Raw genomic sequence first — 64,123 nt, 5'->3', positions numbered from 1 at the left:
GCTACAAGTGTCCAACGGGGAGGCACGCAACTCTCCCCGGTGAGCTGGTGGCATGCATGGGTGCCACCTCCGCTGCTAGGGGCCTAAGACCCTAGGGTAGGATTGGACAACCACTGTTCCTTGGATCGGACGAGTAACTACCCGCCGGTCGGCTCGTTTCCTGAGCCGCGCGTCTTACTCCTTGCCTTGGTGGGACCGCGCGTTCCGTGCCCGCCACGCGCCCGCGCGGCGCTGTCCATTGGGTCCCACGACCCGAGGTGGGGGCACGTGTCCGGGAACCTCCGTCCCCGCAAGTCGACCCGGGAAGCACCCGGGCCAGGCGCACCCGGGAACCTCCTCCCGGGAAGCAGCTTCCCGGGAGGTGCCTAACAAGTGCGCCCTCCTTGGGATTCAACCCTGCCGGCACCACCGCCGGCCGTCCTCGGACCCGCTCTAGGGTCGTTCGGGCAATCTCGGGAGAGATGCCCGATGTCGCCACAATTGAAGCAGGCGCCGGCGGCGCGACGCTCCTCGTGGCGCTGCTCCCGCCGCTGCTTGATCCCTTGCAGGACGCGGCAACTCTGCGCGTCGTGGGTGGAGTTCTTGTGGATAGGACAGCGGGGCGCGTCGCCCTGCTTCCCGCCAGATTCTCCCCCCGGCGAGGCCCTCTTCGTGGGCCTCGCAGCAGGAGCCCCCGAGTCCGTAGCGAGGACTTGCTTCCCGCTGCGCTTACGGGAACCCTTCTTCGGCGAGCCCTCGCCATGGCTCGCGGCAGCCTGGGCTGCCAGCTCGGGCGGTAGGCGCCCCTCCTCGGCCATGGCGCACTTGTGTGCCAAGGTGTACAAGTCCTGCGTCGTCCGGATCCGAAGCGTTCTCAGCTTCTCACGCATCTTGGGATCACGAACGTTGATGGCAAAGGTGTTAATGATGGCGGCCGCCTCCGCCTCCGAGATAGAATAAGAGAGATTGGAGAAGCGGTTGACGAAGGCCCGCAACGTCTCTCCCGGTTTTTGCACGATGGTGTGCAGCTCCGCCATGGTTCCCGGGCGCTTATAGCCGCCCTGGAACGCGCTCACGAACTGCTCGCGCAGGTCTGCCCAGGTGGCGACGGATCCGGCGGGCAGGTTGAGCAACCAGGTTCGCGCTGATCCCTTCAGGACCATCGGGAACCAGTTCGCCCTGACCTTATCATCGGCACCGATGGCATGCATGCCCAGCGTATAGGTCAGGAGAAAATCTTTGGGGTTAGCGGTCCCGTCATACGTACCGAGCGCAGGCGCTCGGAACTTACGGGGCCACACCACCCGCCGCAGCTCGCGCGTGAACGCGGTGCAGCCGTCTTCTGGGCCCAGGGGAGCGTCTTCTTGCTCCAGTGGGCGCTGACGCTCCACCTCGCGCCTGCGCCGGCGCTCCAAGCGCGGGCGCAGGTCCTCCTGCTGGCGGGCATTCAAGATGCCACGCGCATCGCCCCCCGGGACGGTGGCCGTGGAATTCGAGGACCCCTCCGGGCCCCCGTCTACCTGGCCCCGCTGAGGAGGGGGAGGGTTCTTCCCCTATCGCGAGGCGGGCGGTGCGCCTTCGCGCTCTGAGTTCCGCCCGTTGCCGGAGCCTACCGGGGCACCCTCGCCTTGCGGCTGCTGGGCGGCCAGCGCGAGAAGCGCTTCCAACTCCTCGCCCCACGTCTCGTGCGCCGGCGTGCCTTGCTGCGGCTCGTACCGCACCATGACGCGTGCGGCGACGATGGCTTCACCCGGGTTTGCACGGGGGGCAACCGGTTTCCCGAACGGCTACTTCCCGCCCTGGCCCCGGACGCCTCCGGGTGCGCAGGGAGCGAACCTCCAGGGGTCGCCCGTGACGCGGCGTGCTCTGGGTGCCGCTGCCGCGGGGAATCCTCGGGCCGCGACTCAACCCGTTGGCTGGCCCGGGCAACGCCATGCGTGCTCGCCCGAATGCCTCCGGCACTGGGGGCAGCCGGTCCCTTCGGCCAATTGTCGGTCGACGGTCGAGGAGGCGGTGGAGCCAGCTGCGTTTGCTGCACCCTCAAGGGCTCGGGATTCTCTTGAACTCCCGACTCGGGTCGCACGTGGTCTGACCGCGTGTGCGCCGCTGGGGCCTCACGCGGGTCTATGCGGGAATCACCAGCCCGCTTGGGGGGCATGGTGACAAGGCTCGTCGACGAAGAAGAGTGAAGCCGATGCCGTTGGGAACTTCTGCTGCCGGCGATCTACCAGATGTCGTCCACTCCCGCGCCCCCTACCTGGCGCGCCAGATGTCGTCGCTCGATGCTCCGACACCGGGGGCGTGCAGCCACGTCCCCCTTTTAGGTGCGGTAGGGGCGTCTGGGGCGGAGACACGGTTATCGCCGACACGGCCGATGAGGCCCTATGGGGCCGGTGAGACCAAGTGCCAAGAGGGCGTGCTAGTACAAGAACAAATGCACACCCGTTTTTTTTTATCCAGGTTCGGGCCACCCGGAGATGTAAAACCTTACGTCCTGCCTATCTGAACTGATACCGATTGCGGATCAAGCATTTACAAGTTTTTGCCGGGCCAGTTCTCGGGTTTCCTCTCAATGTCTAAGTACTCCTTACTATTCTCTGCTTGCTATCTACTGGAACCAACTGACCAACTCGCTATCCTCCCAACTGTCTGACCCGTCAACCGTCTAACCCCCTTGACCGTTGGCATGGGTCCTCCTTTTATACACAAGGGGATGCCACATGTGCCACGGTGCATGGGCTACAAGTGTCCAACGGGGAGGCACGCAACTCTCCCCGGTGAGCTGGTGGCATGCATGGGTGCCACCTCCGCTACTAGGGGCCTAAGACCCTAGGGTAGGATTGGACAACCACTGTTCCTTGGATCGGACGAGTAACTACCCGCCGGTCGGCTCGTTTCTTGAGCCGCGCGTCTTACTCCTTGCCTTGGGGGGACCGTGCGTTCCGCGCCCGCCACGCGCCCGCGCGGCGCTTTCCATTGGGCCCCACGACCCGAGGTGGGGGCACGTGTCCGGGAACCTCCGTCCCGCAAGTCGACCCGGGAAGCACCCGGGCCAGGCGCACCCAGGAACCTCCTCCCGGGAAGCAGCTTCCCGGGAGGTGCCTAACCGGGAATATTCCCCGAAGCCCCGCTAGCCCCTTTCGGGCTGGTAGCTTGCCGGGAAGCTCGTCGGCGTTCCCCGGGATGAGACCTCCCCCAGGAACCCGAGGAGGGGCCCACACGTCGCGCAGCGGTGGTACCCTGGGTGCCACTGGTGCGACACTTGCGGGGGGAGTGCACTCCCCGTGTGGCTTCCCGGGTCCGTCACAGAAGGGCAGGGCTTGGAGTAGTTACCCCACAAGTGGAGTGGCTCCCCGCTACCGCTTGACCCCACGTCGGCACCGCGGGTCCGTCCCGGGTCCCTGGTCTGGTCAAGGGTGAGGCGCGTGAGTCCCCTGCAACACAAGGCAAAATGCGCAAAGGCTAGTAGGGCTGCCCCGCGAGGCAGCACCGGGAACAAATGAACAAGAAGTTGAACAAGTTAAAAGAGCTTGATTAACTGAGTACTGAATGATTCCATGGGCTAATCGAAGTATAATTGTTCAAACGGCGCTAAGCGCCACACTTGCAGGGAAAACCAAACAAAAGAAGATACATTGTAATGCAGCAAGCACGGCTGGGGGCTGCGGCAACTAGTTGCCGGCGTCTTCGGCCGGGGGGTCGGCGGGGAGTTCGGGCTCCGGCTTCATCTGCATCCGCTCGACCACCTCGTCGACGAACTCACGCACTGCTTGGGTGTGAGTGGGCTCGTCTTCGCTGTCGGACAAAGCGTCCAGCAGGGACTCGAAGGGAAACTCCGAGTCCCGGAGGTGAATCCGCAGGAGGATTGTCCCGGGAACCTCCCGGGAGCAGTTGGCAACCTCGTTGGCGCCGTACTGGGCGATCTAGACGTCGAGCGCCCCAAGCTTCCCCACCAAGTCGGAGAAGAAGGGGATAAAGGTGGAGACGTCCGTACCGTCCACCACCGCAGCCTGCAGCTCGAACTTGGGCAGCGGATCGCACAACGCTTGGGCAATCTTCAGCAGCTTCTCTTTTTCAATCTGCCGCTGCCCGATCAGCGTGCCGTGATGGAGTCGAGCGTCGTGCGCGGCCTTTTTGGCTTTGCGGACGTTGTCTTCCATCACCGCGAGCTCCGCGGTCTTCACCGCGATCTCGTTGCCGGCCTTGGCGAGCTCCTCCCGGACGGCGGCCAGTTCGGTCTCGAGCCTATCCGCTCTGTCCTTGGCGGAGCCAAGTTGGAGCTCGTGCCAGGCCGCCGCTCCCACCGCTTCCTCGGTGGCCTTGACTTACACCTGTAGCATGATGCGAAGGCCCTGGATCTCACCGCGGTAAGTTGGCGATCAGGTCACTCTTCTTGTCCAGCCGGCTCTGGGCCGTCGCGACCACCTCGGCATGCTCCTTCCTAGTCGCCTCGAGGGTTGCTGCCATCGAGTCCAACTCCCCCTGAAGCTTCGTGCGTTGGGCCTCCAGCTGCCGGTGGAGCTCGGCCTTTGGGACCACCGGCTCCCTGGCGTCCTCCAAGGCTTGCCGGGAGAGGAGCGCCTCCTCCCTGGCGAGGCGCGTCTCCTCGCGCAGCCGGGAAAGCTCTTGCCGCTCCCTCTCCACGGCCTCCCGCACCTCGCCAAGCTAGCTCTTGGCGGCGGCATGGTGCTCCGTCACCTCGTTGAAGGAGGTGACGAAGGCTTGTTGTTGGTCCCTGACGGCGTCCAGGAACCGGTGTCCCCGCTCGAAGATGCTCGGATCCCAGGTGATAGGATTCCAAGCGATCCCGGCGAGGATGTCGAGGTCGGTACCGGGGAGAGCAGCCGAGGACGACGAGGCCCCCGCTGCTGACGTGGGGCTGTGCGCAGGGTCGACCACCTGCTCCCGAGGGCCTTGCTGCCCTTCCCCGGCAACTTCCCCTGCGCCTCCGCCCGAGGACCCCGGGGTTGGGGAAGCCTCCCTGCTATCGGCGGGAGCTGTCTCCTGCTGAGCGGCAGGTGAGCCCGCGCCAGTCGCGTCCGCCAGCTGCGGGAGCGCCGCCTCAGGGGCGGCGGTGTCCATCGCTGCCACTGTCTCTGGTGCGGCGGGGCTCGATGTGAGAGCCGGTTCCGGCTCCTCCTCCGCCCACGTGATCTCGACGACCGGGTCAAGATCAACCACGGTCGCGCCCGTTCCGGGTGCGAGCGCACTTGTGCCTGCAACAATGGGAAATATGAGGATTGGTGAGTAATAGAGTTGTTGGAAACGGACAAGGGTGACCAGGTTGGTTACCTTGCGGCGAACTTGCGGGGGGGGGGGGGCTCTCCTGCCTTGCCTGCACCGGCGGGAGCCTCCGAGAGGCTTGCCGTAGGCGAGCTGCCGCTCCCTGCAGAAAGAGGTACGTTCATGAGATTAACTAACAACTGAAAAAATGCAGCTGAGGAGAAGTGAAGAAGACGTACCAGTTGCCGGCCCCGCCTCCGTGGGGGCTAGGTCGTCATCGGGAGCGATCATATCGCTGCTTACCCCTGCGGCGGTGGGGTCGGCGGTGCCGCTGGCGTCTGTGCGCGCCCTCTTGCTTGGCGTGGCGGGTGGGGAATCACTCCTCGCTCTCTTGCTGGCACCCGCCGACGAGTTGGACTTCAGGGGGTTATGCCGGAGCGCGAAGACCCGGAAGACTCCCCGAGCCGGCGGCGCCGTAGGCGCCCGCGGGGTCATCGTGACCCGAAGTGTCGCGGGTGTTGACGGTGATGCCACCGCGGTGCCGGGAGCCAATCCTGGGGAGGTCGCCACTGCTGGGGCGAAAACCGTTGCCGAGGCTCCGGCGACCACTGTGGACGCGGGCGCTACCGAAGTACCGGCGGGCGCCCCGGGAGCGGGTCCCGCCACGGTGCTGGCGGCTGCCGCTGAGGCAGAGGCCGCCGCTGAAGCTCCGGCGACCCCTGCGGCCGCGGACACCGCGGAGGTTCCGGCAGGCGCCCCGGAAGCGGCCGCCGCCGAGAGGGTGGTGGCCGCTCCGGTGGCGGATGTCGCCGTCGAGGAGATAGCTGCGGTGCAAACGCCCGTGATCTCCTCACGATCAGGGGCGCGCTGTCGTTGTCTTCGTCGTCGTCGTCCACGGGGACGACTTCCGGGGATGCAGCCGCCTGGCCCGCCTCGTCGTCCAGCGACTGGAGGGAGGGCCAGCTGGGCTCGGATCCGCCCCCGCTTTCCTCGAGCAACCGCTTTTCGCGGGGTGCTTGCAGGGGTGTCGTCCATCAACCCCCACTCGTTGCAGAGCGGGAAGGCGCTGACGATGTCGCTGAGCGCCGCAACGCCGGCGTGAAGAGAGGAAACCCCAGGCGGGAACTCCGTCGATTGGAAGGTCTCGCCGTAGATCCCCCTCACCCACGTCCTGAGGGTCTCCAAGTACACGCCGTCTTGCTGGAGGCGTGTCCTGTCCCCGAGGCTCGTGTACATCCATGCGGGTCGGGAGCGCAGTTGAAGCGGCGCTATACGCCGGTGGACGAAGGTGCGCGCCACGTCCACGTCGGTGAGCCCCGCTAGCCGCAGCGCCTTGATCTTCTCCACGATGGGGAGGAGATCGGCGTCGCGGTGATACCTGTCTTGCCAGCCGTTCTGAGGTTGCGGCAGCTCCGTCGGCGACTAGATGAACTCTTGGGGGTCCTCCACTCGGACCCAGCACCAATCGCTCCGCCACTCCTTTTCGATCTTCTTCCCCGACCGGACAATGAACTCGGACTTCATCTGGTCGCGGGCGCGGAACACCACCCCCGATGACATCGCCTCCGCGTTGTCAATGCGGGGGTAGAAGTAGTGGCGGGAGAGCCCCACCGACGGCATCACCCCCACGAACGCCTCGCAGAGGAACTGGAAGGTGGCGAGGAGGAACAGCGACGTGGGGTGGAGCTGCGCCACCCGCAGCTGGTAAGACTCCATCAGCGCGTGGAGGAACAGCGAGAAGGGCAGTACCAAGCTGGTGAGGAGGAAGTGCGCGAACACCCGGAAGTCGTTGTCCTGGTGCTCCACGCCCGCCGGGAAGATCAGCGTTCCCCCGTGCTCGTTGAAGTTGGAGGCGACGGCATGCCGGACCTTCTCCAGCGCCTCGCCGTTGTAGCCGGGGCGGTAGAAAGCGAGCGTGGCCCGCATCTCCCGCTTCTTCTGGTCCTTGGCGGCAGCTGCCTTGGTTGCCGCCTCGCTCTTGCTCGCCGTGGCTTTCTTCGAGACCTGCACCTCCTTCCCCTTTCTGGTGGTGGGGGGCGCCATGGGGAATGAAGGCGGAAGCTAGCAGGGTCGCTGGGATGCGAGATGCGAAAGAGGAAGAAGACAAAGGCTATGGGGGCAGAGTGTCCTTCCTCTTTTGGCAACAGTAAGGGCCTTATAACACCCGGTCGTTTGGTAACGGCCGGTTCGGTATCCTACGGGTGCGCGGGGATAACTCCTAATCATTAGGAGTAATGCGCGGAGTGGCCTTAACTTCCCTACTTAATGGGGGAGTTAGGGCGGAAATCACGCGCCCACTACTCCGTCTGTAATGGCGTTGTACACGGGGTAGCGAAGGGGCGCGAGCCCGAGGAGAATCGGGGCCCACGCGTCGGTTGAGGGCGTAGCCCGGCAACCGACCTGGGGAAGACTTATCCGGGAACAGGAGATGCCGGCCCACGCCCGGGGGCTACTGTCGCACCAGTGGCACCCGGGGTACCACCGTTGTGCGACGCGTGGGCCCCGTCCCCGGGTTCCCGGGAAGGTTCCATCCCGGGCAGCGGCTACGAGCAGCCCGGCAAGCTACCAGCCCGGAAGGGATAGCGGGGCTTCAGGGAATATTCCTTCCTGGGCACCTCCCGGGAAGCCGCTTCCCGGGGGGAGGTTCCCGGGTGCGCTGGGCCCGGGCGCTTCCGGGGAGCGACTTGCCAGGATAGGGGGTTCCCGGGTGCAGGCCCCCGCCTCAAGGGTGGGGCCCAGTGAGCAGATCAACAGAACCACGCGGGCGCGTGGCGGGCGTCGGGTGCGTCGCCTCACCAGGGCGAGGAGTGGGGCGCACAGCTTATTAAATGAGCCGATAGGAAGGGTGTTACCTGTCCAAATCAAGAAAACAGTGGCTGTCCAATCCTACCCTAGGGTTTTAGACCCCTAGCGGCGGAGGTGGCGTCCATGCGTGCCACCAGCTCACCGGGGGGGAGTTGTATGCCTCCCCGCTCGACACTTGTAGCCCATGCACCGTGGCACCTGTGGCATACCCTTGAGTATAAAAGGAGGACCCCCACCAGCGGTCAAAGGGTTCTGGTTCCAGGTTCCACGTTCGCAAGGTTGGTTATTTCAGGGTAGCCAGTAGCGTTAGCAAGGAAAGAGAGAGAGGCCGGGGACCTTCCCCCGGCAAGGTGTAAACACTCGGTGCGTAATCAATACCAGTTCAGACAGGCGGGACATAGGGTTTTACACCTCCGGGTGGCCCGAACATGGGTAAAAACGTGCGTGCATGTGTTCTTTGTTTGTGCGCATCCCGAGTACGTCATTTCGCCGACGCCCCTGCCGAACCTAAAAAGGGGGCCGTGACCGCATGCCTCGGTGTCGGAGCCCCGCGCGACGACAGACAATAGTCCCCGGGCGTGGACGCGTGGGCCCCGATTCGCATCGGGCCCGTGTCCCTTCGTTGCCCCTAGTACCACGCCGTTACAGACGGAGTAGTGGGCGCTTGATTTCCGCCATAACTTCCCCCTTAAACAGGGAAGTTAAGGCCACTCCGCACATTACTCCTTAGGATTACGAGTTATCCCCACGCACCCGTAGGGTACGGAACCGGACGTTACCAAACGGCTGGGTGTTATAAAGCTCTTACTCTTGCCAAAATGGGAAAGCACTTTATTCCCCATGGCCTTCGCCTTCATCCTACTTCGCATCTCGCACCCAAGTGTTCTCGCTAACTTCCACCCCTGCTCTCCATGGCGCCCCCCATGACCAGGAAGGGGAAAGAGGTGCAGGTCTCTAAGAGAGCGGCGGCCAGCAAGAGTGAGGCGGCAACCAAGGCAGCCGCCGCCAAAGACCAGAAGAAGCGGGAGATGCGGGCCACGCTCGCCTTCTACCGGCCTGGCTATAACGGCGAGGCGCTGAACAAGGTCCGGCAAACCGTCGCCTCTAAGTTCAACGAGCACGGGGAGACCCTGATCTTCCCGGCGGGCGCCGAGCACTAGGACAATGACTTCCGGGTGTTCGCGCGCTTCCTCCTCATCAGGCTGGTGCCGCCGTTCTCGCTATTCCTCCACGCATTGATGGAGTCGTACCAGATGCAGGTGGCGCAGCGCCGCCCCACATCGCTGTTTCTTCTCGCCACCTTCCAATTCCTCTGCGAAGCTCCCGCCGACACGCGGTAGGTGGGTGAAGCCCCCCTCGCAAGTCCACCTGCCCTGCAAGGTAATCGCTCTGGCTACCCTTGTCCACTGCCGGTAACTCTTCGACTTGTCCATCCTCACACTTCTTATTGCTGTAGGCACGAGCGCGCCCGCATCGGGAGCGGGTGCTACCGTGGTTGATCTCGACCCTGTCGTCAAGATCACGGGGGCGGCGGAGGAGCCGAAATCGGCTCTCGCACCAAGCCCTGCCGCGCCAACGACAGGGGCAATGGTGGCCACCGCCACCACCGGGACGGCGCTCGGCGACGCGCCCGCAGCCGCGGGCTCGCCTGCTGCCCAGCAAGGAACGGCTCCTGCCGGGGGCAGGGAGGCTTCTCCAGTCCCGAGGTCCCCGGGAGCGGGTGAAGGGGAAGTTGCCGGAGAGGGCTGACAGGATCCCACGAAGCAGGCGGGCGACGCCCCACACCGCCCTGCCCCGGCAGCGGGGGCTTCGTCGTCCTCGACTGCCCTCCCCAACACCGACCTCGGCACCCTCTCCGGGCTACCTTGGAATCCTATCACCTGGGATCCGAGCATCTTCGAGCGGGGGCACCGGTTCCTGGACGCCGTCAGGGACCATCAGCAAGCCTTCGTCACCTGTTTCAACGAGGTGAGGGAGCACCACGCCGTTGCCAAGAGCCAACTTGGCGAGGGGCGGGAAGCTGTGGAGAGGGAACGGCAAGAGCTCTCCCGGCTGCGCGAGGAGACGCGCCTCGGCAAGGAGGACGCGCCCCTTGCCCGGCAAGCCCTGGAGGACGCCGAGGCACCGGTCGTCCTGGAGGCCGAACTCCACCGGCAGCTGGAGGCCCAGTGCACGAAGCTTCAGGGGGAGCTGGACTCGATGGCGGCAACCCTCGAGGCGACCAAGAAGGAGCACGCCGGGGTGCTCGCGGCGGCCCAGGTCCGGCTGGACGAGAAGAGCGACCTGATCGCCAACTACCACGGCGAGATTCAAGGCCTTCGCGTCAAGCAGGAGGTGCAGGTCAAGGCCACCGAGGACGCGGTGGGAGCAGCGGCCCGGCAAGGCCAAGGAGGCCACCGTCACCGCTCGGCTTCACCACAGCACACTGATCGGTCTGCGAAAGATCGAGACCGATAAGCTGCTCAGGATTGCCCAGGCGCTGCGCGATCTGCTGCCCAAGTTCGAGCTGCAGGCGGCGGAGGTGGACGGCACGGAGGTCTCGACGTTGATCCCCTTCTTCTCCGACTTGGTGGGGAAGCTTGGGGCGCTTGACGTCTGGATCGCCCAGTACGGCGCCAACGAAGTCGCCAACTGCGCCCGGGAGGTTGCCGGGACAATCCTTCCGAGGATACACCTCCGGGACCCGGGGTTTTCCTTCGAGTCCCTGCTGGACGCCTGGTCGGACAGCGAGAACGAGCCCACGCACACCCAAGCGGTGCGCGGGTTCATCAACGAGGTGGTCAAGCGGATGCAGCGGAAGCCGGACCCCGAGCCGTCCCCGAAGCCCCCGGCAGAAGACGTCGGCAACTAGTTGCCGCAGCCCCCAGCCGTCATTACTGCTTTCCAATGTACCTTATTTTGTTTGTTTTTCCTGCAAGTGCGGCGCTTGGCGCCGCTTGAACAATTATTTTTCCATTAGCTTATGTAACCGTTCAACACTTAGACAATTCAAGCTCTCTAATTTGCTTAAATTCCTGTTCCTTGTTCCCGATGCTGCCTCTCGGGGTGACCCCCCTAGCCTTTGCGTGTTTCGCCTTGTGTTACCGGGGACTCGGGCGCCTCACCCTTGTCCAACCAGGGACTCGGGACGGACCCGTAGTGCCGACCTGGGGTCAAGCGGTAGCGGGGAGCCACTCCACTTGCGGGGTAACTACTCCAAGCCGTGCCCTTCCGGGATGGACCCGTGAAGCCACACGGGGAGCGTACTCCCCCCGCAAGCGTCCTTCTAACACTCCGGCTACGTGCAGGATCCGGGGCCACACCTGGCAAGACAGCGTTCAATTACGTTCAGTTCTTAGCGGGTTCACCATTTAAGTGTTAGTACTTAGCTTCTCGTTCAGTCTTGCGCCTGAGGCGTTCACTGGAGGCGCACTCCTGGCTCGCTCTCCCTGCAAATTGCCTGACAAAGGGAAGCAGCGAGGATGCTGCGGCAACCCTCGCTTCTTGAAACAAACCCGTCTGAGGGCCGCAGCAGGGACATCGTGGCTTCCTCGCCACCACCGCCGAAAGCGGGCGGCAAGGATGCCACGATGTTCCCGCAGCAGCCCTCGTTGTCTGGGAGCAAAATTGAAGCGACCGCCCCCGTACACGGGTTCGATGTCTGTGCTTTAGTGCTAGTCCCTGGATCGACTCACTAGCACACAAAGTTTCAAGATGTAATATCATAGAACAAAGGTCTCAATATTACAACGAATCATCCAGAATTTAAAAGGTACTTACAACTCGCATAACCTCATGGGTTAGCTGGAAATAAAACAACTGTTTAGCAGCGGAAAGCGAAAGATACAAGGGCACATCAACACCACGGTGAGAGCGTGTTGGAATGTAGGCCCGTAACCCAAACAAGCAGAACGTACATCTTACTCGTCGTCGGAGATTCCTGCATCATTAAACGATGCAGCCACTAGGGTCAATACATTGAATGTATTGGCAAGTTCACCAAAGGGTTATAACAGAACCTACCAAGTATATGCAGTATTTGGCAAGGTGGACTTCAGGCTGTTTGCGTGGAAGCAGAACATAATTTACCCTACTACAAAGGGATGTTATAATAATGTTAACTAATGGACACCGGGTAGAAACACCGATGCTCCTATTAACCTAGAGCACATTGAGTGTATTCATCAAGTGCTCCTACCCTGTTCAAACCATTCATTTTATTTAAGAAATTGGAATGAGTGACATTTTCCTTACAGCCCCCAAATCTAGTTGCTCATAAATTGTCCGTAACCGGGGACACGGCTAAGTACTTAGTTTTGACACTCTCGAGAGGTTGTACACTTTACTCACAAGAAATCGACGTGTTAATCCCTTGCTGTCCTCAGGGTAGAGTAGCAACGGCATCGATTACAGGAATTTTCAGACCATAATCACCCAGACCACCTGAGGGACCTACATTCCCACCTACACGGCTACATCTGCACAATCCCTTGGATCAAGGATTATATGTCTTACATCCATCCTGGCAGAGCCCATATTACCATGTGGTTGTACTGGAACCAACTAAACAGGAAACTAGTCCGGTCTCTGTTACCCCAGGTGGCATTCCACATTTGCAACGTAGGCGCTCCCCGAATCCACGAGAGAGACGTCCATGGACAATCCATTCCTGAATCCACAGGAACTCGACTCAGAGGGACCCATAGAAATGGACCTGACGCCGCTAATCCTCAAAATCCTCAAAGCAGACCACCCAGGATGGTTCATTGAATTAGTTGTTTTGCCTTACATCTAACAAAAACATTTTATATAGCCAAAGGCAAAACAATATCATAATGTAGTTATTTCCCCCACGATACTACCATAGCCTAGCATTCAACTACAATCGATGGCAATTTGGTGGCAAGGTAATGGCGAGGGTAAACTATACTATCTGCGATATATAGCTAGCATAGAGGTACGAGTAATAGTCCTATCAATGCATCTCTACCAACAACACTAATGCATAAGTATTTTAAAACAACAATAATAATGGGATATGATCAAAGTGAACTTGCCTTGTCCAAGGTTGTGATAGTTCTCGCACTCTTCGCAACAACAAGGAATACACTCCACACAATCTAAAAATAAAAGAAACATGCACACAATAAACACAACATTCAATGCAAAAATCATGCCATGATGCATATGCTATGTTAATGCACACTTGGTTACTTTTAATGTAACAAATTTTGTTTCTGTTTTGAAAAGTTTTTCAAAAGGTTTGGGCAAATTACACATTAACAAAGAGATAATTAATATGCATGAAACAAGGATAGGGTTTAAATTAAAAGATTGTGTGGTTTTTGCAACATAGAACAAGATTTAAACTTGTATGCCATTATTATTCACAAAAAAAATTCTCTTCTGGTCCTAATGGACAGAGAACAAACTTAAATAATTTTACAGCAGGCTAACAAGTTCAAAACTATTTTGAAACAATTCATTTGAAATTTAAACCATATTCAAACATTCTGTAATTTGCTTTTGACTAAGTTGTTCAAAATTGAAATTAGACAGTGCCAAAACATTCTACAAGTTGTGACGATTCCAGAAAGGTGCGGATCATAATTTTTGGACAAACAGTTTGAAAGATATGATGCTTTAAAGTTACATGGGCTTTTCTGCAAAAGTGCATTATCTATTTCGGCCGGAAAAAAATAAAACAAAAATGCTCTGCCACGTGGCAGAACATGATTGGCCGGAACCTAGGGTTTTACTCGGGCGGCGCGAGCTCGCTGGACGGCGGCGGCGCGGCAAAGCGCGGGCGGCGGACGGCGGCACGGGGTGGAGGTGGCATGGTGCGTCGGCGCAGGGCGGCGTGCGGGCGGCGGTCGGCGCAAGGGGACGGCCCGGGGGGGAGGCGTCTCGCAGGCGGCGCGGTGCGGGGTGGAGCGGGCGGCGGCGCAGGCGCGTGGGGCGGAGACGGCGCGGCGGAGCGCCGCGGGGCGCGGCGCGGAGACAAAGGTGGCGTGGCGGCGCGGGCAGAGGCGGGGCGGAGCGGAGCGGTTGCCGGCGCTGGGGAAGACGACGCGAGGCGCAGGCGCAGGGTGGCGGACAGCGGCGGCGCGGCGAGCGGGCGATGCGGAGCTCCAAAAACAGAATGGCATGCGTCACGGTGTTCGGAACGAGGAGGGAAGAGAGGGTAGGGGGTAGGCGCGGGGAGATTCTCACCGGAACGGCGGCGAAAGCGTGAAGAACGGCGACGGCGGTGTCAAACTCCGGCGAGCAATCGTGGTGAAACGAGAGCGAAACCGAGCGGGGAAGTTGGGGGAAATGGAGAAGAAAAGAGAGAGGCTCCAGGTGACGCGCTCGGTTTCGGGTTTGGAGTCGTGAACGTGGAGAAATCGGAGTGGAGGCGTGGGCGTGCTCGCGGGCGTCGTGGCCAGGAATCTCGCCTGGACGGTTGGGGAAGACGACGGCGGGGGGTCCACTGTCAGTGGCCGCGGGCGGCTCGGGCTGGGCTGAGCCGGTCGGTCCGGTCCGGTTCGGCCGGTTTTTCTTTTCTTTTTTTTTCTATTTTCTGTTTTCGAACCTCAAAATTGATTCGAAGCTCCAAATCACTCCAAATAAATTGCAACAAAATTTGGTAAATCATATTTTCATATGATCTAACTTTTGGAACAAGAATTTCCTCAAAATAAAATATTTAAAAATACATTTGCCTATAAAATGGCTTTTGGGGCCCTTAGGCTATCAAAATAATTTTTTTTTTCAAAATAGTTTCAAAAGCCAACTTATGGGATAGCTTTATATAGGCATTAAATCCCTTTTTATACCAACACCCTCATGGGTTAAAATGCAATTACTCAAAAGCAAGAATCAAAGCCCAAATTCAAATAAAAGCATTTTTGAACAGGAATTCTCAGGGTAAATTTTAGGGTTTTGAAAGTGATTAAATGCGAAGGTGACATGATACTTATGATATGCAATGCATATGAAGGGTTTTGAAAATTGGGATGTTACAAAAACGGCTCGAGGGCTGTGGCAGGGACGCGGTGATGGGCCGGAACGGACAGCGTCCTCGCAACGACCCGCGTCTATAGTGGGGCTCTCTTAGGGGATTGCGACAGGGACACTATGATGGTGCACCCATCGGCGCGAGGAGCAGATGGCATGCACCACCATAGTGTCTCCGCGGGAGCCCCTGCTCCTTGCGGAGGTGTCCTCGGGAGGGATGCGGTAGGGGCACTGCGGTAGTGCACCCGTCGGCGCCGGACGCCGATGGAATGCACCTCCACAGTGCCTCCATGGCAGCCCTCGCCCAGGAGCCGCTCGCTTGAGGAGGCGGGGCGAGGGCACGGTGGCAGTGCACCCGTCGGCGCGGAGCGCTGATGGCATGCACCACCACCGTGTCTCTGCGACGCCCCTCGGAGCGGGCTCGATGGGGCGATGCGGCAAGGGCGCGATGGCAGTGCACCCGTCGGTGCTAGGCGCTGATGGAATGCACCACCATCGCGCTTCCACGGCAACGCCCGCCTTAACAGCTCCTTTCTCGGCTTCGCTCGGAGCCGTCTGATGGCTGGGGCACGCCTTTTATAGGCGCGGGGGAGGGGCTTGCCACCCGCGCGACGGATCAGCGCAGCACCCGTGGCATCCCCCCCTTCGACATGTGGTACAGTCTTCGCCACCCCGCATGCCAAGTTGCTGTGGCACACGTGGCGGCGCCCTCCCGAGTCAAGAGCCTCGGAGTGCGGTGAGTCCCTTGTGTTGCTGTGGCACAAGAGTGATAACCTGGAAGTAAAATCAAAGGTAGCCCTCAAAATTCTGGGAAGTGGTTTTGGAAGCTAGAGTACCATTGTGCCAATATCTGCTTAGAGCCAAAATGCTGGAAAGTCTAAGCCTGGAATTGAGCACATACAAGGAGAACATGTCATGTCTGGGTTTTTACACATAAAAGATATGCCTTATATAAGTGTAGATGGGAGGGCAGAGGGGCAAGATTTTGGAAAGATTGGTGGGTGGCGGATGCACCTCTACTCTAAGCCACCCTTCTCTGTGATATTTATTTTGATAAGGATCTCTCTGTTGTTGCTTTTATTAACACTAGTGGGAGGAGTGTGTGCTTTCTAGGACCTTGTGGGGTGAAAACTATGAGCAGTAGCAGGCTATCCTTACTGCTTGTAGTAACAATCAATTGCCTGATCAAAATATAGTTCGATCTGGACTGAAACGAAAAATGGCAGTTTACAGCTAGTTCCTTCTATAAACATCTGATGTGGTCTGATCTCCTTTTCCACAGAAATACCTGTGAAGAATTAAGATGCCACTTCAGATTAGTTTTTTTTTATGGCTAATTGTTGACAGAAACATCTTGGGTCTAAACAAGGTTTCTGGTGGTTGTCCTAAATTTACATACTATGTAAATGATAAATTCTCCATGGTAATTAGTTTATGATCAATGCTGATTTTTTTTTTGTTAAATGGTTGTATTTTAAGAAGAGGAGAAAGTACAAAAACCCCATTCAAGCAATGAGATCCATTTTCGCATAAGCATAGTATGTAGCCAAGGGACTAACAATTCAAGCAACTAGATGACACACGTTGTTGCAGAAATTTTTAGTTAAGATACATGAGTGAAATTGAGGGGCAACGAAAGAGTATCCAAAATTGAAACGATATAATGAAATTGTATGATAGATTCTTCACTTAGTGGGGATAGCTTGATGGAAAGTAGTATGCATGCATGTGCAAAAAATAGAAGTCCATTTTATCCCCCTCAATTGTTGTTGGGAAAGTCCAAATTTAACCTTGAACTCTAAAACCAGTCAAATTCCCCCCCTTAACTTCTGAACCCGTCCACCTGTACCCCCCTGGCTGTTTCCCCTTCGAGTTGGGTGGTTTTGACCGCCAAACTGGAGCCTTGACCAGCCAAGCTGGCAAAGGGGGTGGGCTGCTGCCTCCTTTTTCTCTCTCCCGTGCCCTGCTCCCTCTCTCGTCTCACTCTCTCTCTCTCAGTTCTTCTATGCTTTCCCCGTCCTTTCCATCTCTCTGCTGCTGCCATAAGTCTGAGATTTTTCCTCTATTGTTTAGAATGGAAGATGATGTACTTGGGTTTCAATTCCACTTTGGAGGATTATTTGAGAACGGTGGGACTGTTCTGCATTATGTGGGTGGTAGAGAAGCTGTTCTATCAATTGATTCCCCACCATCTCCCATGAATCCACCCTGGCCATACATCAACGGCAGCCCAACAGTCCAGAACAGAGGAATACCGCGAAGGGGTAACTGCTGTTGCCAAATCGCTGCCACCGCCTTGCTCTACCGCCGCCAGTGCCGAATCAAACAACCACCGCTGCCGAATCAACCACCTGCTGCGGCTCAGGCCCCAGTGGCTCAAGGATTCTTCAGAGCAGTGGGGAACAAAAGAACTGTGTGTGTGTGAGAGAGAGAGAGAGAGCAGGGCATGGGACGGGAGAGAGAAGAAGAGGAGGCAGCGGCCCAAGGCCCACCCCCTTTGCCAGCTTGGCCAGTCAAGGCACCAGCGTGGCGGTCAAAACCACCCAACTCGAAGGGGAAACAGCCAGGGGGGTACAGGTGGACGGGTTCAGGAGTTCAGGGGGGTAATTTGTCTGGTTTTATAGTGCAGGGTTAAATTTGGACTTACCCAACAGTTGAGGGGGGTAAAATGGACTTCGAAAAAATATGAGTTTCCCACTAAATATGTGTGAACAAATTAATTATGTGATGATGTGGCATGCTTTCATGTTGAGAGAAATGAAGTAGTGGGGTTCTCCTACTTAGATATAGAAGATATGATTCATTTTTGCATACTATCCAGCTAAGAGACTCTAAAATGATATAAGCACAAAATGGTTGTAGCCAATAACTCAGCTTAATACTTTCCGTCTCCATGCATATATTATAATCCTTTTTTTGTTTAGACTTTTCTTTTGTTTGCGGAAAATAGAAAATAGGAATCTGAGTTTTTAATTTTGACTCACTTCATTTACAAAAATTTTAGGCAGAGTGACTTTCTTGAGGCCTGTCTTCTTCGAAACTGCATATATTATAGGCCGTTACACATTGGACATCAAAACAAATCATGTGGGTTTATAAGTCCCCTGGTTGCGCGACTCGCCCTGCAAGTCGAACCGCCGGTGCAAGTCCAAGCTGCTACAGCCTTGGCGACTAGTCATCGACTCAAAAACCATGAGAGCATGACATTGCATTCTTATCATTTAAACAGATCAGATAGCAAGGTAAGGAAATTCAGAGCACAGCATATGTTCTTAACAGCACATTACCAAAATGAACACAAACATAGGCAACCCAACCCAGAAAATCCGCATAAAGAGATGCATCAGAGGCCAGAAAAGGAGATAGGTCAGAAATGAAGTTCAACACCAATACACCATGCAGAAACACCATCAAAGAAGCTCAAGCACAATCTTTGATCGTGTTTCTGTTGAGGTATGGTGTTAACAATGGAATTGAAACTCAACAAATCAACCAATGAGATTCACCTTTGCATAGTGTCCAGCTTACATGTGCAGCCTCCATCTGCAATGGCCTTGCTCAACATACATGAACAGGGTACAACTAAAAGATACTAAAACATCCATCTTTAGGCAGGAAATAGAGCTACTATGATTTAGCAGTACCAAAGGCAAAATAAAAATCGTGTCGATAGCATAGCAGAACAGATGCAGATAAGCAAAGGTAGAAAAAGGAAGAGCAGGCACTAGATATCCCTAACATCAGGGCTCAGCAGCACCAACGGCCAAAAGAGAAAAAAGGTATCGGATAGCATAGCAGAACAGACATGGGCAAGCACGAGGCAGAAAAGAGAAGATGAGGAGACTACAAATTCCTAACATCAATTCACTGGTAATTACTTCCACAGATGCTGACATGCATGCGAACATCAGTTCGAGTGCTCACCTTGTGAAATGGTTCAGTGAAGCAATGCTATGGACATCGTGCATCCAGCGAAATCACCATGGTTCGAATGCTGCACTGCCATCGAAAATGAAACCAATATCAACAGATGGTATTTTTCTTCTTCTTTGTATGGACCTCCTGCAGTCCTGCTGCACCGGCACTTGTATAGTTGAAGGGAAAGATGAACTAATCAAACTCTGCGCTAATTGCACCGGTAAACCAAGTAAAATGGTAGGGTAGAAGCGGAATGAAAAGGGATGCCACCTTTTTGCTTCATTTTTGCTGTGTGCTCCACGGACCGTCTTTGTTGAAAGAGGGAGACGATGATGGTTACATTTGCACTGGAGTCGTTCAGCACCGGAGCTTGGTCAGGACGTAAGTCAGTGGTTGTGGACGAGAAACACCGTGATGGTGTTACACCCGAAGCAGAGCGAGCTTTACAGTGGCTTTCACCTGGGCGTGGTCGTTCACCGCAGGACATATGTCGGCCGCGGCAACTGCAACGACCGCGGAGGCAAGCCTGAGCCACTCGGACGTGCGTGCCTCAGCCGCGGGGTGCGCCTCACCGATGGCTCCATCCGCAAGAGCGCCGGAATTGGGAACCTCTCCCTGGTGGCCGGAGGAACAGCCATCGGCGGCGGCTTTCCAAGCCCACGCTGGTGGGATACATCACGGTCCGGCGACTTCGCAGCGCCGTGGCGACGCCGGCGGTCGAATTGGGGAGGCGCATCGCCCGTGCGGGATAGGATCCGCAAGAGGAGGGGACCACGGGTGCAGCTGGTGACGTCTTCTGTTCTGCCGGTGGCGGCCGCCTGGAATCAGATGGCAAAGATGCGATTTTTTTCTGGAAGAGGCAGAGCCGTAACCCTAGGATTTCGGGGGGGGGGAGCCCACGGCTGGGGCGGAGAGGAGCAGCGCCTGCACGTGATGGGCGCCGCGAGAGGAGAGGGGCATGGAGGCGCGGCCAGCGGCGCCGACTGGCACGCCGCAACAGGAAGGATCGGCGGCGCGGCTGGACTCTGGAGCTTCCGAGAGAGACAAGAAAGGGCATAGAGAGTTGGAGACAAAACGAGAAAGACGAGTGGTGCCTGGAGGCTGGACCGCCTGGTTTGGCCAGCGGCGCCGATTGGCATTTGGCAACGGGCCGGGATGGGCCCGGTCCGGCACGGCCTACCATTTACCGGGCCGGGCCGGCCCATGCCTGCCAAGCCCAGTTATAAGTGGGCCGCATCAGCCCGCTACGGCGAACCCCGGGCCCAGGCACGACACACGAGCCCAGCCGGGCCGGGCCAGTTAGCCCGTCAGGCCTCACAACAACCAGCAGCCCACGTGCAGCTCAAGTAAACTTTTCCAATCAAATAAGCAACCAAAACGAAGACACACTACTACTAGACACAGAAATGCACGAGCTCAGGTGGTTAGGCCACCTACCTATGCATTGGAGGTCTCGATTTTGAGTCTCCTTGTTTTCGCGCCTTCGTGTCCCCTCCTCTGGCGTGACGTTTGGTCAGTAACGTCGTCGAGACAGACGGAGGATTTCCCCACCTGTCCCTTCTCCTCTCCTCCGCCCCATCCAGTGTGTTCGCCTCCTACAGCTCCGCCTTCTCTGACCCAACCACCGCTCACCGAGCCGCCCTACCCATCCTCGTCTCGTCGTAGTTCTCCTCTCGGACGCTTGGTTCCAGCTCGTCCTTCATCCTGCATCCTTGCGGCCGAGCTCATCTCATTCCCTTGACCAGTCGCCCCCAAGACGTCGCCGGCTCGCCGCCACAGCCAAAGGAGCCCGAAGTGGCTTTCACATGTCTATCTTCTGCTTGCTCCTATATTAGCACTCAACTATAGTTCACTGATTCAGCACGATCTAGCATTGGAACCTTTTCTCAAGATGCAATAGATGTATTAGTGAAGTTTGTAACTAACCAAATCTTGTGCACTGTGATTTGTTGGAATGGCATCTTGATCTCAGCTGTGTTTTCGGATCAGATGGCCAAGAGAGAACGATAGGCTCTCACCCTATGAAATGCAAAAGAATGTTCTTCTAGATGGGTCATGTGCTGGTTTGTTGTGTTTAATTCCTCTCTCCTGACTACAAGATAACTGCGATTCAAATCTTTATAAAATGAACTCAGTTGATGTGGCGTGAAGATCAGAAAGGGCAATTTAATTGTGATGTTCAAAGAACTTGAATAATTTGTTCAATATTCCTAACTCACGGATCAAGAAAGCCTGAAGGTTCTTGATTTCTTGAAGGTTCTTGATAAGATACAATTGTGACGTTAACCAAACACCTGCCATGTGTCACCTGGTCAACAGCTCAAAGAATTCTAAATTTGACATGTGCGCACTTATACCACCTAAAGGGGTTATTTATTTGGTTTTGTGAATTCCGGGACTCAAATCAGACCAAATGCGAGTTCAGGTGGCTGCACACCTACGTTTGAGGGTGAAAATTGGATTTCTTTCTGTTTTTCTACATTTTCCTTTGTACAGTCCCTGTTGGGCCAGGCTAAACGGACCTTGTCCGACCCGGCTGGACAGGTGAGCCGTTCCTGGGCCAAACTATACCACCCTCCCTCCCGCCTTAGTGGGCCGATGCGGTCTGGCCCGTTTATACACCGGCCTTGTGGGGGCCGTTAGTAGCGGAGCGGGCCGCTGGCCGGCTATACGCACCTCTCTGGCTCTCTCCCTTGCCCCATCTCGCTGCCGGGCGCCCCAGCGCCCTCCGTCGCTCGTCTTCCTCCTCGCGCGAGCGCCGCCACCTCTCCCTCTCTCCCCGTCCCGCTGGCGTCGGCGAGCGCCCCAGCCCCCCCTAGCTCGTCTTCCTCCTCGTGCGAGCGCCTCCACCGCAGGTTGGTCTCCCCTTCGATTCTCTCGCTCCCGACCGTTTCTCCTCCCATCACCCGAACGGATTCCGCCCTTTAGCTCCCCGTTTCATCTCCTTAATCTTTTCCAATTCGTAACTGAGGCAAAAATCTAGGTAGGGCGGCCTCCCTACCTTGCCCTATCGGGTCCTCCGCCCTTGATTTTGCACCCGTGGGTTTGGCTTAAAGAACAACTTGCCAGGCTATGGGTTTTTGATATCAATAGCAGATAGGACGATGGTTATTGACAGGGTTGTAGATTGTTTACCTGTTGTTCACGAACACATGGTCTGTGATTCTATTCACAAAATCAGAAGTAGGTTTCTAAGCTGTAGACAAGGCCATGGTTTTGAAAGATCTTGAATCCCAGTTTATACAAATTGGTTTAGATAAAGTAATGGCCCCACAGGCAGCAGTTGGAGGTGGGACCGTGTGAGTAGACAAAGCGAGAGCGTAATTGTTCTTTGTGTGTAATTGGTCACACGCAAGTTCATCAATTCCTGCCCTTACTATAGGTCAGCAAGTAATCCCACATGTCCTTGTTAACCAGTAGATACCCTTACCTGTTAGTTTTCAGCATATGTGTAGAAATTGGAATTTATCATGTATAGATTGTTTAGTTAGTCACTGTTTTTCCCTTTCTACTCTTATTGCATCTTAGGGAAGTTAATGGGGTAATGATTATTGCTTACGTAGAGAGTAATTTTTCAGCACTTTATGCTCTTAACGAGGTTTGAATCTTAGAGTAGTTAATGGGTGCTGACTCTGTTTTATGTACGTAATAGCTTGACATGCAGAAACAACTGTTTGATGTCTAAAATGTTAATTGTGTTTGCCCATTGCATTATCCATTTTTTTTACAGCATATGCTACTAGATGTTCTCTTGCCCAATGCCCAGGGTTAGTTATTTGGTTACATTGGCTATTATATTGGGCTTGCTGACTTGTTATCTCAAGCGTACCTTGCCATATGTCTTCCATATTTAGTTTGGCAAATGGGATGTGCTTTTTGTCATTTCATACTTTGCATTTAAATCACTACTTATGCCACGTCATTTTGTATATTTTCTCTGTTAACGCCTGAAAACTTATTGTACATTTTCCTTTCAGCGTCTGCTTACGCAGTTCTGAACGGACAAAAAAGTACTACCTTCATCATTTGGTGCTGAATATAGTCGGGAGCTTACATGGATATGCCACCAAGTGATTTGTCGCATCACGGAATTGTAGAAAATAGTCCCTACAGGATTACCAAGGGTGGGAATGAGGAAGCTGCCAAAGTTGGCGCCTCATGGTATTTCAGTAGAAAGGAAATAGAAGAGAATTCTCCATCCAAGAGGGATGGCATTGATTTGAAGAAAGAGTCTTACCTTCGGAAATCATATTGCAAGTATCTACAAGAATTAGGGATGCGGCTTAAAGTGTAATATATTATGTCCTTTTTCCTTCCATTTATCGTTCATGCATGTACTTTTATCTTTCTAGAACTCTAAATTTTTTTAAAAATTGAGTGCTGTCTAAGAAATGCTAAAGTTTTGAAAATTTATGTTTTATATTGTCATCGTAATAGTTTCTTTTGAAAGGTTTCTCATTTAATATCATTTTATTTTGGTCGAGAGGTACAGAGATAGGCAATAGTTTGTTCTGATAAGTTAGTAGTTTACTTCGTCCTTTATGTAGAGCAAAAGATGCTATATTCTATTTGAACTCTAGGATGGGCCAGTTATATTCTTATAAGGTCAATATCTATCGTATTAAATTTTATGTAACTTTTCTCATGCATGATGGTGCCTGACATTTTGAATGGTTTTAGGAAATTCATTCGTGTATCCATGGTTTGGCCCTTGAAGGCTTGTGTGCTATGCATAATGCATCACATCTTTAGTGGTTACAATCGTGATGAAAATTATTGTGCTTATATAGATGCACCATCTTTTAGAGTCCTTATTGTTACTACACATGGTGATAATGCCACAACGCTTGCTGGAATGATGCTTTTGATTTATGCTGAGGATTGTTTTTGCTGCAGGCCTCAAGCAACAATTGCTACGTCTATTGTATTCTGTCACCGTTTTTACCTTCGTCAATCTCATGCAAAAAATGATAGACGTGTAAGTGTTAATCAATGACTGGTTATAGTTCCTTTAATTTTATCTTTTAAGGGCAGCTTCTAACTTTGCATAACTCCTAGATGCTTTTTTGAGTCTATGAAATTTATCTTTCCTTCATATTTCAGTTTGACCAAAATAAAAATTGTTTGTATCTCCATGGTTGGTCAGCTTGGTCACCGTTCTTTGACTTCTTTCCATTTGGAGGCCGTAATATCAGTAACACTCACTCCAGCTCACAGAACCAATTAGTTTCGGGTTATGTCTTATGTGCCATCAGGCATCATGAAGATTACTTATCAGTAGTATTTTGAAAATTTAGATTCAACATATGAAAATGGTAGTTTAATTTGTGCCTAGAGGCTAGAAGTACTTGCATAATGTTACTCCCTCCGATCCATAAAAAGTGTCACCCATTTTGTACTGAGTGGGCGACACTTTTTATGGATCGGAGGGAGTACGATTTTATTATGCTTACAAATATATTCTGTTAGCAACTAGTTGTCTGGGTAGCGAACTGAAGTGACTTCTTTTTTCTTTGAACTCGGAGTGGTTATAGTTGTGGATGAAGTGACACACATTATACCTTGACAGTGTGGTTTTGGGCATTTTTAGTCTAGAAGAGTCTGAGACCTTGTTACTTCACCAAATAGCAATGCACAAGTGGCCATCCTATTTGATCGCCTATGTGGTTCAGGGAGGGAGAAACCTGTGAACTGAAATTCCTTTTTTTTGTCACGGCCACATAAAGTTATATTTTCCGATTGCACTGTTTGATCATCTTATACTACAGTCATGATATGACGTTGTAGTAAAAAAATTCAAGATTTTTGCACCATCCAAACCATTATCTTGCGCTGCAGCGAGTTTATGTGCAAGGATTTAGCCAAGATATATGATTAATAATAGTGCATATTAAAAATTGTAAAGAAGTATAATACATACATCCAAGAAATGTATTGTACTTTTTATAATTTTTAATATACTATATTAATAAATACAAGATATTACAAAATACTCCCTCTGATCCTAAATTCTTGTAAACCACGACAAGAATTTAGGATTGGTATTTGAACTAAAACCACAACAAGAATTTAGGATTGGAGGGAGTATTTACTAGCATATACCCTTTTGCACATGTAGATATTAAATAAAAGGATGTATAATTAAAAGGTGTATACTTCACTGAATTTGTTTCATGCAATTCACTTTGGAGTATCTTCTAATAATTAATGAAGTATTTACAAAGTGATAAAGGGGTATAATAAGGCTGTTTAGGTCGTATGATAGAGGTTGGAGTGCTCACAGCCTTGCGGAGGAGGAATTAGGAGCGAATTTGGTTTCTCGTGTTCTGCACCCGAAGTGCTAATGGTGCAATTTTTCTCTTGGATGTCTTCACAGAATCTTGGTACATTATACTATTGTGATATGCAGCTATTGTCTTTTTGAGGAATCACCACATGAATTCTGAATCTAATATCTATACAGACAATTGCTACTGTTTGCATGTTCTTGGCTGGAAAAGTCGAAGAAACACCTAGGCCTTTGAAGGATGTCATCCTGGTTTCTTACGAGCTTATTCATAAAAAGGATCCTGCTGCTGGTCAGAAAATCAAGCAGAGGGTAATGGATCCAGTTGAATGATTCTTTGCTATGTCATTGCTCTCTGGTGAACAGATTTTCCCTTTATAAAAGTTTGTCCGAAAGTCATATTTCTTTTACTTGTGTGATACCTTTTATTTTACCTTTTCTTTTTAGTCAAGTCCTGTTGGGTGCTTGACCTGATTTCACCGGGTTCACCCTAAAGATCTTGTTTTGATACATTAACAGAAAATAACAAGAAACAGAACCACTGGAAGGAGGTTGTATAATATTTTGTTTCTGTTGTTTTACCAGAACCGTAACCTTTTTCTCCTTTATATATTTAAAATTGTTTTGACCGTGTCAATATCTTCTGAAGCTTATTATTTATATATTTTGCAATAAGCACGCTGCTAATGTTTGGTTCTTTTCTTGTTTTTGGAGGAATATCGAACCCTAAGATTTATATCCTCGTATGAGTCTGCCATTCTCTAATTTAGCTGTTGCTAGGGAAAAAATATTCCCTATAAATAACCAAGTAATTTTGATCTGTGACGAGGGCAAACAAAGTATAGATGTTATCTCTGTTCATAGTGTTTTTTTTTCCTAAATTCAATTGATTTACAATCAACTGTCTACTACTGTCTTATGCAGGAAGTATATGATCGGCAAAAAGAACTTATTTTACTTGGGGAACGAGTTGTGCTTGCAACACTTGGTTTTGACCTTAATGTTCACCATCCATACAAGCCCTTGGTTGCAGCAACAAAAAAATACAAGATTTCTGATAAGGGTTTTTTTCAGATTGCATGGAATTTTGTCAATGATGGGTATGCTAGTGCTACCCTTGTTTTTAGAAGTAACAGTACTCAATTGATTTGTCTACGACACGTTAAAAAGGGTGTACATTGTACAGGCTGTTTACTTCACTTTGCCTGCAATTCAAGCCTCATCATATTGCAGCAGGTGCTCTCTTTTTGGCTGGTAAGTTTCTCAAAGTGAAGTTTCTTCCAGATGACAGTGAGAAGACATGGTATCGGGAATTCGATGTGACACCAAGACAACTGGAAGGTTGGTTCCTAGATGCAAATTCAGTAATGCAACTTTATATGTGTCTGTTGAACTTGCATCCAAGTTTTGAACAAATCATGTATTTGTATGATTTGGACACTTGTGAAAATGTTCCAAATTGTGTAAGCAAGAAACTGTTTTGTGGAGTAATAACTTAACTAATAATAAGGATATTTATGTGACTTTCCTGTTGAACAATTTAGCTGGCTGTGCAACAATGAGAATCCAGTATTGTTCTTTTCGATGCATGTTACTAAATTCTTGATGTGTAGGTATTGTCAGTTGGTGGGTACGAGCTGAAGTTTAATTATATGTGTGGTTTAGATGCTGCACATAGTTTCATGAATTACTTGCCATGCTATCTCATATAGCATTTGCAAAGTCAGTTCAAGTTCAATGGTTCATAGAACTGGCAAATATATATCGTGAATAAAGATTATAAAAAACTGACTATTTATAAACAGAAAAACTGTAAAATGTGTAGTGTATTTCCCAGCCACTTGAATTATTTGTGGGTCCATAATGCCTTTGGTCTCATAGAACCTGATCTGTGCTTCACCACTTGCTACAGGTAATTCAGTTATGCGTTCTTACGTTGCTGCATGGTAGTCCTTGTTCTTCAGCCTTTGATTCTTCTTCTAGCAGTTACTCCCTCCGTTCCATAAAGATGGCACGGGTTTGTACTAGAGCTAGTTCAAAGCTGCGCCAATCTTTATGAAACGGAGGGAGTAGTTTTCAGTCGAGCTTTGATAACATATCAACCTATCTCCTTTTGATTCTGTGCAATTTATATCTGATACTGATGCATGTCTTGTCACTTGATGCCAGAGATTAGCAATCAACTGTTAGAACTGTATGAGCAAAAACGTGCAGTACAGTCACAACCTTCACATGGAAATGAAGCCGAAAAGAGCTCCGCTTGTGTGCCCAATCAACGAGCCTGCATAAAAGCTCAAGACAACTCTGAGGAACCACATGTTCTTGGGAATCATCAAGCATCCAAACAGTCAGACACTAATCATTCTACCTCAACAATTGTTCCAATTCACAATGGTGCTGAGCATTCAAATAGAGACAAGCAAATTGTTAGCCAGAAAATTCTTCAAATTGAGAAGGGTGACCATGGCAGCGACAAAACAAGCAGTCTTAGTGGAGTTAAAGTTAATACCGGTATAGATGATGGTTTACATCATGACACAAAGTCCTTGCCAGGAAGCTCCATTTCCATCGATAAATCTGATATTCCAACAGAAGAACAAAAATCTCTTGCGTCGCATGGTAGTTTCAGTGAAACCAGAGACGGCAATCTCATTAACAGTGGTGGTCCCAGTGTATCATCCTCCATGATGGATGCGATGAATAAAATTGACAAGGAGAAGGTCAAGGCAGCTTTGGAGAAGCAAAGAAAATTGAAAGGTGATGTTGCTATGCATGCAGATGTGATGGATGATGATGACCTACTTGAGAGTGAGCTTGAACATGGTGTGGAATTGGCTGTTGAGGATGAGAAGATCGAGAAGGAGAAGAGTCATGGTCACCTGCATCAAAAGGATGACCAAAATACTGATGCTGCTGCAGAAAATAGGGACCATATCGAGAAGAATGTTCCAGACACTGCTAAAGAAGCTGAGGTTACGGTTGATGTCACAGAACAGCGTTCTCCAACCAAGAGAAGTGACAGTTTGGAGCCTAAGTCCCAGCAGCCTCATGATGCACCACAGCACAGCGAGGGCCATGATGATGCTCAGCTTGTTGTAACAGATGAAGAGCATAAAATGCCTCGACCTGAAGGTTGATGGGCCATGATTGGTGGACTAGATGCAGTTGACATGTTACTGGAACATATGCATCTTTTCTTATGCATGAGGGTGCTGAGCTATGGACTGTTCGCGTTACATCCAGGTATTCAAGTTTCTTCTACCCAGATGTATTTGCAACCCTGAGACTGAATGCAATGGAAAGTTGTTCTGGGCCTGTGTATCTGAACCGGGAGCACTTTTTTGGCGAATCTACTGATGGCAATAACATTCCGAATTTATGTACTGTAGCAGGGCTCCTAATTCTATTAGCCTAGATTCTTGACATGCAATGTTTCAGACTGTTAGGTTGACCTGATAAACCTCAGAATTGTACATGTTTTCGACCTTCTTTGAATGTCAAGTCATTGTTTCACAATTTTTAAAAGCTGGTACTATTTCTGTTGGAACTGATACTCCAGCATTGAATTTATAGTCTCACGAGGGTACACTTAATGTTATACTACATGTCACCAGATATTCTTTTTTTTTTTTAAAATAACATCATGGTTAGATTTGTTGATACAATAATACTTCCATGAGATAGCTCATAAGAGCATCCAAACTACACATCTCCTTGGCAACCTAGAATTAACTTTTACATCCTCCGTGCTTGGTCAAATCAACGGCGAAATGTATTATTGCACAACTATGAGATTGTTTTTTGGAAGCAGAGTACATAAGATAGCATGACAGGATCCATGCTATGGTCATTTACATAGCCCTGGACTAGAACTAATACTGTACAAACAAAGGAGAAGCGATGGCTAGCATCAGCATAAGAGCGCCTAGCTTTAGATTCAAGTTCATGTGCAACTGCGTTACAATCTCTCGGTACATGTCTAATCTGAGTAGTGTGGAGAATCAACCCGAAGAGGATGTCAAGTACTCAAGTTGAGGCCTGATGCTCCAGTGGCCAGGTTGGGTCTGAAGATTCCTGTTGCTGGCAGCTTGAGCAAGAGTTGTCTTTTCTGTGAGAAGGCATCCTTCATGAAAAAATCAAGGCTCTTAACGATTGAACCAGCTTGGGAGTTGGGAGAAATGAGAAGTGTTCGGTGTAGACACCCAAACCGGCTTCAGCCTGTTTAATTAAATCCTGATTCTGAGGAAGCTTCCAGGCAGCGTCTGCATACGCATTGGTACCTGGAGAGGAAAAACTCAGAAGAAGACCATTATAGTTCTGATGTTCCATCATGCTGTGGATAGCACCGGAGCCGATCTGTTCGCCAATTTTGTCATCGACCACCAAACCTGTGCAATCTGACCTCCAAACATGTGCAATCTAACAGAGCTCGTGGACTATAATGAGTATTAGTCGGCACAGAGATTTTCCTGTTAAATAGACAGGCATTCCTGGCTTTCCAGAGGCACCGAAGGAAGTTGAAGATGGTAGCAATAGAGGCCTGAGGGTGACCAGAATTGAGTAGGGCAGAAATAACCAGCAATGCTTTGATTTGCTGAACAAGAAGTTCAAAATTTAAATACCAAAGATGAGTGAACCAAGTTGATTTGGAGAAGCGACATAGGAAGAATAGGTGCAGCTAGTCCTTAACAAGACCACATTCGGAACAATGTTTTTATATGTTTAGAATATTTACCTGCCCTCTTACCCGTAGGAAGAGCTCTTCCAAAAAGTCTCCAGGCGAAGGTTTGAATGCTCCAGGCCATCAGCGTTCGCTTCCAGGAACCGTTCCCAGCGAGGAAAGGGATCTCAGGGGGCGATCTCATCTACCCGGATTAAAACGCCAAGCCGCCGGTCCCTGCCTCCTCCGTCTGCCGCTTCAGGCGACGGGAGGGGGTGGGGCCCCCGGTGCTCCGGCCTGTAATTAGGTTGGTATAGTATTTTTTGAGGCGTTGCTTCTATGGAGGAGACGCCGCCGCGTCGGAATAATTTGACTCTGCTCTTCCTCCATCTTGACATTGCTCTAACGGGTGGCGTCGAGCGGCAGGCGGCTTGGTTGTCTTGCCGATCTTTGGATCCGGCGAGATTCGTGTCTTGTGGTCAGCAGTCGGCATTTTTGCGGGTAGCGATCATGTTGGTTGTTGTAGTTGTGTTTGATGTCTTGCAATTGGATGTGTGGATGATGGCAGGCGGCGTTCCTCCTCTTCGACTGTGTTGGATGAAGATGACAGCGTCGAGTTCTGGTGACCACGGGGAAGATCCCCGGCCGACGTGCCACAAAGTTTCGGTCCCGTTACTTGTGACAGTCCGGTTCATCGGCTCGGAAAGCATCCTTGTATGCGAAGGTGCTCTCTCAGATCTTGGTATTGAGGTTGTTCACCCCTTTTTTCGGTGATGCCATGGTGGCGTTGGAGAACGTGGATGGATGACGGTTAGGCGAGGCACAAGTTTCTCTAAGAGTGGAATTTTATTTTTGCTTCTTGCGGGGTATTTTGTGCAAAGTTGCTTGACAAGCATGTTTGTCTTGTGTCGTAACTATATATGTAATCTCTGTAAACGGATTGTCTAATGTAATATATGGTTGCTTAAAAAAAAGTTTTGAATGCTCGGTATGATGTGCTTCTCCTTCCAAACTGCATTGATGAGCTGAATTTCTTGATTGGAAATGGCAGCAGAACCTTGTCTGAGAGTAGGAGCTTTAGGACCTTATCGGTGTCAAGTATGAACATTAGGTCAAAAGATGCCTAACCCGATCCTCTTGATGCGTTACTGGACTTACAACAACTAAGCTATACTTCCTACATCTCACTCTTTCAAATACATCATGAGTGAATTACGTGCTCATCCTAATGAGCGACACCGGCGGCGGCCACCGCGCCTCCTGCGAGGCTCTTCGCGACGCCTTCCGGCTCGAGTTCAGCGACGCGTACCAGGTCCCGCCCAATCACCCGTAGATCTCGTCGGCGACGTGGAGACATCCGGCTGCTGCTGCTGGCGGAAGAGGACGAGCTCTGCCGCCTGCCGGTTGCTTCTCCCCCATGCCGTCACGCCGACGCCCAAGCCGGCTGTCTCGATCTGAAGGTTTTCGATGGAGGAAGGACTAGAGAGCAGACGAAGAGAGAGGAAGGGGCAGACCTGGGGGATATGGGCTCGGGCCTACCTGGGCCTTGGCTGCCCAGATAAGATGTCACAAAAGTCAGAGAAATCCCGGTACTATAGCCCATAGAAACTTAGAATTTGCACACATACCATATCTCAGTATTACCAGCAACAAATAAATCAAATGTTCTAATTATAAAGAGGAGGATTCACTACTCATGGATCATTCTCAGTCAGTCATAAGCTAATGTCACACGGGAGATCAAAATTCTAGTAGTAACAGGTATCGCATTCACACGAAGCCAACACCATCATGAAAGCTTGCTCATGAAAAATTATGTTGTGAGGGCGTCGATTGAGAGGAGTTTCTGGAGGGGTCAAGTTGGGGAGGAACAAGCCTCTGCAGTCATTGTTTGGTCCGTTTCATTCCACCGTTGCTGAAGGGAGAAGCACTGCCTGGATGCGGACTAGGATGTGGGCTTGGATGCGGGCTTTCCTCTCGAAGTGGAGAGTTCAACAGGGCAAGTTCCCGGAGTTGCTGTCTCTTGTAGTAGTCTTGTGATTCATCCTACATACCAAATATGAAAGAACAGGAATTTAGACAGAGAAGGAAATGGGTTTACTAGGCATTTTATTCTAGTGGGCATGTCCCGTCGTGTCCAATTATATATACTTCACTAGCGGTTAACATTGCATTAGTTCTAGTGTGTTTCAGTAGTGAACTAGTATGTAGTACATGCCGTGATAGGAAAATAAACTTATGAATATGAAGGTGGGAACATGGGAGACAAAAACAATAAAGTTCCAGTTCATCACTTCAGTATCATAAAGGCTAATTTCATTTCTCGGGGATTCATGTCTGGATAAGGGATGATGGTAGGGGTAGGAACATTACCCTCGTAACTCTTATGTTGCCATGTTAGGATGTTATAGCTTTTACTTTGTTAAATGGCTGCGGAATAATGAAAAAAAAATTAGAGTTGAGACATGCATGCATACCACTGGTTTCAACAATTCTTCTAAGATCTCTTGTGCTTTTGCAAGTCGTGCATCAATGACATTAGCAGGTAACTCAGCTTCAATCAAGATATGCAGGGGATCATCCAAGTGTTCATAACCAGGTCGTCCTTTGAGTTGCTCCTCCTTCAAGAAATGAAAACAATGACAGAAGATGAGTGCCTGTTGCCTACTATACAAACTTAATTTTATTATAGATATAGTAAACTTTCAGACATGCATACACAGCCACATTTATGTATCCGCAAAGTCCCGGAGTGAGGTTCTATAAAAGTAGGGTCTTCATTACCTTCCCAGGATCTTTAATTGAGCCCTTCCCTCTGATGAAAACTCGACAGCCTGTAGAGGCTTCAATCCTTTTCAACGAGTTTCCTCTTGGCCCAAGAAGACGGCCAATAAAATTGAACTGAACAAGAATGGCAAGGAGAGTAATTAATGATTATACAGCAGTAAACAATACGCATCGCAAGCAGAGTAAGTAATAATTCTATACCAATAAACGTTACAAGTACGGAAATAAGAACATACATTAGGGTAAGTATCTGTTGGTATTTCCAACCGCAAGATCTTCTTAACAATGTAAGAAGAGGGGCTTTGTGGTGCTCCTTGCCAACCGGCAGGTCCTTGAGAAAAACCCACCCTCTGATCAACAACAGAATTATAATGTGTTATACTTCTTACGACATCATAAGGATAATATAAGAAACAGAAAGTGCATTGTAACCGGTAAAAACAGGTAGGACAAAAATAACTAAAAAGTTCAAACATGATTCTGGAAAAGTTATTCCGGTTTTACTGATGCTTTCAATAAATAACATGATTTTGTAATTAACAGATCGTAAGAACCAGGTTTGTCTTTCTTCAAAACAAATCCACCAAATTTGCCCACTTCAAGTTTCACCAAGGGATGAAACATGCATAATATAATAGCTAGCTCTCACGAAATAAAGAAAGAATTATATGATTTGCCTCTTCGTGGAAGTTAACAGTGTGACTTCTAAAAAAGAGGTAAGAAATAAGGAAATCAAGTTGTTATCCCTGTTTTAGCCTTCTGGAGCAAGCATATACATCCACAATTCATAAAACATCACTTTGGAAATACTAAGCAATATGTAACTTCTTACATGTAAAATTACTTATTTTTACCACAGTCATCATATGACAACACAGAATATCAGTAAAATATCTTGTCTGTAAGTGCATTACATCAATCAGCACAAACATATTTACAGCTACTTATTGGCCTGGTGCATTTAAAACAAATAAGTCTTGGCAATCCAGCAACCACTAATAACAGAGGTAAAGAGGTCTCTCTTCATGGCAAGTATACAATGCAGTATAGGATTAAGGATGAGATTAAATTGCCAAGGATACGATGAGATCAGATGTGATGAGGATGCAAGTTATCTCGCCCAAATTATCATTAAATGTAAGCAGGATGACTGAACATGATGTAATGACACAATATACGATTTAATGCTGCAATATCCCATTATATTATGGATGCAACTTATGAAAGGGTCCTAAGATATACTAGACTGTAACCTATCATACTAGACTGTAACCTATCACCATCACCAAGATCATGTGTAGCATTCTTTTTTCCATAAAGGTTTGACAGCTGATGCGATCAGACACTATGGATAACTGAACACAGCATCCCCATGTTAGATAACTAATGCAAATTACCTCTGGATGCACCCCATTCCACGGGCCAAAGCCATTTCCGCAGAAATTAGACATTGGGGGCGATGGATGATGCATCTGGTTTGGACTTGCCATCGGTGGCAACCTTTCGAACTCCCCAAGACCATGTTGGTGCGGGCGAAGCAGGCAGGAAACCCGCATTATCTCTGTGTGTACAAACAGCAAACATCAGCATTAGCACGAAAGGTACATGAAAAACTTGCTGGCACTTTAGAAAATACAGAGTCTTTCGTATGAATCAAGCTAGTACATATTTTGAAGGCTGCCTAGAAACCAACACAGAGGCAGGGAGCAAGTTTGCATCAAGCAGAGGCGAATAAGAGCAATCAGGCGACGACGAATCAGCATGGACAAAAATTCCAATCTAATCCAAAGAATGCTAAACACCGGCGGCCACGAACGGAATCGAGCGTCTCACCTTGGCTCAACAGCTTGCTGCAGATTGGTAGCACCTGCGTGAACGGCCCCAGCTTCTGGTGCTCCTGCAACAAGTCCGCCAAGTACTGGCTGCCGCGCCACCGACGCAATCCAATCCATCGCCATCCAATCCGACGACCCGGGCAGGCAAGAGAGAAGAACAGAGGACACCAATTCAGAAGGGCCGTCCACCAAACAATCACACAAAAAGAACCAATCTTTCGAAACAAACCCAATCTCAGCGTCGACCGTCCTTACCTGCCTATGTCCGGCGGCCCGGCAGGGGGCCGCACCTGCGGCGACATGGCCCTCCCGGGGGAGAAGTAGGCGTCCGCGCCGTGCAGGCCGTCCATGGCGGCGGCGGGCGGCCTCAGGTACCAATCGTTAGGGAACCGAACGGGAGGAAGATGAGGAGGAAGGAAGGGAGAGGCGAGGCGAGGAGAGGTGTTTGTGTGTTCCTTCGCCTCGTATTCTTTTTCTTTTCTCGGTACGGTGGCGATACCCTTTTTTAGGAAAATCTCGGCAAAACCCTGCGCGGCGCACGACGTCCGATCCCTCCCTCCCCCCTTCTCCCTGCCCTGCGTATCTTTGCCTCCGCCGCGCTAGGGTTTATAACGCCCAGGGGCAGCCGCGAGATACGCACCGGCCTACTACTTGCTATTTCCTGCATTGACAGTGTCCGCGTTTTACCAGAGATGTCCATCTCACGACTCAATAAATTGCATTCAGAGAAGAGGCATGTATTGATGCCGTGCGTACCTGTAAAATCTGGAGTAAATTGATGTGCATCAAAGATTTTTCATGTTTTGCCAATCTCCTACCTAATGTTTAGTGCTGGATGCAAAATTGTCTTTAATTTGCCACCTATGGATAGTCTTGTTTGTCTTTTTCCCGAACGTTTTTATCTTTTAAAAAAAGTTGCAGCCTTCGTGGGTTTCTAGAGTTCGCGAGTACCGTCCTTCTAGATTGTCGTGGCATATATTGTGGTTCATTGAAAGCTAGAGGCGTGCTTGCGTCACGGCGTATCGCCAAGATATCGCAGTCTCGTGCACATTACTATATTGATGACAGCTGCATAAATGTTTGCACCGCACCGTGTCTTGAAGGTATGGTAGCGTCATGCACGTTACTATGGTGATAAATGGCTCGAGACATATTTGCTTCACAGCACATCGAAAAAGATATGACAGCCTCATGCACGTTACTGAAGTTGATGATAGCTATAAAGATGTATTTGCATCATGCGGTATAGCTGTTATTTGTTTGTATCCGGCCGGGTGGTACCTGGCTTCTACATTACACTAGACAGTAGTACTGTTTGAATCTCGTGTTGAGTCGATGGCCCCAAGATGCATGTTTGTGTCACAATACATAGCTTAGTGGAAAAAATAACCTACACGTTGAGATTTGGTTGCGTTCATGCTTCAAGAGTTCTCGAGTATGAGTAACAAGTTTCTATCACATTGGTTGTCCGGCCTGGCCATGCCAAAATTGCACTGCAACAGTTTGACTTGGGGGTCAGGTATTTAACCCTCACTCCTCATTTTGTTTTCCTCGTTATCGACCCCGACATTATTATTCCTTTCCTTTCATATCCAAAGAAGAGCACCAAGATTTTGGAGGGAGATTTTAGATCCAAACCGAGCAAACTTTGTTCCCCTCTTCGAGTTTTTCATCCTGCTTGTCACTCTTGAAGTTTGGGGACTTCTAAACAATTGGAGTCGATCATGAACCTCCAAACTTGTGAATTTTACCTAAAGAGTTTGTGAAGGTTTGCTTCCGCCTTTCAAAGAAAAGGAATACCCCTAGAGATGAGATCATGTACTTCGCAAGAATACCCCTAATGAGCGACGTCCCGTACGCCACTTCATTAAAGTAATAATAGTCTTGTAAACATGCATTATGATTCTTTTTTTATAATCTTCATTGTGCTCGTTACGTCTCATGCTTCCCTTTGCCACTCTAAGATCAGAGTTACCGTGCCGTCTTCTAGGTGGTAAGCGGGTGGATGACATGCGGTAAGCGATCCATCTACCGTGCTCTGTGGCGCAAGCCTTGTATAATGTATTTCTCTCGAAGCTTAAGTATCATCGGAACCAAAGCTGCTTCACATTGTCGTGTGTGGCTAACTGTTGGCATGGGCCGTTGTAGGATTTGTGCAGCTATTGTAGAATTGTGTTGTCAATGATTGTCTAAGCAAAGTGAATGTCGCTAGGTTAAGGGTGACGAGTGATGATGATGACACACATGAGCAAAATTGATGTACTTTTTCCTCTTAGGGGGTGGGTGACCGTGGGTTGTAATATTCCATGATAGTTAGTTGTTGAGAAATTTTCTAGAGTTTAATTTCTATTCCTTCCGATCCACGTAAGTGTCAGAAATTTAATACAAATTTATACTCTCTCTGATCCATAAAAAATGTCGTCCAGTTAGTACGAATTTTATAATAATAAGTGGGCGACACTTTTAATGGCAGAGGGAGTACTAATTTTGTACTAAATTTCCAACGCTTATTATGAATGAGAGGGAGTATTGTTTAATTAACAGGCCGAGGCTTCTCGGCTCCTGTTAAAAAATGAATCTTTTAAACCAAAATGGTATATGTTTCTTGCTGGTATACGTATCTGTGACTCTACGGTTTGGAGTAATCATACGTGTAATCTAGTTTTGCCAGAAAAAAATTAAGTACTCATAGTAGTATAGACTAGTACTCCAGTACATATCCAATTTGCAAGGAGAGAACTATACCCCCATTAACTAATTGCCCTTCTTCTGCTTTGTACGTTGAAAATGACAGTTGCAGACTAGTATCTGTTACTGCAAGTAACTATAGCTAGCTGCAGGAAGATGTCGCATGCAGTATGATGGAAACTGGTCCATAGTACGTAGCACATGGCCGGCATCACCCGCTTCAAGCATCTGACTCTGTGCAGCAATCAGTCGGTGCCATTTGGAGTTTGTGGTTCACCGAAATGGGGGAATTGGACCAACTTACACACAAATGCATCGAACCGGGGGAGCATGGCCGTATGGGAGTCTGCGACCACCGCCGAGTTACGGAGTATAACACTGCACGCACGGCGCCACGCCATGGAGCCGGCCGGGGGAGATGAATGGCGCCCTCAAATTAGGACTTAAATTTTTGTTGTCCTACGCCCTCAAATTAGATGAATTTCGAGGAGATCGACATTGTCAAAGACTCAAAGATGCATGGTGGCCCAATTTTGTTCTACGGCCTACACCAGAGTGTTGTTCCCCGCCAGTAACCTTTCGTGTGGACCTACCACATTTTTAATATGGTGTGTTTATGTCGTTCTTCGAAAAAAAAAATTATGTCGTTAAGTTGATCAGTGTATTGTCGTGTGGTCAGGTGTGCCACAAGGATCAGTTTACCTTATCTAGGTATTTTTGCCGTCAAAAAGACGATCAACGACCTACAAATTACTCGCTCTGTTTCAAAATGTCGGACGTATAACTTTTGTTAATTGTCAATTTTTCTAAAGTTTGAACGAACTCATAGCAAAAAGTATGATGATGTACAATGTCAAACCAATATGATATGTAAATATATTTCACAATGTATTTAGTGTCTTTCATTTGACAACATGGATGTTGATATGTATTGTTGTAAGGTTGGTTAAACTTCATAAAGTTTTTGAAACAGAGTGAGTATCATTCTGCATATGGTCGATAAAGGTTACCTGAGCTATTTGGAACTGCAGAAATATGGTTACGTTTGATCACTATCGCTTACGCTCCCTCGTCGAAATAGTGTTTTCCACTGGCTTTTATCTGCTGTGTTGGACAGGGCTGCAGAAAGGTGCCGATGTTGAAACCATGCGGGGTGGTGCTCGCCGGCTAGTGGCAAATGCTCAAGCCATAATGCGACAGACGGGAGAAGGTGCGCATGCTGCTGACTTAGTGAACCTAGTGCCTGAGGCGCGACGTTTGGAGCTGGAACGACCTTTGGCTGATTGTGCGTGTCGCTGTTGACACTTCTCGTTATTTTGATTCCGGTGCTGCGTCGCTTTGTGAACTCAAACTCTGTATGAGCCGTTGTCTGAACCTGGCTGGTCGGTAGTGTAGGAGACAGGTTTTCGTCCCGTAGTCGATCTCTGATTGCAGAGATCGGTCAGCGGGTTTCTTGTTCTAGGTTAGGATAGTTGTGCACTGCTTTCTTCCCCTCGACCCCGTGTCTGTTGACAACCGAAACTGCTTTATTTCCGTTCTAAGTAATGGAAAGGGGAGAAATCCCAGGTGAAAAAAAATGTACTCATGCCACTGAGTACAAATTAATAAACGATATTTTGGAAGGCCCGGGCCGAACCTAAATGCAAATTCTTCGCATGGACGCTGTCCCATGGGAAAATCCTCGCTGCGGACAACCTCGCCATCCGGCAAGGGCCTCATAACCCAATCTACCAGTTATGCCGCATCCACCCCGAGACAATTCACCACATTTGCATGGACTGCTCCTTCTTCCGTGATGTCTGGAACCTTGTCCAATCTTGGTGCCAGATGCCTCCGATCACCTTTACGGCTTCCGACTCCATCAACGACCTGTGGGATGGCATCATTCGTGGGCTCCCCAAGCGGCCCAAGCGGGAGCTTAGTGGCCGGCTTGTCTACACATGGTGGGGCATTCGGAAGGAGCGAAACAGAAAGATCTTCAAGGGCGCAGCCTTGACGGCCTTGCAAGTTGTTCACTTAGTTTGGGAAGATTACCAAGAGGATCCGGGCGTGCTCTTTGGATCCGGGAGATTAGCTCGATCCATGCCAGGGTGTTTTTTTCCTTTTCTTTGACTGATCCCCTCTCCTGTACAGTGTTTTCCTCTTTAATTGAATGACAGAAATCGACCATCTTTTCCTAAAAAAAGATTATGCCTTACATTTTGAATAGAGTGCGCATCATTCTGCATATGGTCGATATTAGCTAGTCATGTACACGTGGTATGACAGCATAAGTGACACATTGGATGGCATGTGCGTACTCCTTCCGTCCCATAATATGAGCCGTGCACGCATCACTAGATCGTTAATTTAGCTAACTAAATATAAATTAAATAATATAAAAATTATATCGTTAGAAAGTTCTTTTGATAACGAATTCAATGATGTTTTTTTTGTTAAAAACATATGTATTTAGTTAATCAAATTGAAAATTTATATATGCATGCCTGCCTCTCATACTATGGGGATGGAGGGAGTAATCAAAAGCGTCGAAAATCTCTGCTAAAAAATAAAAGCAGCTACGTCAATCAAGGGCAGACGACAAGGCGAGCCCCAGTGCGTGTGCAGGCGTGCTCCACCTCGAACACATCGAGGCTCCCATCCATCAATAAATATGATCCTTGCAGCTAGCATTGAAAATCTCAAACATGAAACACGGGTTGTAAAATAAATTACTCCATCGCAAGTTTAATTTGGCACGTGCAGATGCGCAATCATTGTGTACGGGAAGTCCCCGTATGTGTGGCTCGTGTCCATCTCGCCAATGGGAATTGAGAATTTGATGTTTCATTTAAGGTGGACAGTGTTTTGTCTGCAGGTATGATGATTTTGACGGTTGGCAAAGAGTACTTAATTACTTGTAAAGGCTTTCTTGTTTCATTGTAGGTACCTGTACTATTCGTGACGACGACGGAAGAAATGCTTAGGATACACCAGACATCGTAGTCTAAAACGACCGCACGACAAAACGAAAGTCCTCATTCTTTGCTGAAAACTAGCTTAATTTACACAGAAGGGTGACCCTGAGTTCCGAAAATCAGCTTACGGTCTCTTTGAATTAAAGGATTTCTATAGGAAGTTCAGAAGTTTTTAATCCTTAAATAGAGGTCTTTGGATCATCAAGGGAATGAAGCGGTGAGGTATGAACTGCATTCGTACAGACTGATTTCATATGATTTCTAGCAATAGATTAGACACTTGAAATTCTAGCAAAATTCGTGAAGCATCCAAAGGACTGTGTTTGCGAATCCACGTGATTTGATTTCCTTTATCCCTCAGAATTCATGCATGCACGAGACATTTTAATCTTACGTTTTAAGAATAGATTTTAAGCCTTCAATTCGCCACATAAATAAAGACTTTGTTTGTGGCATCAGGGATAAATCTCACCGCCAACACCATGTCTGTGTCGATAAAGCGAATTATTTTTCCAGTGTCCACCGCTAGTGAGACGCCTAGTACTCGTGAGCTCGGTGACGGATGAACTAGTCTTGAAAGAACATTGTGTGTGCATGCATGCTAACTAACGGGGTCTGCGTTCTCGTCGCGGTTGTAAAGAAAGCAAGGATCCCGTTTAGGTCTTCGTACAAACGAGGCCACGTTTTTTCGAGGAAAAAGAAAAACTCGTCGAGCCGGCCCAGCCGGGGGGAAACACGTACGTCGCCGGTCTCTAAACCGATCGAACACCCCACAAAATAAATGGAGACGGAGCACATGTACAGTCCCGAACTCGTTGAAAAAAATCGTATTCCCTCCGTCCTAATATATAAGGCACGCACGCATTACAACATTATAAATTTAACTAGCAAAGTCTAAATTATATTTCATAAAAAATGTTTCATTAGATTCGTAATCAAATAAACTTTCTAATGATATGATTTTTACATCATATAATTTATATTTTGATAGTTAAATTAATAATTTTGAGACGCGGGCGTGTCTCGTAAGTTGTGACGGAGGGAGTGGCAAGGAAACTCTTCCGTCTCGACTCCGACACGTGCACGGGATCGCTGATTGTAAAAACCGGGGAGGGGGGGCCAGCGTCCGTACAGAGGGGGAGAACAGTATGCGCACATGCAACTCCACGGGGGAACCGCGGAATCGCCCCGGCCGGATTCAGGGATTCTAGCGGCTGGCGCGTGCACGGGGGCGTTCGTGTCACCAGCACGTGCATGCATGCCCCTGTCTGTCCCTGCGCCGTCGCCTTTCTTTCTTGGTGAAGGATTGCAAGGAAAAAGGCATGCATAGGATGCTCTGGTGTCTGGGCCGAGAGTACGCGGCAGCGCGTGTTGGGAGGCAGGTGTGTGCACGTCGTGGTGACCGCATGAGTGCTTCGCCATTGGCTAATTCGCGCAGCAGATCGAGCTCTAGCCTCTAGGGGGCATGGAACGGATTGATCGAGCGTGGCCCGGTGTCGCCCGGCCCGCCCTGTAGGTCTGGAGTCTGGACACGGTGAGTAATTGTAAAAATACAGTAAATATCGTGACTGGTAAAGTAGGATCATCCTCGACGGCAGAAAACTGGGCAGAAAAGCGTAGTAGCAGGACGATCCTGAGACGGCATACGGGGATAATTACGCTACGCTGCGACGACAAGCACACCTTGTTGTCACAGCCCGGGGGGGCGCCTGGCCCAAGACAAAAGCGCCATCTCCATCGGTCGTCCCAGCACTCCCTACTCTAGCTTTCCATGCTCTTGTTTCGTGCAAATTAGCAATATTTTTGTGGGCTTTTGGCACGGATCCAGGAGCCCTTGTTTATTTGTCACCCACCGCACCCCGGATCCCTCTTCCCTTTCTCCGTCGTCTTGTTTTCGTGTTCACAAAAGAACACCCAGTTCCAAGTTCCAACTCCCAACCGCTGGGTTCCATGACCAAAGCACTCCTCGCGGGCCCGGTGCAGGCTGATCGAGATGACTGATCGTTGGTAAAGCATGCAAAGGGTAATTCCAATCCGCACTTTAATCCAATACTGCATTTCACTTGCCCTTTACACCTAAATCGTCTTGCAGCATACTGCATGCGGCTCTACAGAATCATATCGCTAGAAAAATGTCTCGATGACATGTGGATATTGGGATAAGGCGTGGAAAAATGACTCGATACTCACAAGCTGAACGATTGCTAGCTCGCTAGAATATTCATCCTCGATCGAATTCGGACACTCAGGAGTTGAGTTGGCCTTTTTAACTTGTTGCGTTTCTCCGAAAGAAAAGAGTCAAGGAGTAACAAGCTCCTAGTTGACTTGCTGAGTGATCGTTTGACTTCTTTAGCTTGTGACATTATAGTACAAGCTTTTGACTTCTTTAGCTTGTATGCTACTCACGTTTGTGATTTGTTTCTTCTTGCAAAATTGAGTCAAGGAGTATTCAAAACGATCGATATCCTTGCAAAATTGTTTCTTCCGAGAAGCATCGATGTGTATCTGGTTGTATATATTTGCTCACGTTTGTGATTTGTCCAAAATGATGAGCTTAACAGTTACTAACAGTTAATGTTTATTCAATTTAGCCGAGATGGAGGTTAAGAGTTGGTTTGTTAACTTAGCGAGCTTAACAAGTCAAGATGAGTTAGCTTAATATTCCTCGCTTCTCGTTCGGTTCACTGTAAATCCCCTTGGATTGAAGGGGAACAGAAGGGACTGTGGGAAAAATAAACTAAAATCTCTCTCATTCTCTATCATTCGCCCTGGATTGATATGGTTAGGGTTGAAATGAACGAGCCCTCACTAGTTGGGGTCACATGTCAATAAGACTAGGAATGCCAAATGTCCAACTCAGTATTTTTTTTTGGAGCAGCATATGCCCGATATTTTATTTGTTTCAAAGTAAAATTTGTCTAAATTTGGTTATCATTTCTGGGTCCTGTTTGCACCTCGAAAACTCGGTCACGGTGCACATCTGGACTGAGCCTTGGATCTCGGCCCAGGTATCAGTCTGGCCCAATATTCTCCACCCACACAAGGCCTTGAACCGCCTGTTCGCCCCAGTTCCTCAACCTGCTTGGATAGCTCGCGGATCGCGAAGGATCGGAAATCTCGCCGTCGCCGTCCCCGTCCGCCGTCTCCCCGTCCGGTTCGCGATGAGGTTCCACTGGCTGGAGGCCATGCTGCCGCTGGGCATCATCGGCGGATTTCTCTGCATCATGGGCAACGCCCAGTACTACATCCACAGGGCCGCGCACGGCAGGGTACCGCTGTTCCCCCTCCCCTTTTCCTCTCTCTCTCCCGATCCGAATCTCTCGTGCTGAGGCCCCCGTTCCGTGCGGTTTTCCCTGTGTTGGATGCAGCCGAAGCACATCGGGAACGACATGTGGGACGTCGCCATGGAGCGCCGTGACAAGAAGCTCGTCGACCAGCCATCCGGCAACTAGGTGCGGATCTGATCCCATCCCATGCCGCCGGTATATGCTATCTAGAGCTGCTACGGTGGCCTCTGGTTGGTTTCCGGGGGCTTGGCTTCGTGTTGGAATTCTAGGGTCTGAGCTCGATTTGGGGCTGGTGTTAGGTCAGAGTAGTACCCTTTTGTTGTTGGATACGGGGATTTTGACAGCCAGTTAAAAATTGGGAGTTTCTGGTGGGAATTTGCACATTTCTCGACAGTCGGATTGCCATGGTTAATTGTTAGTGTGTTGTAGTCTTGTAGATTACTGGACTTCAGCATGCTCCAGGGCCGTTGTTATGCTTGCGAAAATTGAATTGCGATGTGCTAGACTTGTTCTGGATTTCTTATTTGGTTGTTATTCGGAGATAGTTGCAACTTTTCTAGGGAAGTGATGCTACAGGTTGTGTTCTTGCGTTATGCGAATGTAGTGCTAGTTTGGACAATTGTAGAGCATATCAACCTCCTATGTGATGGCATAAATGTAATGTCATTGGGTTTTGGGGCGATGAAGTGATACTTTGGGGTGTGCACCTTCCTCTGTTTCTGTTCTCCGGTCATTGTATTGAAAAGAAAACTTGTTCTGTTTCTGCAGCCTGTTTTCTCTTTTTTGTAACAATTACGATGTAGACAACAATATCTATCTACAATCTCTCCAGTTCTAGTAAACCATGCAGGCTTTGACCCAGCTGAATCGTACAAAGGCTCGAAAAACAGAAACCATGATCTCTTGAACCCCTCTAGTTCATGTTACAATGTTCTTGTTCTCTATTTCTTATCGTCATCTTGTGATTGCCTAGTTGTTTCTTGTTTTCCTTAGTAGTTTTGTCCTTACTATGCATTCAACCTGCAATCCATGAATAACACTAGTGCTGATGATGGTTCTTTGTTTAACTGTTTACTGCTTAACATTACCATCATCTGAATAATAAAATACTGTTTTTAGAAGCTCATGACTTGATAGCTTTATTTGAAAAAGTTGTACCTTTCTCTTTTCTATTGCATTTCTGTCAACAACTGATATTGACATCACACTGCTCACCACGAGATTTGTGTTGGCAAATTCAGTTTGATTGCATGAATTGGTTGCTCGCAACAGATATTAACTCACCTTTTCATGTCTGTGGGGCAGTCACTCAGATTTCTATTATATCTTTCTACTTTAATTTGCCTATTATATGCATGTGTTAATAATAACCAGACTGGGACTACAGATGTCTGATAATCTTCAGTCCCTTTTCTCTTTCATCTCAGCGCGGCTTCTTAATCAATAGCACTTCTTATAATTTCTGTTTGTGTATTGTCGGAAGTTATTGATATTTTTTTTAATCTGGAACAAATTTGTCTGATGGAAGTTCTCCATTTTGATATTCTGCAAACAGAGCCTCAGACGAGTGGGTTTCATGACGTATATGTTATGTGCTCTGTTTGGTCTTTCTCATGCTGGCAATGAAAATTTACCATCTATCTCATAAAAACTGTGACTTGTGTGGCTTAGTTCTGCAGCAGGGTAGGTTGAGCTAGGAGTGACTCTGAAAATAGCACCTTCATTTCTCTTTGTTTATGCATCTGCATGTATTTTTCTTCTATCCATTTATTTTGATGATGCCTGCACATGCTTGTGGGTTAACCATTAACTTAATGTAATATGCATATCCACTGAAACAGTAGTGCTTGTTTTTGTAGGACATTGATCAACATTGATCTTTTTGGATGGTGGCGAAGCTCGTTCAGAGGCCCAGAACTATTGATGTTTAGTTTCCATGTATACTGGGAACCAGGGCTTTATTTTCCGCTTACAAAAATTTCGAAGATTGGATGAATAATGTGTATCTGAAATCTGTTTGATCAAACAAAGTTGGTTTCATTGCTGAATTATGTGTCATTTCTCCCCCCTGACCTCTTTCATGAGTAAAGTGTTGTTTTGTGTCTGGTCTTGATTGGCATATTTACCCCTACCTGTTCTTACCTATCTGTTTCATGAGGAAAGAGTTGAGGTTACTAGTATGTACTTATCAACCTGTTCTTGGGATCCATATGTTTCAGGTCAGTCGTTATGACCAGAAATAAGCAGCAATAGCTGGTCTGCAAGAATGATTTGTTCTGTAAAGAACAGCCCGGCAACAAGAGCCTCTTTGGTTCACCTGGATGGCTGGGTGAGCCTGAGCGAGCTGGTGTATAATCCAAGCACATTGCTTCAACACTTGCCACTCATCGCGTACTTAAATTTTGGTTCCTTATTGCACTGTTGGTGCATTTCTTACTGTTTTTTTTAAGGCTTAGGGTTCAAAGAGTTTGCCTAACTCATGTACACTACCCACTCCATTCTATAATATAAGGTATACTCCCTCCATTTGGGTTTATAGGGCCACACAAAATTTTATGCCAAACTTTGACCAATAATTACATTGGCAACATAAGATTATTGCAGCACAAAAGATATATTGTTGGATTCGTATTGAATAACTCTTTCTAATGTTATACTCCCTCCGATCCATATTAATTGTTGAAATATTACATGTATCTAGACGCATTTTAGGCATAGATACATCCACATTTGGGCAAATTTGAGATAATTAATATGAATCGGAGGGAGTAACTTTTATGTATACACTAAAGAACTACTAAATATAATTTAAATAATTGTTGGTCAAAGTGTGACACAAATTTCAATAGCAGCCTTATAAAACCCAAACGGAGAAAGTACTATGTTTCGTTAAGATTAGGTTTTGACCAAGAAATGCTATGCTAATATGTGGTTTATATGACACGAAATGAAATAGCTAGATTCATTACCAAAAATAATATGTAAACAAAAATCCGGAGGCATGGTCCTCACCCCATTCTTGACTCCACGAGAAAGAAATAATGACCACGGAAGGAATGATCGGATAAGATGGTCAAATTAAGTGTTGAGAATGTATTCTCACCGTGATCAGATGAACTAGGAGTTACATTGGACAACGTAAGAAATTGGACAGAAGGTATCCTCTACATGCATTACAACATTGCTCCAGCAGTTCCCATTGGCCGTTTGTCAGTCATCTCTGTCGAACAATTATCATCCTCGAAGCTCCGTTGGGTTGGCGTTGTCTGCTGCTGCGAGCCATCTTCTTCCTTGGAGCTACGGCGCAAGGGCGACCCAGAAGCGGCGAAGGTGGCATCTCTGCAGCTGTCCATCCTCAACACCTGCGCGTTCTCGGCGCGAAAGGAGGGCGACGGCAAGGGGGTCGCCGCAGCATTGTCGTCTGCGTGAAAAAGAGCGGGCGACTGGGGTGGAGTGCTCGGGGTAGGTGGCATAGCGTGCTCCACGCAGAATGGAGAACAGATGGACTGGTCATCGGCATCTTCCTCGTCTTCATCGTATTGGTCTTCTTCTTCCTCGATCGTGTCCTCGTGGAGGCTGACCATGTCCTGCATGTTGAGCTGGTGGAGCTCGACGACGTCCCGCAGGAACCCGTTCTCCCTGGCGTACAGCGTGTTCTCGTTCGCCAGCCGCGCCTTCTCCTCCAGCAGCGTCTCCAGCTGCTGCCGTATCTGCCCCCAGCCGAAGCAAATTAAGCAACCGTACGTGTTCTCAGACATGCATAGACGGGGATTAGATCATTCGGGCAAGTCAAAGGAAGAGTTACCAGGTCCTCGTCGGCGACGGCGTCGTGTTTGCCGTCCCGGAGCAGGCGGTTCTCCTCCTCCAGCTGCGCGCACCGCTCCTTGGAGAATGCCAGGTCGGCCTTGACCGTCTTGAGCTCCCGCTGCAGCAGCTTCACCTTGGTCGCCATCACGTTCGCTACCTGATCATATGGTGAAGCAGCCCTTGTTTCATCGACGCCCGATCGATCGAAGCGAGCAAACCCCAAATTAACACGGACACAACAAACACGCATGCACGAGCAGCAAGCAGAGGCACCTTACGTCGCGAGAAGCTTTGATCTGGGTCGACTCCAAATCCGTCTGCATCGGCGCCATTTCCGGGGTGGCCAGGTTCAGGTTGCCGGCGCTCCGCATGTCGGCGCTGCACGCCTTCCTCCTGATCTGCAGCTTCTTCCTGCCAGCCGCAGCCGCCACCGCCGGCGTCCTGCTCTCCCCCGCCATTGTCCCTTGCAGCTGCAGGCCCTCCTGCAGACCCACCCATGTACATCTGATCGTATCAGCATCTATCATACCAATCATCTCTGCTTGCGTTTCCTGTTTTATAACACATAAAACTGTAGTCAGGGGTTTGCTTGCCTCGAGTGCATTCTTGAGTTGTGTTCCAATGTCGAGCTTCCCCCCATCCGACCCTTTCCGGAACGTGGGGCTCTCCTTCCGGACTCGGTCGTAGGACCATCGAGATGGAGATTGCTGTACAAGAGATTATTCGGGAAACACTGGCATCATTGGTTGGCCCGCTTAATCTTCGTTTCAGAATTCAGAGCTGTTAATCAATTGTTACCTGAGTGGCTCCTCCGGATGTGGCCATTGCAGCCTGGTGGTTCTTCCCGTCCTCCGCGGAGGGGGAGACGACGTTCTCGTCGAGCATCACCTTGGCTTGCTGCGCCAGGAGCCCCCACAGCCCTTGCTTCGCCTCGTCCTTCTTCAGCGGCGAATGCTTGGGCGACAGCCCCGAATGCTTAGGGGAATGCGATTTCGGATCGTCATTGCTCGCGCCGCCGCTCGTCGATGTGTACAGCAGGGTCACGGGGTCCTTCATCAACGCCCCAGAGCAGATCAGATAAATCGTTCAGGTTCGGCCATGGGCGGCGGTAATTCTCGATGAGATGGGAGGGATGGGATCGGCGGACCTGGGCCGGGTCGCTGGGCCGGGCGGCGCGGGGGGACTTGCGGGGGGAGACCCGCGGGGAGGAGGAGGAGGCGGAGGCGAGCAGGGCCCGCGCGGCGAGGGAGGAGCGGTGGTCGCCGGGGCGGCGGCTGTCGTCGGCGAAGCGGGTGGCGCGCGGGGACGCGGTGGCGGGGTCGCCCGGCGACGGCGCGTGGCGGTGGTCCTCGACGAAGGTGGCCGACCGCTGGATCGCACCCTGCTGCTTGCGTCGGTACGCCATCGATCTCCGCCGCTGGCTGTGGTGCTCGATCGTGCTCGATCGCGCCGCTGCCGCTGTTAGATGGGGTCGTCCCTGCCCTACCCTAGGCGGCTTCCGTTCCAGGGACGGGCTCGGAGCGGTGGGCGTGCCATGGCCGTTTATTTCGTAACGAACTCGCCCGCGTTTTGAGGAGGCCACGGGGCGCAAGGAAAGGAAACTGTTGTGCAATCTGCCGGCTAGCCGGTCCCAGTATTTGAAGGATTCAATCATACATACAATCACGAAGTACAGTAAAATAGATGAACATCAGTGAGTAGAAGGGAACAAAAGCTCTTTATTAATTTCTGATCTCAACAGTACGTGCAAGGGGTAGCCTCCTCTCTTTTATATAAACTAGATGGTCCAACTAGGTTAAAGAGATAAGGCCCAAAACTTAACGTTGTGGGGAAACGATTCTTCAGGGGTGGAGGGGTGCGCACGCTTCGGTGGCCCTCTCACCCCAACGATCGGTTCCCCAACACTCCCCCTTGGGCCGATACCCGTATACCATATGCCTCAAAAACTCCGAAAAAACCCAGTGAGAAAAACACATGGACAAAGAGCGCATAGGATACGTTGCTATATTGCACAGATTGCCTCGTTAAAAACCTCATGCGAGAAACATAAGAAAACTCGCCGAGGGAAAAAGAGTACAACCTACTCAATCTCCAAGATGAGTACTTGATCGCCATGATCAAGATTTATCGATGAGTATGTGAAGTATCTTCCCCTGAACCTTGCATTTCCCTAAGTCTCAACATACCGATTCCACGCACACACCTTTCAAAGGTGGATGCCGGTAGTGACTTAGTGAACAAATCAGTAAGATTTTCACACGACTTAGTATGCAAGACATTTACCTCGTTCATCTTTTACAACTCATGTGCATAGAAAAAACTTAGGATTTATATGCTTGGTGAGATTACTCTTCACATAACCCGTTTGTACTTGTGCAACACAAGCTGCATTATCTTCATAGATAATGGTGGGGATCTGCCGGTGTTCAGCCCACAGGTCTGCTGAATGTGGCGAACCATCCGTCGAAGCCATACACACTCACGTGATGCTTCATATAGCGCTATGATTTCCTAGTGGTTCGTCGAAGTCGATACAAGACTTTGCTTTGATGATTTCCATGTAACAGTAGTTCCACCACATAGAAAAAATATCCAGTCTAAGACTTGGATGTATGCGGGTCCGACAAATACCTAGCATCGGCATAGCCTATCAAAGATAGGTCTTGATTCCTTCTATAAAATAGCCAAAGATCTTTGGTCCCTTGCAGGTATCGAAAGACATCCTTAACACCTTTCGTAGGTTCAAAGCTGTACCTAACCAGCAAATTGACGGCGAACGCAATGTCCGACAGTGTACAATTCGTGAGGTACATGAGTGCTCCAATAGCACTCAGGTAAGGAAATTCTGAACCCAGAACTTCCTCCCTCTCTTTTTTCGGCCTGAAAGGGTCCTTGTCTTGCTGTAATGACCGCCCAATCATGGGAGTCTTTGAAGGATATGCCTTGTCAAATCCAAATCTTTCCAACACCTTTTGAGTGTAGGTAGACTGGTGCACTAGAATCCCATCATGGGAATGTTTCAGTTGCAAACCTAAACAGAACTTGGTTTTACCCAAATCCTTCATCTCAAATTCCGACTTCAAGTAGGAACTTGCTTCCTCAATATCCTGAGGTGTACCGATGATATTCAAATCATCTACGTACACCGAGATTATACAGAATCCATCTTGGGATCGCCGTATAAATACACATGGGCAATCTTCATTGCTCGTGTAGCCCTTTTCATGTAGAAAATCGCTCAGGCGATTATACCACATTCTACCCGACTGTTTAAGTCCGTACAGTGACTTCCTGAGTTGAACACTGTATAGACCTATGTTTGCTCTGTCTTGGTTCGGAACCGGGAGACCATCAGGTATCCTCATATAAATGTCCGAATCCAAGTTACCATATAGGTAAGCAGTAACAACATCCATCAATTTCATTTTTAAGTCCATATTGACTGTCATTGAGATCAAATATCTAAAGGTAATTCCATCCATGACCGGGGAGTACCCTAGGTTGTTGAGTAAACCCCTGAGCAACTAACCTTGCTTTGTACCGTACTACCTCATTATTTTCATTTCTCTTGTTGACAAATACCCACTTATAGCCGACATGGCGTATGTGGGGAGGGGTTCGACACACAGGTCCAAAAACCTCTCTTTTGTGCAGAGATAATAATTTGGTAGCTATTGCCTTCTGCCAATCTTTCCAATCCGACCTCTTCTTACAATCAATTAGCGAATTAGGCTCGGGGTCAAGATCGATGATTGCGAAAATTTTCTTAGCAAAGTTTATGTCGACATTAGCAGTTGCTCGGTTTATTGACTCTTTCGTATTAACATAATCTATGGCCATTTCGTCATGGGGCGCATCATGTGCATCCTTTGTCTCAACAGGATTTCCCATTCCTGGAGCGAGGTCCTTTAGTTTTTTCGCGCCGATGTGTGCGCTCACATCTCCGCTGGGTGCTTCCACTGTTGGAAGGTTAAAGTCCGGAATTCTTTGCGCTGGAGATTCCGTACTTGTGCCAGGTCTCAAGTGGCTCCCCTCACTCTCTCGGGGCTTTTTAGTAACCGAGCGTGATAAATCCCCCTTGTCCTTTTTCGTCGGGCGTCTCCGAGTACTTGGGATTTGAGGAACCGGATTTCTCATCCTTTTAGGCCTTTGGACTCGAGCGGGTAGACCCACAGGATCCTTGGGTATCTCTACCCTTTCCGGTACATTGCGCGCAGGCACATGTGATTTTGTCACACTTCTCATGTCACTAAAGTGATCATGCAGTTGATTCGCTAAAGCATGCAAATCTATTATCTTTTGGACTTCTCTATGTGTCTCACTTGTGCGCGGGTCATTTGCGTGGATCCCCGTGGCTTGCCACGTCAATTCTCGACTTTTCTATCAAGAGGTTGATTTCCTCCCCCTAAAGTCGGGGAGAGATCCTCGTCAAAAATGCAGTCAGCAAAGCGGGCCGTATGACAGTCTCCTGTCATGGGGTCCAGATACCTGATTATGGACACAGTCTCATAACCAACGTATATCCCCGACTTAGGGAGCGGTCCCATCGCTGATTGCTGAGGGGGTGGTATCGGTACATATACCTGGCAACCGAACCTACGAAGGTGGGAAATTTTCGGTGCCGACCCTTGCGCTAGTTGGACAGGTGAATGGATGTTGTAGGCCGTGGGTCTATAGTTGATGAGATTTGCGGCGTGCAACACTGCATGCCCCCAACACGTGGTTGGTAAATTACAACCCCGAAGGAGTGGTCTGGCAATGAATTTAATCCTCTTAATCAATGCCTCCACTAGTCCATTTTGCGTATGGACATGCGGTACAGAGTGCTCAACCTTAATGCGAAGTGCCATACAATAATCATCGAACGCTTTTGAAGAAAATTCTCTAGCGTTGTCCGTTCGAATAGACTTTATACGATGATCCGGAAAATTATTCCTCATTTGTATGATTTGCGGCATCAACTTGGCAAAGGCATTGTTCCGTGTAGACACCAAGTTAACACAGAACCATTTAGACGAAGCATCTATGAGCACCATGAAGTATCGAAACGGTCCCGAAAGGGGCTGAATCGGACCACATATATCCCCTTGGATGCATTACAAAAACGCAGGGATTTCATCCCTCACTTTCAATGGTGATGGTTGAATGATTAATTTTCCCGTCGCGCATGCCGAGCACACGAAATCATCATGATTCAGGAAATTTTTAACATTCACCCCATGCCCATTTGAGTTGTTAATTATATTTCTCATCATTCTAATATCCGGGTGGCCTAATCTATCATGCCATAAGCAAAATAGTTCAGAACTTCTAAATATAATCTTTAAGGTAGTGTACACGGGCGGCGCTACAATCTTAGTGTAGTAAAGCCCAGTGTTGAATGAAGGGAATTTTTCAACAACATGCTTACCATGGGCATCGCGCTTTGTGATAAGTAGGCACTCTTTGTCATTATCATCATCGGTCTCCACATGGAGGCCGTTTGCACGGATGTCCTTAAAACTCAAGAGAGTTCGAGTCGACTCCGGGTACAATAATGCTTGCTCAATGAGCAAAGTTGTTCCCATGGGAAGTATGATAGTAGCTCGTCCAGAGCCTACTATTTTTGACTCGACCCCTACGATAGTCATGATACTCCCCGGAGTCTTTTTAATGGACTCGAAATAACAAGTTTCTCTCAAGATGGTGTTTGTGGTACAACTATCCACAAGGCACGTTTCCTCCATTCGAGCGCCACGTGTTCTAAAATATAGCATCTAATTAATTCATGAAGCGAGGAAGTAGCAACATAATTAAGTAAACGCGACATACATTTCAGAACATAACAAGCCGTCAGTATTAAATAAAGGAACTAATGAATGAACCAGATATCATCCAATTGCTGTAAAGAATATGGTTTGCTCTCATAGAGCGTACAACCCAATTGTATCAATGAATAAACTAAAACATCAAGGAAACAATAATGACTAGGCCATTTCGGCAATCACGCCATCAGGCTCAGCCTGGACTTGCCCGCTACTCATATGGCGCCATAAAAGGCCCCAAAATGGGTAACATGGGTACCTCCCTTTGGAAGTTGGCGAGTTGGTCCTCCTCGAACCGCTCCCTCAGGGCAGTCCAAAGAGCCATGGCGCTAGTCTCAGCCATATCCTCTTCCTCCAGAATGTTGCAGAGATGGCACCACAGAAACTGCAGCCCTCATCATTTTCCTCAGGCGTGGTGGTGGTGACCTCGTGGGTCGAGTGACCGACCGCCCCTAGGAGTCTCTTTGACTCGAGGAAAAGCTCCACATCACACTTTCACTGGAGGTAATTTGCGCCGCTCTCATGAAGCGCGTCAAATTCCCGATGGATTATTCCGTCCATCTGCATTTTTGCAAGTAACTGTGAGATTACAACAACAATCCCTTGCACAAATGCGATGGTGATACAATGTATTCACTAAGACAACTTTCTAATATTTAAAACACGCGAGTTCATGTCTTACTTAATGATTAAAAGCAATAAGTCATAATTACAATTAATCAACAACGGTAAAACATGGTAATACAAGCATGTGTATAGAGATGGCAAGTTAAATGTTTCCTAAACGTGAAAATTAGCCCCAAAAACACATTCCCGAAGTCATTTTGAGCATAAATGTGCAGTTTCAGAAAAAACTGACACTTCCAGGGACTTACGCCCAAAAACGCAGCACATCAAATATTTGTGCGTAATTACGGTAAAATCCAGGGGCTAAAACGCAAAATTTCTGCCCAAAATGTATTTCGGGTTGCCAGCCCATTTCCCCCTCTTTTTCTTCAGCCCAGAAGCCGGCCCACCGGCCCATCCCTCGCGGCCCAGCTGGGCCCGCCATGCCAGCCCCTAGGGTTTCCCCTATGGGCGGCGGCTGTTGGCGGCAGGGGCGGCCGCCGGCGGCGACGCCCGCGCGCCCTGCAAGGCGGCGCCCCGCGCGTGCCGCGCCTGAGGCTGCGGCTGCCAGGGGCGGCGGGCGGCGGCGGCGGCCCGCGCGTCCGGCGCGCCTGACAGCAGACGGCGGCTGCCCGTGCGCGCCCGAGGTGGTGGCGGCCAGCGCACGAGGCGGGGGCGGCTAGTGCCCCGGGGCAGCAGCGGTGCGCGCGCCTGGGGCGGCAGGATCCGGCGCGCACGCCGCGGCGGCCTGCCGGATGGCGGCGACGCGCGCATGCCCGGCACGGCGACAGCCTGCGCCCAAGGCGGCGGCGCGCGCTCGTGCCTGGCGGGCTCCTGAGGCGGCGGCGGCAGCCGGCGCACTGGCAGTGGCGGCACTCGCGCTCGGAGGCAGCGTTGGCGGCGCTCGCGATGGGAAAAATTGGGCAGCACGGCTCGAGGCCATTCAGGGCGGCGGTGGCCGGCGGTGCGATGCTCGACGGCGTGGCGCCGTCTCCCCAAAAAATTGGTCAACAAGTCCCTCATGCGGCAGGATCGATCGGCAGTTGTGCCGGCGACTTGGTCCGAAAGCGACCCGCGAGGAAAATCCAATTTTGAGGTGAAATACAACGAAAAGAAACTAATCGCAAAAACGGAATCGTAACGCAGAGAGGAATCCATTTTTGCATTAAAATTTCAGATCCAATACCTTCGTGATTTTTGTCGAGAGCCTGCTTGGGATAGGCTCGATGAAGGCTCGGGGTAGAGGCTCGTGCTGATAACGTGTTGTGCAACCTCTGCCGGCTGGCCGGTCCCGGGGTTGCACACCAAGATCGTAGTCGAAGGAGTCAATCACACACACAATCACGAAGTACAGTAAAGTAGATGAACACCAGGGAGTAGAGGGGAATAAGAGCTCTTTATTAATTTCTGATCTGAACAGTACGTACAAAGGATAGACTCCTCTCATTTATATAGACTAGATGCCCAACTGGATCAAAGAAATAAGGCCCAGAACTTAACGTTAGTGGGGGAACGATTCCTCAGGAGGTGGAGGGGGCGCAAACTTCGGTGGCCCTCCCACCCCAACGATAGGTTCCCCAACAGAAACGAACATGTCTGACTGAAATGAACAAGCAATGGCTTTGTGACCTTGTCTATTGTTTTCAGCTGCTAGGCCAAACCAAAACTTCGTTGCGGCTTCTTCCACTTGTCCATCTTCGAAGTTGTGGATTAATTACATTGGACACTGTGGAGTCACAGAAACATGTATTCGGTAAACATCTCTACTACAAGGGTAACTAGGTGCAAGGGTTCGTAATTTCATATACGGCGGAAAACAAAGAATTATACAGGCCTGCCACAGAAGTGAGGACAAGTACCTAGAAGAACATGGTTAGATAGAAAATGATCCATCCTGCCATGGAGAAGACAGCAAAAATGTGCACCCAAAACAGGATTGCAGCTGACTCCTTACCACACCCTCTTAGATTTGCAACAGCGCCAGCAGATACAAGCCAACAGAACCATTATGTTGGTTTCATGAGGTTCGTCCTTCCGAGTTTTAGACTAGCTAGCTTGCTTTCTGTTTAATCTTATGGCTTTGTAAATAACTTTGTTTCTCCTTTCTTAAGTAATGAAAAGCAGCGCTGCTGCATTTTCGTCAAAAAAATAAAAATAGTTTATGGTCCATGCATGACTACTAAAAAATATATATAATCCTTGACAAGATTGGCTAACATGCCAAAACATGGTGGCAATGCAGTTCTTTATAGCTGTAATTTCAGACAGTACTGATGTGGGCATAGAGTGTTGCAGACTTGCAGTAGAAGGAGAAACCTGAACATTTTGTCACCTTTTGGAATGAACCCAAGTTTGTCAGCAAACGAGACGATGCCAACGCCGGCAAACGGAACCAAGACCAATCGCGCGAATATGATGGCGACGGTCGTCCGGACATCAAGCCTCTTTACTCCCTTCACCAGGGCCTGAAACATAATCGTTCACAAGCACGGTGCTGAGAGAAATTGTCTTGATAACAAGAGGATGAATGCAGTACAAGTATACTGCGAAATTCTGGCATGGTTCTATTGAAGGAAAAATGGGCTTACCATCGACAAGATTGCCATCGACAGCAAGCAAAATGCATGGGATCATAGGCTCATAGCTTGTCTGATATATGTAAAAAAAAGGCATAAAAAGTTCAAACAATCTCCGTTGTTACTGACATAACATCATTGATGGATCGTTTAACCGATTACGAGGGGATTGAACCATCGATTCGTTAGAGCTGCTCGAACTGTGGAACTGGGGCCTCCCCTTCCCTCCCGACTTCGTTCAAAAAAAACTAGAGGCTAGAGTAGCAAATCCGAAACGGCGTTGCTGTCCGAATTATCTATCACCGCGTGCGTGATGGGAATATCGGAACCAAGTCTAGGAGCGCGCGACCATGCAACAGAAGTGGCGGGCCGCGCGGTGCGAGAAGCCGAGAATAGTTGGGCCTGTGGGACTGCGGATTTGTTTCATTTTGAGAGGTGTTTGTTTACGTTGTTTGCGGTGGTAGGCCGACAAACTATGAGTTTCTGAACGCAGAGCCCAGGAGGCCCAAATCCGTAAAGATTGGTGCCTTTTTTTTTTCCTGCCAAGACAGAGAATCTCGTTGACACTTCGGCATGCAGGCAGGCAAGTGCTGATAATTTCGGGGGAGAACATGACGAGAATTCCTTCTTGTTCTTGTGATATGTTTTTGTACTACTAGTTGATTTTGTTTCATGAAATTTTCTACTATTTCGTCTTCACCGATGGCTTGGACAACGACGGCGGTGAAGAAGGAAAATTTCAAGATTGCGAGAGGAATGTCCCCGCTTTTCCCTTCATGGTCTTCCAGCAAAACACTTGTATGTATTCTTAAAAACCATCTACATACATGTAATATTTCGACAAAAATTATAAAATGGAGGTAGCAGTACAACGGATGCACGCGCATGTCGCATGCAGCCATGCGGACGAATGCATGAATGCGGCCGGTCGTGCGCGCCCATGCATGGATACTGGCCACCACCACAGCTGCTCAGCCGTCTCCCGACACGTCGTCGGGACACGGCACCGGGAGCACCACATACGGCAAGGCAAAAGGTTAGGCTACAAGCCTTCAACGCTTTAGGCTGGTCCTGGCTGCGTGGATCTATGCGCTGCCTGCCTGCCGGCCGGCTCGATGGATGCATGGGCACCGCGCGGCCGGCCGGCACCACACGCACCAGATCGATCCGATTATTACCTGTAGATTCGCATAATAGAGATCGACAGCTCGGGGCTGCATCGATCGGGGGTTCTGGATTGATGGACCAGGGCCATCGTCCACCGACCTTGTACCGCCTGCACCGGTCGATCGCGCGCCGGCCTGCAGGCCCCTTCCTCCTCCATCTATCTATACCCAGCAAGCAGCTAGCTGTTGCTACTTGCTGCTGCTACTTTATGGCGTTTTCTGCCGTACCCAAAATTTCATCTGGACCACACGGAGTAATAGGAAGGGTATTTCTGACCTTTCATTTTTACATTAATAAAAAACGAAAACATTAAATTCCTCTCTCTTCCTGTTTTTCCGATCTGGCGATCCCTCAGGCCGCGCCTCTCCCAGCTCGCTGCCGCCCCCTGCCAGCAAGTCGGCGCCGCCGACTTCGTCTTCTCATGCTGCCGCTGTCCTCTCTCCAGGCGTTGCCAATCCTTGTCTCCTCCTCTGTTTATACCAACCAGCGGTGGCCAGCGAGCTCCTTGATGGATGGACTATAGATGCTGCTTAGAATCGGAGCTTTGCATCGGGCAACAGGGAACGGATCGGAGGCCCGCGAGGGCAAGGCGCTGCATGTGCCTCAACGCGTCCGTGAGTTTTGCATGCCGCCGGTCGGAACCCCAACGAGACCAAGCTTGCCCGTGGGGGCGTGCAAGAAAAGCACGCAGGGGCTCGCTCGCTGCGGCTTCGTTTGGTGGAGGCGAGAGCCCGTGACCTCCGGCGCCCGCCCGCGAGGCCAACCAGTCCAGCGAGGGCCAGGCGCTCGTGCTCCAAGAGCTCACAGGTTGCTGCAGATAGGGAGGAGGATGGGGAGGTGCTGGCCGTCGTAGGCGAGGGCGTGCGGGACAGAGGAGGAAGAAGATACGTCTTATTTTTATTATCGATTATTTTATTTCGTGGGTTGGATTACGTTTTTGCCCTTACTTCTAAATAATCCATCCTAATACTCCACACATCTAAATTGAAGTATCAGGGGGCATCAACTAATCTGAGCCGTTAGATTAAAAAATAGACGGTTTAAATTAATTCTGAGATATCGTAGAAGAAGAGCTCGCTCTACTTTATACTACAACTAGCTAGGCACTCCTGTCTCTTCACTGTATCACAGACGATTGGAAGCCTATCGTGCTGCCGTGGTGCTCTCTGTCTGTCAATTGCGCTGCAAATTGACAACAAAATGCCTTCCAAAAAAAAATTGACAACAAAACTCAAGGATTGGACGGACTAATCTTTTGATCAGAATTCTGAAAGAGCGCGGTTTCCAAACATGGCCGAAAACAGCGGGCAGGGCTACATGAAGGGATTGGACGGGCGAATCTAGCGGCGTACTTTTTGCCGGAGTTGAATGCGCTGGCGTGACCTTTTTCTTCGAAATAAATGTACCGGCCAACGATAACGATGGAGCTAGACACCTCTAGGGGCGCAGCCGCGGCAGCTAGGCTGGGGCGCTAGCTGGGCCTGTGTTTAATCTGGTTCGCCCGCGCCCAGGAGCCTATCTGTGCCAGGCCGCCCGTACGCCACGCACGTGTCGTGCCCGGACCTGTGGGTGGGCCTGTGTCAGCGCCCACGGCCCATACAGGTCACCGGCCAGCGGCCGGTGAGTCACACCTCGCCGTCGACTCACCGACCTTCCCAACTTCTCCAGCGTGGTTTTTTTTTTGAAACGGCGCGTATTTTTTTTTAATTCTCAAAAAAAAAAACTTTGGACAGAAAAGTGTGTAGGATTCTTCTCAGGTGAGTAGACATCAAACTTGAAAAAGAAGCAGTTTCCGCCACTGACATGTTATATAGCCCGTCCCGTTAGTATTTTGGGTTTTGCCCGGAGAAAAATATGTTCGAACAGACCCCTTAAAACAGCTCGGTCCGTAAAATCTTTTATGGGTCACTGTTATAAAATAACTACTTGCAATGTAAAGGAATATATAAAATGGAAAGAGTGATAGATGAAATTGGAAAATTCTTATTGGCTTTCCAATACATAAGCTCTCGTATATATGGCCATACATGTGAGATTGAATTACAAGCATTGATGCTAAGAGAGTTACACCATTAAAGTAGAAGTTTATAATTTTGATGATATAGGGGTTATGGACATCCACATTAATATTTTATAACACTTCTCCTTGGATGTCGATTAATAGGTGAATTGCATGCCTCGTTAAAAACCTTGCCAAGGAAAAGCCCAGTGGGAAAAAATCATGGTCAAGAAAAAAAAGAGTACACACATATTCACTCCCCCTGATGGCAACATCACTTGATGTCTTTTAGCCGTCGCAATCCAATACCATGTGCAGTAGGGTGTGCCTTTGTAAACAAGTCTGCTAGATTCTCACTTGAACGAATTTGCTGCACTGTTATAATACCATCCGTGTGCAGATCGTGGATGAAGAAAAACTTTGGCGAGATATGCTTCACTCTGTCTACAAGCCATATTATCCTCGTGTATGACTGTAGGTGCCTCCTTTTCCAAAAGTAAGTTACACTCTTTGCGAATATGATGTGACATACTTCTCAACCACACACAATCTCGGCTAGCTTCATGGATTGCTAAGATCTCCGCATGGTTAGATGAAGTTGCAGCTACGGTTTGGTTCAATACGGTTTGCTTCATTGAACGCCATGAGATTGATGTGCCTCCACACATAAAGACATATCCAGTTTGTGATCGACCATTATGTGAATCAGATAGATATCTAGCATCTGCAAAACCAACTATTCCTTCTTTGATTGCGTTAGAAAAATATAAACCCATGTCCTTTGTACCTTGAAGATAATGTAGTATATGCTTCACACCGTTCCAATGTCGCCCTGTAGGACAAGAGTTATATCTTAGCAACAAATTAACGGACAAGAGCTATAAGGTAATACCAATCAGATTTAGATCATCAACATATAGAACTATTATCACAAATTAAGCTCCGGATCTTTTATGAATATACATGAAAAAATAGAATCATTTTTGTACTCTTCTTTTGTCAAATATTCACTGAGACGATTATACCACATTCGTCCAGACTGTTTTAGTCCATATAGGGACTTATTCAATTTGATTGAATATTGTTCTCGAGAACCTGCCTCTGGCAGTTTAAATCCCTCAGGAAGTTTCATATATATGTCACTATCAAGTGAACCATACAAGTATGCGGTAACAACATTCATTAGACGCAATTCAAGATTCTCTTTTATTGCCAGACTAATAAGATATCTAAAAGTCATTGTATCCATCACAGGAGAGTATGTTTCTTCGTAATCTTTACCGGGTCTTTCGGATAATCCTTGGGCAACTAATCGTGCCTTGTATCTCATAATTTCTCCTTTCTCATTTCGCTTTCACACAAAGACCCACTTGTAACCAACAGGTGTGCGGGTTACGGGTCCGAAGACTTCTCTTTTTGTAAGAGAATTTAATTCTGCTTGAATTGCATCTTTCCATCTTTGCCAATCTTCTTTTCTTGCATTCCTCGACCGATCGAGGTTCATGATTCTCTGTTTCATCCATAATTTCTAGCACTAGATTATATGCAAATGCATCATCGATGATGACTTTGTCACGGTTCCAAATTTTTCCTAACATGACATAGTTCAATGAGATCTCATTTTCTAAAGAATCAGGTGCCTTTGTCTCTTCTGTAGCAATAGCATTTTTCATGTCTACAATCTACGGAGGAGATTTTTCTTGGTTTATTATTTCCTCAGGTTGACCATCTTGATCATTTGCTCCCTTTCTTTTCCGAGGATTTTTATCTTTGGAACCCAATGGTCAACCTTGTTTCATGGTATAGGTTTTGATTCATTTGCGGTAGACGGTTGCCCATGTTGGACATCAATTCTTTTAGGAGCATTAGCAGCTGGAATATATGACTGGGTCACTCTTTTTAAGTATGTAAAAGCGTCTAGCAAATTATTCGCTAAGCTTTGTAAATGAATTATCCTTTGAACTTCTTGCTCACATTGGTTTGTAGGAGGATCAAAGTGAGATAGTGATAATTCATTCCAGCTTATTTCTTTATTTAGCTGCTTATCCTCTCCCCATGTTGTTGGGAAATTTGACTCATCAAAATGACAATCAGCAAATCTTGTTGTAAATACATCTCCTGTTGATGGTTCAAGATATTTTATTATAGAAGAAGACTCATATCCAACATATATTCCCAACCTTCTTTGAGGTCCCATCTTTGTGCACTTTGGTGGAGCAATTGGGACATACACCGCACATCCAAAGATTCTTAGATGGGAAATATCTGGCTTTTTTCCAAAAACCAACTGTAGAGGGGAAGAACTATTGTAACTTGTTGGCCTGATGCGAATTAATGCCGCTGCATGCAAAATAGCATGTCTGAAAGATCGGTATGGTCGACTAGAGAGGGGGGGGGGTGAATAGGAGACTAACAAATTTAGCTTTTCTTTTTCTTTTCTTGAAAGATACAAACACTTAATCCTAGGGTTTACTAGATTTTCTAAAGTGAATGCAACCCTAGAATGAAATGCAATAGCCGAAGCAACAGTAGATAGCAAGAATGTAAGGGGGAAATGATACCACACGTGGAGACGAAGATTTCACCGGAGTTCCACCTATCGGGATCGGTGTACGTCTCCGTTTGGAGGAGTGCTCTACCACAAAGGTAGAGACGCCACGAAGGCTCACTCTATTCTCCAACTCACCACACCACAAAGGTGGGATGAGCTCTAACAACACCACAAAGGTGAGGTGAGTTCCACTAATGGCTTCCTTGAGGGCGAACGCCGAACCCTTACAAACTTGACCGGGGCAAATTCCACAACTCAATCGGAGGCTCCCAATTCAAGCCTCGAGCTCCTCAATCACCAAGGGAGAGTTCGAGGTGACCGCTTCCGTCTAGGGTTCCCAACAACCCAAGAGAAACGAAATCCACAAAGAAAACAAGGGGAATCAACATTTTGACTTGGTGAAAGCCTAGATCAAGATCTTCTCCTCCAATCCTCAAAGAATCAAGAATTATGAGTGGTTAGGGAGTGAGATCTTCGAGATTTAATCTTGAGGTGTTCTTGAGGTGAGTGGTGGTGTTCTTGGCTGCTTGCTCGGTCATTTGGCTCGTTGGGGACGAAGGGGTATATAAGTGGGTTCCCAATCATCGAGCCGTTAGGCACTGGTCGGGATAGGCCGGATCTTCCGCTGGATAGTCGGAACTTTTGCATATTCCCCCGGGACTAACAGAGAGCACCCAGAGGTTCGGGCGGAAGTTCACACGGCCGCCTGGAAACCAGAGATGCCAGAAACACACCCAGAAAAATGTTTTCTTCTCACACCTTTGGGGTAGGATTTTTAGTGGGTGCAATTTGGTGTAGATGTGTACGTGAAATTAATTCACCCGTTGCCTTCCCTTGTGAATCCCCTCTTAATAGTACGGATGTCATACGACTCAAATAACCGAAAAAGCCGCTAAACACCACTACGCTTGTCGCACCAGTGGCACCCGGGGTACCACCGTTGCATGACGCGTGGGTCGCCTCACCCGCTCCCCGGAAGGATAGCACCCCGGGCGGCACCGCACAAGCTGACCGGCAAGCCACCAGCCCGGCAGGGCTAGCCAGGCTGCGAGGGTTGCCCTGGAAGGCAACAAGAGAATCCCCGTTTGGGCGCTCCCCGGGAAGGTCACTTGCCGGGGAGTGTGTCCCCGGGCGCGGGTGCTCGCTACAAGTACGGTACCAGGCGGACAGAGCATCGACGCCACGTGACTGCCCGGCGGGTTTCCTGTGCGCAGGCCTCGTTAGGGCAAGGAGTGAAGCGCAAGCAAGCATTTAATGCTCCGACAGAAAGGGGATTCACCGTCTAGTCAGCCCACAGTGACTGGCCCGCTGTGAATTATAGGCATGTAGCGCCCTAGCTGCAGGGCTACTCACCATGCATGCAAGCCAGCGCAGCGAGGGCAAGCTGCTCGAGTTCTATGCTCGCCATTTGTCATCCATGCACCAAGGCACCTGTTGTATCCCCTTGAGTATAAAAGGAGGGCAGTTGCCAACGGTCAAAGGGTTCAGTTCTTAACTAATTTTAGCCGAGAATAGCAAGTATCCCTTAGCAGAAAAAGAGAGAATGCCCGGGAACTCCCCCGACAACCTGTAAACCCTTGATTCACTGCTAATAAGAACACTGAAGCAGGACGTAGGGTTTTACACCTCATGGTGGCCCGAACCTGGGTAAAACGATTGTGTGAATCCTCACGCTTGACATTGGCCTCGCCGGTGATCGCTAGAGCGATCCCCGACGCCCTTCGCCGAACGTAAAGGGGGTGCCCCACACCCCCGGTGTCTACGCCTCAGGCTACGACATCTGTCGCGCCAGGTAGGGGGCGCGTGTGGATAGCTCGCCAGAGACCGCCGGCGCCGTCGTCTGCAGCTACAACGGCATCGCCTTCTTCACCGACAGGACCAGCCATCATGCCTCCTAAGCGGGCTGGTGACTCTCAGATTGATCCGCGTGGTGCCCCAGCGGCGCACACGTGGTTACACGATGCACAACCCGCGTCGCAGGGCCAGGAGAACCCTGAGCCCTCTCGGGTGCAGCAGTCGCAGCTGCCACCCCCGCCTCTTCGGCCGTCGGCGGACAACCGACTGAGGGGGCCGGCGGCTCCCAGCGCCGGAGCCAGTTGCGCGAGCGGCCACGACGCCGCTCGTGCCGGTCAGCGAATTCACTCGCGGGCCGAAGACGCGCAACGGCAGCTGCGCCACGAGCACACCGCGTCGCGAGCGACGCCGTCGAG

At 49.4% G+C, this 64,123-nt stretch overlaps 5 protein-coding genes and 1 long non-coding RNA gene across 12 annotated transcripts; 2 read left to right on the top strand and 4 right to left on the bottom strand.

The window, feature by feature from the left end:
- Positions 1-3,507: 3,507 nt before the first annotated feature.
- On the bottom strand, positions 3,508-6,839 carry LOC112271115 (endochitinase A-like). The gene is made up of 2 exons (XM_024460121.1): positions 5,442-6,839; positions 3,508-5,365 (listed from the first exon to the last, which is right to left on the bottom strand). Exons 1-2 carry the CDS (start codon positions 6,436-6,438, stop codon positions 5,268-5,270), a joined length of 1,095 nt encoding a protein of 364 aa, XP_024315889.1. The 5' UTR covers positions 6,439-6,839; the 3' UTR covers positions 3,508-5,267.
- A 6,252-nt stretch (positions 6,840-13,091) lies between these two features.
- Positions 13,092-20,000, bottom strand: LOC106865977. Of its 4 annotated transcripts, none has more exons than XR_002963999.1 (3): positions 19,174-20,000; positions 17,970-19,069; positions 13,092-13,106 (listed from the first exon to the last, which is right to left on the bottom strand). It is a non-coding gene; the product is annotated as an uncharacterized LOC106865977 (long non-coding RNA). The 4 variants fall into 4 exon arrangements; XR_002963998.1 differs by lacking the exon at positions 13,092-13,106 and adding an exon at positions 14,803-15,759; XR_002963997.1 differs by lacking the exon at positions 13,092-13,106 and adding an exon at positions 15,843-16,273.
- A 1,681-nt stretch (positions 20,001-21,681) lies between these two features.
- LOC100845488 (cyclin-T1-4) lies at positions 21,682-28,742 on the top strand. Of its 4 annotated transcripts, XM_003568184.4 has the most exons (7): positions 21,682-21,758; positions 22,881-23,193; positions 23,800-23,881; positions 25,367-25,501; positions 26,114-26,289; positions 26,376-26,530; positions 27,359-28,742. In XM_003568184.4, the coding sequence occupies exons 2-7, from the start codon at positions 22,958-22,960 to the stop codon at positions 28,324-28,326; spliced, it is 1,752 nt and encodes a 583-aa protein (XP_003568232.1). In that variant the 5' UTR covers positions 21,682-21,758; positions 22,881-22,957; the 3' UTR covers positions 28,327-28,742. The 4 variants fall into 4 exon arrangements, with proteins under 4 accessions (XP_003568232.1, XP_014755120.1, XP_010231253.1 ...); XM_014899634.2 differs by lacking the exon at positions 25,367-25,501; XM_010232951.3 differs by lacking the exons at positions 21,682-21,758; positions 22,881-23,193 and having other exon boundaries at positions 23,865-23,881; positions 25,157-25,501.
- Positions 28,743-31,424: 2,682 nt separating this feature from the next.
- Positions 31,425-35,029, bottom strand: LOC100845184 (KH domain-containing protein SPIN1). The gene is made up of 7 exons (XM_003568183.4): positions 34,727-35,029; positions 34,470-34,558; positions 34,034-34,197; positions 32,873-32,986; positions 32,634-32,750; positions 32,327-32,470; positions 31,425-31,895 (listed from the first exon to the last, which is right to left on the bottom strand). Exons 1-7 carry the CDS (start codon positions 34,819-34,821, stop codon positions 31,734-31,736), a joined length of 885 nt encoding a protein of 294 aa, XP_003568231.1. The 5' UTR covers positions 34,822-35,029; the 3' UTR covers positions 31,425-31,733.
- An 8,138-nt stretch (positions 35,030-43,167) lies between these two features.
- Positions 43,168-45,508, top strand: LOC100844878 (NADH dehydrogenase [ubiquinone] 1 alpha subcomplex subunit 1). The gene is made up of 3 exons (XM_003568182.3): positions 43,168-43,385; positions 43,485-43,568; positions 45,263-45,508. The coding sequence occupies exons 1-2, from the start codon at positions 43,278-43,280 to the stop codon at positions 43,566-43,568; spliced, it is 192 nt and encodes a 63-aa protein (XP_003568230.1). The 5' UTR covers positions 43,168-43,277; the 3' UTR covers positions 45,263-45,508.
- A 765-nt stretch (positions 45,509-46,273) lies between these two features.
- Positions 46,274-47,488, bottom strand: LOC112271117. Its single transcript, XM_024460127.1, has 3 exons — positions 47,484-47,488; positions 47,209-47,367; positions 46,274-47,113 (listed from the first exon to the last, which is right to left on the bottom strand). Exons 2-3 carry the CDS (start codon positions 47,353-47,355, stop codon positions 46,577-46,579), a joined length of 684 nt encoding a protein of 227 aa, XP_024315895.1. The 5' UTR covers positions 47,356-47,367; positions 47,484-47,488; the 3' UTR covers positions 46,274-46,576.
- Between the last annotated feature and the right edge of the window lie 16,635 nt (positions 47,489-64,123).

This window comes from Brachypodium distachyon, chromosome 2 (genome assembly GCF_000005505.3).
Source record: "Brachypodium distachyon strain Bd21 chromosome 2, Brachypodium_distachyon_v3.0, whole genome shotgun sequence".
In the NCBI taxonomy this organism is placed as follows: Eukaryota; Viridiplantae; Streptophyta; class Magnoliopsida; order Poales; family Poaceae; genus Brachypodium; species Brachypodium distachyon.
Note: the sequence above shows the minus strand (reverse complement) of the source record. Positions and strands in the feature narration are given on the sequence as shown.

What these genes read in the sequence shown, in the direction of transcription:
- LOC100844878 (XM_003568182.3), top strand. Translation starts at nt 43,278, where the DNA reads ATGAGGTTCCACTGGCTGGAGGCCATGCTGCCGCTGGGCATCATCGGC. An exon ending in ACAGGGCCGCGCACGGCAGG is followed by an intron (nt 43,386 to 43,484) that starts GTACCGCTGTTC and finishes TGTTGGATGCAG; the next exon opens with CCGAAGCACATCGGGAACGA.
- LOC100845184 (XM_003568183.4), bottom strand. Translation starts at nt 34,821, where the DNA reads ATGGACGGCCTGCACGGCGCGGACGCCTACTTCTCCCCCGGGAGGGCC. An exon ending in GGGCCGCCGGACATAGGCAG is followed by an intron (nt 34,559 to 34,726) that starts GTAAGGACGGTC and finishes GTGGCGCGGCAG; the next exon opens with CCAGTACTTGGCGGACTTGT. An exon ending in CAACAGATACTTACCCTAAT is followed by an intron (nt 32,751 to 32,872) that starts GTATGTTCTTAT and finishes ATTCTTGTTCAG; the next exon opens with TTCAATTTTATTGGCCGTCT.
- LOC112271115 (XM_024460121.1), bottom strand. Translation starts at nt 6,438, where the DNA reads ATGTACACGAGCCTCGGGGACAGGACACGCCTCCAGCAAGACGGCGTG. An exon ending in GGAGGCGGGGCCGGCAACTG is followed by an intron (nt 5,366 to 5,441) that starts GTACGTCTTCTT and finishes CTCTTTCTGCAG; the next exon opens with GGAGCGGCAGCTCGCCTACG.
- LOC100845488 (XM_003568184.4), top strand. Translation starts at nt 22,958, where the DNA reads ATGGATATGCCACCAAGTGATTTGTCGCATCACGGAATTGTAGAAAAT. An exon ending in TTAGGGATGCGGCTTAAAGT is followed by an intron (nt 23,194 to 23,799) that starts GTAATATATTAT and finishes TTTTTGCTGCAG; the next exon opens with GCCTCAAGCAACAATTGCTA. An exon ending in ATGCAAAAAATGATAGACGT is followed by an intron (nt 23,882 to 25,366) that starts GTAAGTGTTAAT and finishes ATATCTATACAG; the next exon opens with ACAATTGCTACTGTTTGCAT.
- LOC112271117 (XM_024460127.1), bottom strand. Translation starts at nt 47,355, where the DNA reads ATGGCGACCAAGGTGAAGCTGCTGCAGCGGGAGCTCAAGACGGTCAAG. An exon ending in CCGTCGCCGACGAGGACCTG is followed by an intron (nt 47,114 to 47,208) that starts GTAACTCTTCCT and finishes GGCTGGGGGCAG; the next exon opens with ATACGGCAGCAGCTGGAGAC.